Source organism: Cyprinodon variegatus, unplaced genomic scaffold (assembly GCF_000732505.1).
Source record: "Cyprinodon variegatus isolate N-32 unplaced genomic scaffold, C_variegatus-1.0 Scaffold401, whole genome shotgun sequence".
Taxonomy (NCBI): domain Eukaryota; kingdom Metazoa; phylum Chordata; class Actinopteri; order Cyprinodontiformes; family Cyprinodontidae; genus Cyprinodon; species Cyprinodon variegatus.
Window position 1 is genome coordinate 470,636 of NW_015150854.1, and position 68,687 is coordinate 539,322.

The window sequence follows — 68,687 nt, forward strand, 5'->3', positions numbered from 1 at the left end:
GGATGGATGGATGGATGGATGGATGGATGGATGGATGGATGGATGGATGGATGGATGGATGGATGGATGGATGGATGGATGGATGGAAATAGACTTTTAAACAGGGCGCTGCTGTAACGCTGATTAAGTTAGACTGCAGAGTTAGCTGTTGATTATAGATCTTCCCAATAAATATATTTTATGTCAAGTTCACAATATGAGAATCTGTAGCTTGACTTAGCATATATATAGCTATATTAGCAATGTACTGCCTGGGTGCTTAATGAGGTACAACCTCCTGGTACAAGGTTGGACTCCTATTGCCTTCAGCTCTGCTTAAATTTTCTGTTTTGTTCCATATTGAGATGGTAGAATAGAAAGTATTTTTATTACCACCACATCCGGTCCTCAGGTGGATTAGAGTTAAAGAGAACGATCTTTTATTGCCAGATGGATCATCAAAATAAGTGGTATTCTTAATTGTCAATAATTTTGGTGATATTTTTACGTAAGGCGTCCTCGGTGCTCATCCCGTTAGCTATCTTTTTCTGCGCTTGCACACTTTCAGGCGTATATCTGTGGTGAGCTACGGTTTCAGACAGACAGTCATTGAAGCTCACCTTTCTCACTGCGTTTTTTTGAAAGTGGCCGAGGGTCATAAGAGGAAAAAGTGTCTACGAAATGTATGAAAAGAAAAGCCTCAGAAGAGGCAGATATATCCCAGAATGCTTTGCGAGGAGAGCTCTCCTCGCAAAGCATTATGGGATTTGCCATAGGCTGTCGCTCCCTGACAGTGGTGATAAAAAACAAAGATGGCGCAAGCACCGCATGGTGGAGGAGGAGTTATGTGACTAGTGATATGTCACTATATAGTCCTCGCTCTAAATAGTGATTGAGGGATTTAGGGTTTAGGGCTTACTGTTTGGAAACAGTAAGCTTGTATGAGCTATGAGAACAGCAACTGTTAAACAGCATACACAAGGAGAAACAGGCTCATGCACGCTATTGCACGTTAACTAGGCGTTCCCTCTCAGGAGCAGGTACAGGGTTGTGCATGTGCATTTTTTTAAGTGGAGAGGACGGGTCTTTTAAAACATTTGCAAATATCCTCCACAATAGGAGATTTTCAACTTTTTTACAAGGTTCAATTTTCTGCTGGAAGAAGCCATCTGAAGATTGGAACAAAGTGTGCTTGGAGAGACGGACAGAATCAACAATCATACTCCGTGGTTCACTGTGGTGTTTACTTACCATCAGTTTCTACAAAGGGGCTTAAAGAAATAATTGTCACAAGATGACACATGCAGCTAAAGATTATCAGACTTTTTTCCAGCTTGTTATTGTCCAGTTTTGGTTAAACTTTGTAAATTTAAGGTTCATGTGGTGTGGTCCTCTGCTGCTGTAACTCATCCACTATAAGGTTCAACATGTTGCACATTCAGGGTTGGCATTCAGCAAACAAAGATATCTGAGCTGCTTCCTACGAAGTTTAACTGGTCAAACACTTATTCCAACTTTAACATTAAGATCATATTTTTTATCTACACTATATTTTCATCTCTTTTCAAACAAATAATTGTAAGACTAAGACACAGTTGAGAGTAAAAATCCCCGAGCAGAATCTGAAATGCTCAGACCAAGAAAAAAAATGTCATTGTTTTCCTTAACACCTACGCATATTTCTATTTAATAGATTGATTTAATGTTTGTATTCTAATATATCTATTAAAGTGGAAGGCGTGGATAACTGTTGTTACCAGTAGTGATGATTAGCCTACATACTTTAGACATGAAGTAACAGCGAAAAATGTTTGACCTGAATATGAACTACACAGATCTTTTTAATATACTTATGCACAGTTTGACTCTCTTCCTTGTTACTGGGCAGAGTGGGGTCTCATGTTGACCAATGGGAGACCAAGGTTGGGGAAAATGTTCAGGACGTCATATAGCATTAGCTTAGTTAATACAAATTCATAATAAAAAAACTGGAATGTACTGAAACACCCGAAGAACGTTCTTATAAGTAGATGCTATGCATTACTCTATACACCTGATGATCTGAATTATCATAAAACAAAAGAACAATTTAATACTGCAACTCCTCTTTCATGGCTGCGTTTGGCGCCAGAAGGTTCAACTTTCAAAAAATGCAGTTGAAATTAAACTTAATTTTTCTACTTGCAAATCCAAATTTCTGATCTTTAGATAAAAACTGGACCAACCATCAACAAGTAATCTTTAAAGAGATGAAAGATGCCACCTACAAAAGAAAAACAAAGTACATCAGTGTTCAGTGAGGTGAAAATGAGATATAATAAGAACCACACCTGAGATGTTGAGTGTGGAGGTAGAAGAGTTTTTCAGGGGTCCCATGGCTTAAAGTATAACTAGCAAATACATTTCTACAATATTAATAGAGACGTCATTCCCACGTAACCACAATGTTATTAAATAATTTTTATGACTTGGCTCTTAGTCTTGTGGTCTTTACAGTAAGACCACAACTCATGAAAAATAATCTGCCCTGTTTAAGCTGATGGTTTATGTAACAGAAAGTAAGTATTGGAGCAGCTCAAAAAGACGCAGAGCAAAGTGATCAATACCAAAGCTTCTGATCAACCCGCCAAGATCTGTTTGGAGGGGCTGAGGAGATTGGGAGGTGGAGTGGGAGGCAGGGATGGGTTGAAGAATGAAGATAGTAAAAAAAAAAAAAACATAAGCAGAGCTGATAAGCCTTCAGCAGAGGAAGTGTTGTTCTGGGCCAATTCCCCCATGGAGACCCTGCATCCCACTGCTGCCCTGCTGCAGGATGTGTCCTCGTGTGGGAATACACAAGGAATGCAGTCCCTTTTGTTTAGCGTGCGATAGGCTTCTGGTTGGCGGTCATTTGTGTGTCTTATGTGTGACGAGCTCCAGGCTTGGCAGAGGCTGATCAGAGCAACACTCCAACAGTCCTTTCTGGGTAAGGCCCTCCTAGGAAAACAATGACTGAGCTCATAGCTGCTATCATTCAAAGGCCCTCCTTGGCCAATCAAACACATGGTGGGCTTGCTCCGTTTTTTTATTATTTATAAACCACACATTAAACAAATGGCTAGGGCTCTACATTGCTGCCTTTTTTGCTGGAATTAGCCCAGGGTGCTAGAACGACTCAAAACCTTTCCGAAACTTCCCATAATCCCACAATCTTCTGCAAGTATGAAGGTTTTTAGGACATGACACTTTTACTCCTCTCGGCCACTAGTCTGTTTCTTCAGGTTTGCTACAGACACAACATGCAGAGAAATGCAGGCTTATTTTAAAATGAATTCTGAAGGTTTGTGAGTAAGAAAGTCCAAAAGCTTACACTATGATTAATTATATGTTTTAATGGGGGGGGGAGATCAATTTACAGGAAAATGCAGACAATAAACTGCACCCAATTTAGAAATAAGATAATAGATTTCTGCACTGTTTAAAAAACTCAGCAAACTTTTGCTCAGAATTTCTTAATGAAAACATGAGAGTCAGAAGACAGGCAAACATGTTTTAGGATAGGCTACGACATAATCGGCTGACGAATCTGGTCTTAGGAGGATGCAGCAGCTAAATTCGAACTCAGCAGTTGTCTCATACAATTCAAGTTATTATTACATGCTTATTTCCAAATGGAGCCTAGGCGGAAATTCAGCTGAAGAAACTCGTTGCTTTCCTTCATCCACCTGCGACACAGCCAATCAGCTTTGAACCACACCTCCATGAAAGCTAATCGGCATCCAAAGTTCATCTTAAAAGGGCCCCAATACACACCTGTCTGCGACTTTCTTCACATGACACCGTTTCAACCCACCTCCAGCCCCTCCTCCATCTTCGTAGCTACAGCTTCATCAGAGTGTCCTTCCTCCTGGACTCTTACTGCATTCTATGTCTCATCTCAACTGGTCCGGCAGAAGACCGCCATGTTGAGCCTGGTTCTGCCAGAGGTTTGTTCCCAAAGGGGAGTTTTTCCTCCCCACTGTTGCTTCATGCTTGCTCATCATGGACAGGTTCTCTCAACCTGTGTTATCCAACTGGACTTCCATCTTTCAGGTCCCTGAGTGAAGCTCTAGTATCAAGTATCAGCTTACACAATCCACTGGAGCTCCCCATAAAGCTCAGCATACGTCTCACTAACCAGCAGTCTACAGACTGACCAACTTCATCTATCTCCACTCCACCACCAGTTTCAGGCCTGGGGGGAAACAACCCTTTGCTCCTGTTCATGCATATCTATAGACAAAGTAATTGTATCCATAAATTTCTCCTAATTGTCTTTTCCTGTGAGTTTTTTTTAGATTGAAATGACTATTCCACAAAGATACTGTACAGTGGAAATACTTTTCAGCAGCTTCACATTTCCTTAGAAGAAATCAACTCATCTGGTTTTATTTATTTTTAAATACCACTACAATAAAGAATCAGAATTTCAAGGATTGTATTATATTGACATGTACCTAGTATTTAAACAATTTCAACCAACCACATTCTACATGTAGTCGGGGAGTTATTTGTGCTTTTATAATTTTCAGCCATCAGCATTTTAGAAAACAGTAAAACAAAAACAGCATGAGACAGGAAGGACCAAACAATACATCCATTTTACAGAACCATTTCTTTGGAGGAATTATAATATATCCAGTGTTCTGCAATAAAACTAGTGAAATTAGTCTCCTTCATTTATCCACTCAAATCAATTAGGAGAGGCTCAATTAGGAGTAGATTATTAAAATAAGCTGAAGCATACAAGCAGACTTAATTCTGAATGGCTAAAACAAAAGACTTAATTATGGTTTTGGAATCACCAACTGAAATCCAGACTCATATTGGAGATTCAACAGATATCCAGATGTTTCTGGCATAACTTCACCTACTTCCAACATGCATGGAGGGGGACAAAACACTTCCAATGAACAACTTCCAAAAATGAATTTGCCTACAGAGTGGCTATCTTTGAAAACTTGACATTTGTGCTCAATATGGGAAGTATGGCTAAATTATAACAAAACTGCAGACAGGCAAGAAATACTTACTCAGTGATAAAGAAGACTCATCAGTTATTGCAAACACTGGAGTGGAAGTATTTGTCAAGAGGCAGGGGTGTTTAATTTTTTATATCACTCAACCTTAGCAGAAAGACGCCTAGAAAAACTGCATGTTATAGCTGTTCAAATGAAACTTTTGATTTCATTGTTTTATTTACTAACAATTTAATAAGAGCGAAATGCTTGGGTGTCTTCGTTTAAATTTATTTTCTCAGTTTTAGCACTTTTGAAATAACCAATAGCTATAAATTATTAGGACAAACTTCAGTGAAGCACCGGGTTTGGCCCGCAGGTCTTGAGTTTAAAATTTGTGGAATAATTACTTTTTTACATCTGGTCCTGTTGGTTCAGAAAGCATTTTTCACCTTGACGTAGGACAGAATCTTTTGAAAACAGCAATCTGAATTCAGACATTTTTCCCACTTTTGGTTTGTCCAAAATGTGACAAAAAGCAGGGGGCAAACATTTTTTTCAGAGCACTATTTGAGGGCACTTTGGGACACAAACTCTACTCAATACATAGGAAAATGGTTTTAATACAAAATAAGGCTGGAGTTGTTTCTGTAGAAAAGGAGAAACTGGAAATGATTTGTTGATATTTATAAAATCAACTTTTATTCAAATATTTCACATTTCTAATAACAATCAAATCCCTGCTTATATCTTTTTATCCAGCTTTGGTGTTAATGTTTTTCCCCTCCCGCTGCAGAGAAGCGAGTCACACGTGACTGGGAAAAGAAATCAACAATTTGATTAAATCCCTCAAGGCTGAATCTTTAACAACTACTGAGGGATTTCACTAAATATTCTTTGATATTTGGAAATGTATTTCCATTTGCACAAGTTCCTGATGAAAGAAAAACTTGTAATAATAAAAAGCTTTTATCCATTCTCTTTGTGGATGTCAATGCTTACCTTGATCTTTTAAGCAATGAGCTCTTCGGTAACCTTGGAGTGCAAAGGAAATGGACCATCTTTATTCGAGCTCATAGTGATAAGGAAATACATCGGCAGATAAGCAAACGGAAACAAGGCAAGGTACGGTTTATTGATAAATTCAGGACAGGTCCTTCCTCGTGTTGACAGTTCAAACAAACTGATACAAACACTTATCGGGTCAAGATAGGGAACCTTCAATCACCCTGAAAGTGTCATTTTACAAAACATTTATGCCATAATCCTGAGGTTCACCTCTATAGATCATGTAAAGGGTTCCATCGCAGCATGAAAAACTATGAAATTTATTTTCCAAGTTAAGAAAAATTCTGGAGAACTAGGACCCATTGATCCATTTAATTTTGCATCCATCCCAGCACTCTTCAAGCCATTTCTCCATCATTTTAACCACCTAATGTTCTGTGTTAGAAATGCTCTAAAAGGGCTAAAGGGCTTTGAGTCGAATAAGATACTAAAAGCTGTTCAATTATAAAAAAAGACCTGATTATTATTTTTTTTTAATCAAGTAGTCAAGTTTGTAACCAATATCTGGTATTCTTCTCCCCCAAGTTGCAACATCTACATTTAATGTGAGACTGAGGTGGCGAAAGAGTCCATAAACCAAATAATCCAACACTGCATTTTGGATCATTCATATATTTCCAGGCAATAAAGCACATCTTTGGTTCCATGATGTGTTATTATGAAGATGCACAAATACTGCAGTAATACAAACAACAGGCAGAAGCTTAGTTCTTCTCCATCGCATGCATCCTTTACAGGTTGCTGTTTTAAAAATGATAAAAACAAAGCTGCTTGATATGTTTTGCAGGACAGATCCATACAATTCATTTCTCAATTACAGTTCAATCAATGAAAAAAAGACATTTCTTTTAGCTGGGAACTTATTTACATAACAGTTAATGACGTCTTGTGTGAATTAGCTGCTGTTACGTTCAAGGACAGAAGCATAGCAGGAGTGTGTTAAACAAACACTGCACTGGCTGCCAAACCATACATCCTCTGGGAGCGATGCATCCGAACAAAAACTTTATTCTCAACCTGACTGTCACTTGTCTCTAAGTGCAGGAAGTATGATAAACACTTTGTTTCTTGATAGAAGTCACCCTAATCTAATAGTAAAAAATTTGTTTTTTTCTCTTCTTAAAAGAAGAAAAAATAACCAGGACAAGTTTTCACTTGAATAAAAAGTGATGATGGTGGTTCAGACATGGAGGTGGGAAAACAAAATCAAAGAGGGAGCTAGGGACAGAGCTTTTAAATCATATAAACCATCTGTCCACACAGTCAAGCACTTCACTGCAGTGTGTGTGTGCAGATACTGTATATAAAACCAAGCTTCATTATCGCTGAGAGGGCAACTCAAGTGTCCTCGTGCTCATTTTAGCTCCTTTCTCTGCTCACCCAAACTCTGTGACAAACAGCCCAGTGTCTTATTAAAACCTCAAGCTCAGTAAAATGCCTTTTAGATGGATTCACACCCATTAAACTTGTTCATATTTTCTCACTCAACCACAAAACTCAATTGTCTTAGACAGACTGTTTTTGTGTTAGACCCACACAATGTGATGCTTGAATGTAAAGGGGAAGGAATGACGTCTGATTTTTTTTTTTTTATCTTACAAAAATATGGAAATATATCAAGAATTGGCATTCATCCTCCTGAGTCAATCATATAATAACCTTTCTATGCAATTAACTTTAGGTATCTTGGACTGTGTCTCTGCCGGCTTTGTAAAAGCCTAATCTAGGTCAGGAAGGGTGGAGAGCATCTTTGAACATCAATTTTCAATTTTCCACAGATTCTCCATTAAAATGGGGTCTAGACTTTGACCTGATGGCTTAAAGTGGTTGCCCTGGTGGAAGGTGAACCTCCACCTCGTTTTGCAGGTTCTAACAGATCTAAAATCCAATTTCACATCACATCAACTCTAACCTGCTTGTGACTTAAAAAAAATCTCCTATATGGCTTTTGGCAAACTGCAAACAGAACTTCTAATTAGATTCTTTCAAAAAGGTCCGTGCTCTTGCCAGTCCTCTATAGGTTAGACACACTCAATGGAGAACAAGTAGTTGACTTCCAATATCCAGTCCACCTGAGCAGTAGATCTCTGCAGCTCCTCCTGCCTATCCAAAGGCATCTTTGCTGTTTGACTAAATCATTACTTTTCTTTTTAATGAACAACACTCATGATACTTTATTATAATCTCACTGACTCTCAAAGACTTCAATTGGCAGCTGAAGATAAAGACAGCTAACTGACTTCAAGAGGCAAGTGGTTGCACAGCAGTTTATTTGGTGGTATCAGAGTAAAAGGCGTCCAAAGGCAACAGTGGCTAGCAATATACCCAGTTAGCAATAGGTTCCTCTGAAGTCGGGACTCTTGCTCTTTCTGCATTGAGTTTCGTATGTTACCATCATTTTTACCTGGGTACCACAGCTCAAAATACGCTTTTTAAATCGCCCTGAGGTATGAAAGTGTTTCAATAATACGTGACAGGCAAAACGATTAAGGTGTACCCCAACTCTCCCAAGTAACCATTAGAGATGCAGATGCCTCCCCTCTGTGCAACCCAAAGTGGCTATAGACAACAGATGGGTGCTTAATTTATCTTCTATTTCAGAATTGAGTGCCTCTTTGTATTGATAAGTTCCAGTGAGACAAAATGTGAATCAGCTCAACAGCTATGAATTGGAGATGCTGCAGAAACTATAGTATCAAAGCATCGGAAGCTTCTTTTTTGTTGTTGCTCTTAAGTACAGCAGTGTGTACATACAGATCACGTCTCCACCTCAGTCTGTTTAGTCTGCGCCTCCTGGGGAGAGCGAGTTCTGCCTGGGAGTCTGAAGGCGGTGCTAAAAGAAGAGACGTCTCTCCGGCCAGAGTCTAAAGGAAACCGAGGAGGCAGGTGACCTCACATCCTGTCTAAGATCTGGAAGAAACGCTTCCTTCTTGAGAAAACGGAACAGAACTGAATGTTTTCCGGTAATGCTAAACTCTAAATCTGCTGTTAATTAATGCCAGAGAGTGTACATTCAGAAAAATGTTAGGTGATGAATATGAAATAAAGCAAAGAGGCAAAGCTTCCATAAAAGACAAAAGTTAAAGAACTACAAAATACTCCTGGATCGCCCACTGGTTAATGGCTGTAAGGTCTGAGGTGCCAACAGGCAGCTTCTGTGGAGTTACTCTGGCAGGTAGTAAATACATTGAGGCAGTGCTAACATAGAAACCCCCCACACACACACTCACGAATGATCCAACCGTCGAAGGATGATCTGGTCTTTGATTTTACCTTCAAACTGGTTGTGAATCATACGAGAAGAACAGCAGAACGGAAACACTGAGAAATTCACTGAAATCATCCTCCCACTGCTCCTTTATCTCCTCGCAAACACAACCAACATGTTTCCCAAACAGTCTGTCCGTCTGAAGACGTCACGCCTCTATAAAAACGGTTGCCACACTTCACCACAGAGGTAAAGCAGGGCTCATCAGCCCTCCTCTCAGCAGTCTTCGATTGTCTGTTTGTTGATCTAAGCTGCTGCATCTGCCCAGCATGGCTATATCCCCCCACCCCCAACCCAACCCAACCCATTGGCATCAGGGCTTCTTGGCTGGAGTTTTGGCTTTCCCATTGGGTCCTGTTTTGATCTGGGTCATCTCCACATCTGTCAGAGCGTCTGGGGGAAGACTGGAGCGCATGCGTTCAATGGTCCTCTGGTACGCTGTCCTCTCTTGCTCCAGGGAGCGAATCATGTGCTTCATTTTGCTCTCCCGAGAGAGGAAGTTCTCCACGCTCGTCTCCAGAGTCTGAATCTTCTGCCGTGCAGCCTGCAGGACACAGAGATTGCAACACCGTTTCTAAAGGGACACTGAAAGACTTTTTATATAGCAGAGAACAATAACGATAAAGTCATCACAAAGCATCTAAATCTACAGTTTATCCACAATCTGAAAAAAAACTTTTTTTTTTTTTTACGAGTCGCTTATTTAGTTCAGAAAAGACAGACACTCCAGTAATTTCATCTTGTTAAATCAGAGATGAGAGCACCTCAAGACCTCCTGATAATATGGAGCTCATCAGGTGTGACTTATTCAGTCCTCCTCCACAAATTCACACTTCACTGTAATGGTTCAGGTATGGGCAGAACATCACAGCTCTCCGACCTTCATCTCCTAAACATTCTCACAACTCCACTGCGTTCTCTCCTGGTGCATTAGTGCCACCTACAGGCAATCTGAGAAAATGACTAAAAATCTACATTCACACACCGTGTGAAGATTCCTTCTGAAAATAGTGTTGTAGTGTCTCAAAAGTGTTTCAGTCTAGAAGATGCTTTTGATGTTTCCTTACTTGAAGCTTTTCCAGCAGGTCCATGTTCTGTTTCTTCAGCTGGACGTTCGTCTTCTCTAATTTGTCGAGTCTGTCTGAGTCATCGGGCGCCGGCCCGGCATCTAACATCTCATCCTGCAGGACGTGGTACTCCACTTCATATGCATGCAGCTGCTTGGAGATGTCCATCTCCATTACCTGGCGATCAAACATGAGTTAGGGTACCTCTAAGTGTACAGTGTCCTCCACCTCTTGTTCTGATACAGACTCATGAGGTCTTCAATTAAACACTTTCTAATGCAGTGGAAGATTTTGCATCATCAAACCTTTAATAGGAGTACATGGAATCAGTGGGGATATTCCCCTGAACTACTGTATCTTCATGTTACACAAATCTGATGTTTTCCACAAATCAATATAACTGTAAGGTGGAAGGAAAAGGTTATATTCAGCATATTATCTACTCCCAATCAAATCCAAACATGCCACCAGTAAGTAAGACATTAAGTAAGTTCATCCCAATCCAAATTCCCAATTTTTCTTTATCCCACAATATATAAAACTTTCTGTCAGAGGTTCCTTAATAGAAGAGTGACACAAAGAGGGGAAAACATTTTTTTAAGACTCTAATTTATTTTTTCTATATATTTTTTTAGATAGTTGATATTTGAATACAAAATAGAGTTCAAAAAGTAGTTGGTGCAACACTTACCAGTGTTGCTTAGTGCCATTCAGCTCCTTTTTGCCGCCTTGACCAGATATTACATATTAATATCTGTATGGGTGCTAATATTGAAGTTCTAGATCGGGTATAGGCAGTCAATAGGAGGCAATCTATTTAGTCTATTTCTACGATGGATTTAGTTTAGGTTAAAAGTCTCTTGAACAGTAGAAAAAGTTTTTTCTTGTTACGGCATCGGACCTTGAGTTAATTAATAATCTTTTTTTCTTTTTCCTTCTTTCCGCTTTTAATTTTTCAAAATAAAGAAAAAAGTGAAGAAAAAAAGGACAACAAAAAGGATTAATAGTCTATTCAAACCCGTATGGTTGTATATTTGTCTTAAGGATGGAATTTATACCGTGGTCATGTCAACTGTTTTTATGACTTCCTTTTCTAACCGTATACTAATCTTGAGTTGGCTTTTTGAAATAGATGCGTACATTCATACAGGTCATATTTGTTTTTAGAGAGGAGTTTATGCCATCTCTTAAAAAAATTAAATCAACTGTAATGATTATAACAAAGGAAATAGAGCACTGGTATCAGAAAAGTATCAGGGTTTGTTCGTCACATTTAAAACTCCTCTTCTGGCAAGAAATAAATGGCAGTACACTTAAAAGCAGAACAGTATGTGAAATTTAGTACATTTTATCTTGTTCATAAAATGGTTTTAATGCACTTGTCACTTGGAGCAGAAACATAGGCCCAGTTCAACCTGGAATGAAGCCCAAAAAAGGTGGGAATTTTCCCCTTTTGATTTGAATTAGTGATTTACAAACCAAAACTCATGAGTGTTATGTTCAAATCAAACAGAAAGAACATGAAGTATTTAATTTTATTATATACCAAAATAAAAAAATAAATTTTTAAGCAATGTCAAGCTCTGCAGTAACATGAAGATTCCAATTTAAAGTTTACCACTGGTCATTTAAAGGTATAGTGGAGAATGTTCTTTTTCCGGGTGGATCATCTAAACAAGTGGTCCCCCTAATTGTCAATCATTCTGGTGATATGTTTACATAAGGCCGTCCTACGTGCTCGTCCTCAGTTAGCTTTCTTTTTCTGCGCATGTGCACTTTTATATGCTAAGCTACGGTTTCAGAAAGTCATTGAAGCTCGCCTTTTTCACTGCGGTTCTTTGAAAATGGCCGAGGGTCATAAGTAAAAAAATGTCTACAAAGTGCATGAGAAGAAAAGAAAGGCCTCAGAAGAGAAAAACAAGACTAGAGTGTAGGAGATTCTTTCATGTGTTGGCATACACTGAAATCACAGGTAGGGCTTCCTCCTGATGCCTCGGTTGCAAAGTTTGTACTCGACAGGTAAAGTTTTGGATGCTTTTTGGAGAAATCAATTTCACATCACTGCTAGTAAAAGTTATCTACCTCTATATTGTAACTTTCTCTCTTGTAATTAGCATCGTTATGCAGTTATACGGTGGATACAGATCCTTATTTACCCCACAAACGCATCTAAATTTCCACTGCAGCAAACACACACATTCTCTTTTTTTTCAGCTTTTTTATCAACATTACACTGTCACAAGTACAGAGCAATTAAATAAACTCTGCATTTAACCCCTCCCCTTGCAGAGCAGAGGGCTGCCATTGTGTGGCAACCAATGTGAGGGGGACCCTTGTGTAGGGTTAAGGGTCTTGCCCAAAATGAAGGCTATGGGGATTGAACCGGGTAGTTGCAAACTTCTTAGAGCACAAGCGCACTGCTCCAACCACTAGGCCAATACTCTCCTTACAAGCATGTCATTATTTTTGTAAAGTAGCAGTAGTCTTATTTGCAGGGAAACTTTTTATATACAAATATGGGTGACATGAGATCCATCCGAGCCACCGTTTTATCATTGCGTACCCGCACATCCTTAAGGAGAAAAGGGGTTGTGCATGCTCTCGCACATGTCTTATAGGTGTTCCCTCTTTGTACAGGGTCATGCATGCTTTTTAAAGGTGAATTGTCAAAAATTTGTGAACATTTTCCACTATACCTTTAAGGACACAGCAGGTGTGCTCTGGTCAGATGAGACCAGGACACTATCCTGGGCAAACACTACCCAACATTGACATATTGAGGTGGCTGTGTCATGCTGTGGGGATTATATTATTGGTTAAAAACACTAAAGTTTAAGAGCGTAATGGGACAAGGGTGCAAAATGGGTGAGAAAACAGGTATAGTAAACCCCAACAAAAAATACATGCAAATGTATTTATATTTATTTTTTGTATGTTTACTGCATCAATCGTCACAATCAGACACATGGTAAAGCCAAAACAGATACTTATTTAAAGCAAAGAAAGAAGTTCAACACAGAAATGTGAAAAAGTCAGAGGAGGATCCAAATTTACTGTCAGATAAAAGGAATTATTACATCCCATAGTGTTCCTTAGTGTACCTTTGCGATGGTCTGCTCCATCTGTGTGTGTGTCAGGGTGGGGAGGGTAGTTTTCAGATAGTCCACAATGCTCTCAAAGCTGTCACACTCCACTATCTCCCCCTCATGGCTGCTCAGCAGACAGAGGGCCACTTTAAAGATCGCCTCTGTACCCTGTACAAATACAAAGTCTAACGACAATAAAAAAAAAAAAAAAGAGAGGCAGCAGAAAAGTGTTAATGTCCCTCTAAGATTGAAGGTTGATATAAATATTATATACATTTGGCCCCAAACAGAGAGGCCAGAACTCTTGACTTTACCAAAGATGCGGGACACAAAGCCAAGCGGGAACTGCGAGGCAAAAAGGGTGAGGAACCACGGCGCGGCGTAGAGGCTGGGCCCAATCTCGTACTCCTCCAGGTGATTGTACAGGTCCCGGTGGTAATCGTGCAGCAACCTGGACAGCTGGTACATCTGAATCTGAGATGAAACAAGAGAGAGAGAGAGAGGGCAACTTTGCTTCAGAACAAACTGGTATAACTGGATCTGGAGGAGAAGAGTTATCTAAGAGAAATCTAAGAATCAGAGAAGTTTTTTTTCATTGAAGCACAGCAGCAGGTAATGTGAAAGCACAGTTGTTTTTATAGGACTTGCTCTGACAAGACCATCCTTCTAATGAAGGGCAATAACTCTTTACAATATCAGACAGCTTAGAGCGCAGAAAAGGAGAAGCAGAAGTTAGCACAGGTTAAAATTAGACACTCTGCTTTTAACATTTCCCCACAGCAGCAAAGAAGATAAGCAATACCTTTAACTGTTGATGAAGACACAGAAAACTGAGCAAATATCTCCCGTGTGTCTTTAAAGAGCAGAACCGCAGCAGAGAGAAGAAGAACAGCTTCTGCCTGGCTGAATGACTACCTGGAGGAGATTAAACATTACCCCCCCGCTGATGCTTTAACTTCAGGGAGGTCAGCTGATGTTTAACTGAAGCTAACAGAGCAGCTGTGGTCTGACAGAGAGGTGGAGACATGCTGCTGCCAGCAGGGAAACCCACAAAGGCTAACAGGCCGATAACCGCTATAAAACAAGCCGTCCAGCCTGCTTGCTGTTAAACAGGAAGTAAATGTTTCATGTGTGCATGTTTATTGTTTCTGTACATTCAAACATACATCTCCAGAAGAAAATCTGGAATGGAGACTGAGTTTAAAGATTTAAAAAAGAAATATGCAGAAAATGCAAACATCAGAAGGAAATGAATTCCAGTCAGCATAAAAAATTAAATATCGACTCTGAAAGAGTTTCTGCACATTTTAAAGCTCATGATGGCGTAAACTGAAAGTTGCATTTCATCATATTTTCCTTTCTCAGTTTTGGTGATTGGGGAGAAGTCGACTACAGTGGTTGATACAGCAAAAAAGTTTCAGTGTTCATAATGCAGAAAACAGTGGTGCTGGGCCCTTGCAACATGAATTCAAAATGTGGCTCAGCACTGCTAAAATAAATGAGAACACTGCTGTTCTACAATATGCATACTGTTTTAGTAATTCAGCAATGCCTGATTCCACAAACTTCCAGGTCATGCTTTAATGAAATCTCGGCTCCGGAAATTGCAGGTAAAGAAATTTTCTAAGAACATCATTGATCTCCTGTAGATAAAGAATCCTTTTATGATTTCAAACGATTGAAATATTGATTTAAGCACCTCATCAGCTTTCTGACTTTAATTCAAAAGTGGACAAAGACAACACAGATGAGAACTGTGGCCTTTATGGAATAATCTATAAAGATTTCAACACTGTGATCAAACTGTAAATGCAGTGCACCTTGCAGAAGCATTTTTACCACTCAATGTCACTATAAGATTTTATATATATTGTATTTATTATGTAAGAGAGCAATACAAAGGACTTCATTATTATTAAGGGGAGAGGGAATAAGACGTTGCTTTTTACTAGTTAGTAATATAACAATATACTATAATATAATAATATGGAGGTGGCAGCATTTCTTCAGCAGAGACAACAAGATAGATAGAGTTAATAAGAAAACAAAAAGACATTTAGAGGCTGTAAAAGAATTTAGACTGGGTTGCAGTTCCTCTTCTAAAAAGGAAATGACTTGAAAGATGCAGCTAGAAGCTACAAGGACTGATTTTGTCAGCAGTGGACACCTCCAGTTATGAATATAAATTCATGCAACACTTTCTATAGTTTAAAATTTGTGGCTATGATGTTAAAGAACATTAAAAAACAGGGATTGTATGCACACTACTGAAACATTCCTGTGCTCTCATGAGATAACTTGTTCTGATGGGGATGAGTACTTGTGTGCACCGACCTGCAGGGAGACCATGTCGGGCCTGTACTGCCTCCTGATGCCCAGATCATACATCAGGAACTTCAGCATGTCGAACGCTTGTTCTTCCCTCATGTGGAGCAGCAGCACGCCGGCCACAAAGCTGATGCCCTGGCAGTAGCCGACCTGTGGAGCACAGACAGGAGCAACTCATTTTAAAACAACCTTAGAGAAGGTTTCTACTGTAATGAGCAGAGCAGCGAGGATTACAGCATGTACCTCTGTGTCCATCAAAGAGTAGGCCTTCAGCAAATTGTAGAGGGAAAGCTGGCCTGCACCAAGCTGGGCTGAGAAGTACTGGTGGGTGGGGAAGGTCCGACCTGAGGAGGTGAACAGATTTACCGATATTAGCTTTTTGTTATGAAAACAGCCCCTAATAAAAGAAATCAATGTAATTCTGGCTGTTGCAAGGCAGTAACATCAGTCTACCACCTTACTCCACTTCCATCCTGATCAAGGCATTATCAAACGATCCTTGGCTTGTGTTTGGGATTTTATGTCAGCTGCACAAGCAAGCTGTGTGGCCTTAGTTTGCTGAGAAATTATTTCAAATCATAGTCAGTATTCATGTGCACAGCTTGCAAAGCTCAAACAGGCCATGTGTTTTGTTTTGTTGAATGATGCAGGTAATTTCTCGGAGTCAAATTTACTCACATCAAAGAAAAGGTCTACTCAGAAAGAAATCAACATTTGGTTCGCCTTTAAAAAGAGTAATATTGATTTAAAATAAGAGTGAGGAAAAATGGCCCTATCTTGAGGAAAGCACTTCGAGCTCTAGGTAAAAATAAAAATAAAAAAAATCTAATTTTCCTGTGTAACACATCTGGGTTTTCACCAAAAAGGACTGAAAGGTGCACCTCCACCTGATAGTGATGAGTGCCGTAGATATGAGTCAATAAATCTTATCATGGTAAAGGGTAGTTATGCACCGTATTTAGATTTGATACCAATATGTTTTCTCTTAAATCCATTAACAGACAGTATCTATTTTTCTCCTACCGGTCCTGTTCGGTCTTTGCAAACAGCATTTCGGCTGTCCCTTCTGAGGATGTATTATATTTTCTTTAATGAATGTTCATGATGTAAATGTTGTATCTATGACCTTTAAATCAAAGCTCCAATTGATTAACCTTCTCTTTACATTTTTTCCCCACATAGTAAACCTTAAGCAGAATTGCTGATTTTAGCCAATGAAAACATTTAGAAAACTCAATGTACACTGCAATGCATGATTTACCAACTCTTTCACTGATGGTAAACTTCACCATCATCTCCTATTTCCCTCCCCTTGTTCAGGTCCACACTTGTTTTTTGTTTTTTTTCTGTCTGCCCTGAAAATATTTGACTCAAATCTTAAATACCACCCATCTTTAAAGGTAGAAAAGACCCAACAGTTTCTGCTCTAGTAACCTTTAGTGTCCTGCTGGCTGGAATAGAAATGTGAAACTGAATGAAAATGGAATATTTCACCAGAAAATTAAAATGTTATCAATCCACTAATCTTTATTTCTTACAGTCTCTGGATTCCTCATATCTCTTTCACTGCAATCTGACATGCAGAGGTCACTTTTATTTAATCTGACAAACGTTGGTCAAATCGATATAAGGTAAAAAAAAAAAAAAGAAAATCAAACAAATTAAATTCTTTAAATTACATGCAAAAACCTTCACTACTGTAACATTCCGACCGTACAAACTTTAGTTGTGCTTTAAAAAGTTAGATATTCCCAAAAATTCTTTCCATTACAGATACTCTGATCGGATATTGGTCCCAATATTGTCCATTTAGTTGGATCGGATATCGGATAAATGACGCCGATCCGGTATTCTAACCCAGTTATTTCTATTTATATTGCTATCCTGCAGAGCAATACAGTTACAGTGATCTAGTGACCTAAATTTTATGGTTACATAGCAGCTAGTGATGATTTATCTGTGTAAAATTGTTACCTTGTTTTAACAATGTTTATGTCAAAGACAATGCATTTATTCACATGGCAAGGTGTACGATCAACACAAGTATCAGATCGTTACAGATATTTGCCAGTATGTTGTTACTGGATCAGGAAAAAACAAATGGGTGCATCTTTACTTCCCATTTTGTTGTTTCTAATCCTAATAGGCCTGTGTGGTAAAACAGAGACCACGTTAGGTGAGCATGCCCACCTAAGTCCACCAGAATGGCATGCTGCTGTGCGGTGAGCTGCTTGAGCAGGTCGTAGTAGGGGGTGTCTGGGGCTTGCTGACGATGGGGGAGTCTGTGCTGCAGCCGATACTGATGGGAAAGGAGAAACCAGACCTCTCCTCGTCTACTCTTTGGCACTCCTGCAGAAAAAAAAAGGATCAAGAATAAGTTGGGGAACATTTAGTCAGTAAAATCATGCTTTGATCATTAAACATCCCTCCTACCTTGGCAGATTGCTCTGTATATGTCCTCCTTATCCTGAGGGTTTGTGGTTCTGCCTGGAGCTGTCAGCTTTTTCTCCCAGAGTGCCTGAGCTTCCTGGGAGCAGGGGCACACTTCCTGGTAGTTGAGCTTCAGTTTGCGGATGTGCAGCTCATCTCGGCTCGCTTCAGTTCGATTAGAAACACAGAAACAGATAAGAAAACAAACTAAACAATGTTTGCTGACGTAAAACTAGAGAAGACATAAATAGGGCTGTACTTTAAACAAATAAAACCAGGAGGAACCCGTCATATAGACCATGAACCCTTCAACTGAGATGGAAAAACAAGACACAAAAGCCACTATAATAACAACCAGTGAAAAATAGTATTATCCTAAAGAACTGACCATACAGATGAGAGGGTCGAAAAGATAAAAAAAAATACCAGACACCATGAAGATAGTTGTCCCTTAACATGCAAAAAAAAAAGAAAAAAAAAAAAAGGAAGTTAACAACTCTTGGAGCTCGCCACCAACATCATGCAGAACCTCTACCCTGATCCCAAAGGCTTTTACTATATTGCTTACCTTCTACAGAAAACAGTTTTTCAGCGTAAGGTCCTCAGACCAGCATTGACGTCAAAATATTAGACAAACAAAAAGAGAAGTGTTGGTGTTGGACATACAGGGAGTAGATCGCATTTATATAGTAAATACGACTAGATGTTATTTTATTTTATTGTTACTATGTGAAAATCTGCTGCTACACTGCAATTTCCCAGGATACATTAAGTCTATCTGTCTATCAATCAAAGTAATGTTAATGCTGTCCTGTATAGAAGGGGAGCAGGTCTGACATTATTAGGAATAAATGATGTAAAAAAAAAAAAAAGAAAACAATCAGGCCTCTAGGGGTTGGTGATTTCAGAGTTCATAATCCTAAGAAGACTTTTAGTGTTTATATGAAGCAATATCAATCAAAAAGAAAGAAAAAATCTGATTAAAACTCTTTCCATGAACCCAGACAACGCGATCTCAAGAAGCTTTGCTGACAGAAAATAAGGGCTATGAAGTTGCAAGTGGCATCAAGTTTTTAGAAAAGTATGGATGTCAAACATAAAATCATTACAATATTGAAGGTCATTAAAGGTATCATCAATACCAGTTTAGTGCGTTTTTTTATTATGTAATAAGCAGAAGTCTATATTTAAATCATCTTTCTTTCAAAACAATTTTCATTTGACCATTTAAGGTATAAAAGTACCGTCCCATTCTCTTTATAAGGAAGTAAATCATTTAGAAGGTCATCTTTTTGAAAACAATTGTTTAATGCCACAACTACAAAACAGAAAGGCTCAACCTTAAATGGTCATTGACATGTCAGAAGCACATATTGTGACTATATTGCATTTTTAATGGGTAGCTAAGTGTTTTTCTTATCAAAATAGATGTGTCACCATTTGTTAGCATAAAGTTAGTGTTTTACTACTGTAACTGTGCAGAACTCTATACAACAGATGACACATTCTTTTCACTAAAGAGAAAAAAAGGTTTTAGTCTTTGAAACATGATTGGCCACTGAATAAGTGGAAAGCTAGGGAGTTGACTTCAAGGGAAAATAAGAAGCTCATGTCATGAGCTTTATGAATACTTGTGTGAGTGAAGCAAAATTCCAGTGTCTTAATAACAGCTTTCCTTTAATTTCACTACAGGGGCTCAGTGAGCAGAACAATTACTGACTGAGTGTGACCTTCAGCTGCTTTCATTCACACTTAGTCTGTCTTTCACGATCATTGTTCTACTTCTGTGTTCTAGTGACAGAAATAGGGGAAATTAGAGTCTACCCTACCAGAACTTTTTGTCACGGGAAGCCACCTGCTGTCGTGATGAATTAGTGGCTGTAAAAGTGACACCATGTTAGATCTTCAAAATATTTCACTGTTTCTACTGACTTCCATCTCATTGCATTAGGATGCCATACAGTCATATTTAATCAACTAGAAAAATCTTTTTACTAAGCCCAAATTTCTACTCTAAAATGTTTTTTGGTTTTTATCTATTGGCCGATCAAATATTTTAAATTTTAATGTCAGTCTTTTAATAGCTGTAAGCTGAATATGTTCATAATTAACAAACATAAAAGGCTGGAAAATGTCAGTCTGTGTGTGATGAATCTATATAATATGCTTCAATGAAATTAATTATTTAGAGGCCACTGTGAAAAATAGGGGAGTGGCAGCCCAGTGGTTAGGGCATTGCGCTTGGAATCCATGTTGGAATCAGGTTTTCATTTCAAGCCCCACTCCCACAGTCTGCCACTATGGGTCCCTGAGCAAGACCCTTAACCCCACACTGCTCCCCGGGAGCCGCACAACAGTAGACCACTGCTACCCAAGGGGATGAGTTAAATGCAGAGAGTTCACTTCAGTGCGCTGTACTTGTGACAGTGGAGCGATAAAAAAACCTGGTAAATATTATCCCAATATAACATCATGACTTCAAGCTTTTTACATATTTTGTTTCATTTTGGTTGTGAAAATTAACATAGAGTATCAAGATTTTTATATTAAAGATTGTAAAAAAGAAATTAATAAAAAAAAAAAAATGTACGCCTTAATTTTTCTCTTTAGAGTAGAGTTTTTTTACACTTCATGGGGGGGCACAACCCCCTGGATCATGGAGGTACTGCAGGAGGGGTGGTGATTTATGATTCATTTTGTTTCAAGATAAATAAATCAGGCATTTAAACATCAGTAATACGTATTGATTAAGCTATAACAAAAACCTATACGTTATCTTTAGACATGTTTTTAATTAAAGCCTCATAACTGTGGAGATTCCTGATTTGCTTTGTTGAACATATTCAGGCAGAAATTAGCTCTGGTCTTCAGCACCTCAGCTCCAATCAGATGTTAATACTTTGTCAGCACCTTTTAAGTTGTTAAAAACATGTTGTGATAATGCCAGGTATGTTTTTTTTTCAAACAGGCATCTCAAAAGTGGACAAAAATTGAACTGCATGTCATGGAGCTTTCTGTAACATAAACTGGTAAATAGGGTTAAATCTAACACTGAGGAAAATACAAAGCGTACTTCCTGTTATGGAAAGTATGAGGACACCATGAGCGTCATGTGTCCTTCATGTGACCAGAAAAGAATGTGCTCCAGGCTTAAAATGCCCCTTCTGCTGCAGGGAAGTACTGACTCACCTTCTAACCTCTGATTCTCCTTCTCCATGCGCAGCAGGAGGATCTGCTGGTGGATTGCGGTTTTCCAGAGAGCCCTATAATCGGCTCCTGTCCTTTTGGGCTGCTTATCAGACAGCTGATGCGATGCCGGGGATAAAAGGCGCCTCAAAGGGTCCAGGCTGGGGTCCGAGGCACGAGGCGAAAGAGGCAGCAGCTCCGTGGCATCGGAGTCATCTAAAAAGCATAAAAGCAGGTGAAAAAACCTGAATATGTGTTAAAAATACACAATGCTTTTACAATACAATAACAAATAAGATTTATTAGCAGCGTTGAGCCAAAAGTATTGCAAAGAGTTGAGTTCCATGCAGCTGCTTTTCTTTTAGGATTTGGTGTCGAAAGCAGTTTCTGCAGAAAAGCACCTGCTTTAAACAAAAAATGCAGGAAAAGATTATTCACCCCTTTCCCCAAATAAGACACGACAAAACCAGTGGCTTAGCAATGGAACAAAAGGGGAAGCACTTTTTTCCACTGTTAAGCAACTAAATTAATATCAGACGGCGTAAACATCATTAACATAACAGTTGGACTACATGAAAAAGCAGAGGGTCGTGGCATCTGGATTGTTCTTTAAAAATGAGTCAACTGCATAAACATCATTAGACACACGCCCAGTTTCCCCAAGCCCCAAAGGTAATTTATTGACATCAGGTTTCAATCCTTAACTAAACAATAAACTCTCCTCCCTCTGAGTTTTTGCTCAGAGCCAATGAACTTTCATAGAGTCCATCGACACATATCAGCTTCCAGAGAGTTTCACTTTTGTCTCATTATCCACCTGCATTGTTGACCTAGATGTGTTATTTTGACAAATCCTAGATAGACACACGTGTTCTTTTTGGTCACAGGGTTTTTTTTTTTCTTTAAAGATCCCCCATGGATTACATTGTTAAACAATGTATTTCTGACTAATCATGAACTCAAACTAGTAAGGCCTGTATTTACTTAAAGCTTTTTTGGTTATTTTGTTTCCTCCTGGATGTGTCCCCAATGCACTCTTGGGCTGTGTCTGAATGTCCGCTCTCATCCCCTTATGGGGTGACACCATTATATATGAGTGTCCGAACATCTAGTGGATGAAAAAGTAGTGAACTTAAAATTAGTTTGCTTCCATGGAAGAAAATAATCCCCAGAATGCTTTGCAAGAGCTCTCCTTGCAAAGCATCATGGGATTTGCTTTTTGGGGCAGGACATATAACCAGAGTAAAGCTGGTAAGACTTTGGTAATCACATTTAACTTGCAAAAAAATATATATATATATATTTTTTTTTTTTTTTCACACAAAGACAGATTAATATGAACAAATATTTGTGTCCATTAGTGTCCAAATAGTGTCCATTACAAAATAAAATAAGCAGTTGAAAACTACTTTTTGAATTTACAGTCCCAGATAGTGAATTTGTTTGATGTAGACAAAATGGATGATCAAAGAAAATACATATATTCCAATTAAAAACAGGAGATAAATTATTTAAAATATTTGCAGGCACGTTTTTACATAACAGCCTAACAATTGGAGCATTTTTTAATTATATTTACCAAACCTGTGACAAAAACTTACAGTGATGAATTTGCACAAAATTTCAAATCATCACATCTCTAGCTGTATTTAAATAACAAAAAGGTTTTAGTTTCCACTATCCTTCTGCATACAGTAAGCATGCAGAATATATAAAAAAAAAATCAATCCACTTAGGATTTCATAAACAGTTTTCTCCTGAGCTCTAGCAGATCATGTGCTGCACACAATGGCTCCCTGTAGAAGCCCTTGATAGATTATGTTACCACACCTGTGTCCTGCATAGATGCAGATGGCTTGGGCATGGGTGAGGCGACCCGCAGGAAGATCTTCTGTCTCCAGGAGACCCTGCGTGGGGTCAGAGGGAGACCTCCGCTCAGAGAGTCATTGCTGCAGCTCGACAGCGTCCTTTTCCTGCCTTCTCCATTGCTAGAAGAGACGACAGATGTGTCAGAGACACCTGATAAAGGGGTCCGGCATCACATTACACCGACTCTTTTTAAGTGCTCTAATAATGGCAGACACAAACACTCTGAAAACCAAAGCACAACAGGAGAACTCATTCAAATTTCTGGGCAGTTAAAAAAAAATGGCAAAGCTGAACCTTTAGGATGTTCAGAAAACCAACAGCCATTCACCTTTTAATTGTCTCTGTGTTAATGAAGCAGTAGTAAACAGAACAAACATTCGCCACGGCTGAGGAACATGCACACCTTCACTGTCTTCCTGAAACAGAAGCTGATCATCAGTGAAGAAAAAGAGCATCTCTTTTAAACCTGATGTTCTCAGCCTTGCTGTAGTTTTAGCCAAAAATAATCGCATGCAAAATCTTTTAAGAACTCGCCTCTCTCAGACCATACAATCAACATATTCATAAGAAATCAGTTTGTTGGTAGATTTTAATAAAATCTGCTATTTTTTGGCGATCTGATTCAGAGATTTTTATTTAAAAAGAGGATAATGTCCAACATCACACTCTTTGACTCATTGTTCAAACTCCTCTAACATCACTTTTAATGTGTGGATTCCAACACAACTTATTTGTGCTGAAAAGGCATCTACAGGCATTTATTGACATGCTCAATAATCAGAAAACAACAACTATAATTAGAACGTCACACAAGTAAGTTTACTTACCCCTAGTACTATTGAGCCTTTGACAAATTATTCTGACTTTGATTCCACCTATTTCCTCCATAATGCATAATGATGCCACTACCGTGCTCCCCCATGGTATGTTTTCTATATTTTAGATCCGTCCTTGCTAAGCTAAGGTGCAGACTACTAAGGAGATATACGAAGGTATTAACAAAATAAAACTGTAAACATTTTAAAAATATTAAATTTTAAAATCTAGTTTCTACAGTATATGGATTTTTGCACATGGGGAACAGTTTCATTTAAATTATTTAAATAAAAAGCAGCTTTCCATATTTGCCAAGATGACTTATATCAAATTAATGTTTCAATGGCTTGAAAATAAGATAAATACATTTATTTTGTGTGAAGATTATGGAAACAATTCAAACACCTGAAGCAAAAAGTGATTTTCTGGCATTTCCATTTTCAGCCCATTAAATAATTATGTCCGCCTATGGCTGATAGTCACAAAAAGCTTGCTCAGCACACAAAAGCCTGTCTGACCATGTGAGCAGTGGGAAACAGGAAGTGACCTTGGTTCAAGACTAGTGTCATTAAAGCAGAGATCGGGCACCAACTGGTGCTTCACAAATTACTCCTTAAAATTCCTCCCTTGATTTATGTTCCTTTTTCACCTCTAAAAGGCAGCATCTAAAAAAAAACCTCAGCTGCAGAAAGGATCTCAAAACACCAGAAAGAAATCCTGACAATGAAGATGTTCTATGGAGCATTTTTCAAATGAAGGCTTCTGAACGCGCTCCGTAATGAAGAAACTCTGAAATTCAAGAAGTAACAGCAGATACCAGGGCTACCACTGGAGTCTGGCTGCTAGGAGAGAAAACGACACCTTCTGAGGAAGTAATACAGCACAATGATCTGCTCCGCTGCATCTCATTCATAATGGAAATGTTAACCTTTACTTTCTGCCATTCAGACCCCATAAGGAGACACAACAGACTCTCAGACACGGTTTGTCCTGTTTTTATCAATAAGCCAAACACAGACATCGATTAGCTAAAGGTTTCCAAAAACCCTGAGAATAAATAGAATAAAAACAAAGGAGGTTAACTCCGTCTCTTTCTTATCAATTTGCTCTTTGACAGCAACAGCAATTACTGCATGGCTGTAAAGTGGAAGAAACCGATTCATGGCTCTTCAAAATCCATTTTTATAGAATAATAAAAACCAGAAAGAATGTGATGTTGATGGGCTTTTTACTCTCATACCCCATAAAAAACTCCCAAATAATCGGCCTCAAAAGGTCAACTTATCATTAGGTGGAATTCACCTGTTAATGTCAGTATGAATACAGCTGCTTGATAGAGAACAATTATGAAAAATACCACCGTCAAGATCGAGGAGCGCCATGGAATTTGGAGAATACAAATTGAGCAAGATGTTGAAAGAAAAGTAAGGTCATAAAAGATCAAGATCTCAGTGAGCCTTTTAGTATGAGCAGATTACAGCTGCAAAACTAAAACAAGACAAGGACGTCAATTTAACTGACAGGTCAGCAAGGAAAGGGCTAATTAATGGGGTCACCAAGGAGCCAATGGAGAGGCAGATATCCATGCTGAAGGAGAGAGAATCTGCTGATATGACAATTATTCGTTATGCATCCATGAGTTTGACCTTTTTGGAACAAAGGCCTGAAGAAATCCATTGACTAAAGACACTCATAAAAAGTCCAGCTTGCCAAATGAAAGAAATTAGAAGAAAGTTCTTCTGTTGAATAAGAAGCACTTTGAACTTTTGGACCTACTAGTAGAACGCCTTGTTTGTTTTTGAGCAAATCGTGATGACAACCTGTTGGAAGCTGTTAAAGACGTGAGACAGCCATGAAGATTCATCTTTAGACAGACACTCTAATCACAGGCAGAGCCTCGGCGGCCATGTTTAGATCAAGTCATGTTAGGAGAATTGGCAGATTTCTCTGTCATCATTGCAGAGAAATCAACCACGGAGTTTACAACAAGGTATGCTTTTTCTTTCACTTCAAGAATCAGCTACTTTGCATTGGTCTGTTCCACAGAACCCCAATTAAAAAAAGCCTGAAAAGGTCATATTAATATGCTGTCATGCGTAAAAGGATGAAATGTAGTAAATAATGTCTGTTTCTCCCAGTGAAACACAGGAAGTTTGTCGTGCAAAAGCATAAAATGTTCATGCAAATAAAAGAGAACTGTGCATCAGTTTCTCTGTCTAAAGGGGAAGAAGACAGGTCCGGCTGCAAAGCTAACAGGGAAAGAAAAGTCTGGAAATCCTGGAAAGATTTTGTGAATATTTAAAAAAAAAAAAAAGAGGGAAGAAAGAACGTGGAAAGCATAGATGCGAGTTATAGAAATTCCACAGCCAACATGGTTTATGGCTCCTGCCATCCCAGCAGGATGGCAACAGGTCAGCTGTTCCCTTCCCACAGATGTCACCTCCATTATCAGCCGTCTGTCTACGCAAAGGGGGGGCAGGTCCGAGCTCCCCCGGCTCACCTCTTGAAGCTCCCACTGTCTGCCAGGGAGCCCAGCGAGCCCTGGTAAAAGCTTTTCAGGAAAGTTGGAGCAGAGAAGGTGGAGGGGAGGCTGAAGGAGGACTCGCTCTCTGAAACGCTGCGTGTCCTCGTCACAGCCACGTGACTAGGAGGGCCGAACATGAAATGGCCACAAATGAAAAAAAAAAAAAAAAAGAATAAACATTACATAAAGGAAAGCACAACATCGGGGGAATACATGTGGGTCCAAAACACTGACAGGAAACCTGTGATGCTATTGTTTAAGAGGACAGCTGGGGGGAAGAGAGGTTTCAGAGTGATCAAAGTGTTGCTAATAGATTACAAAGTGTGCGCTGAAATCAAATGCTTAAATAAATAGTTGTTAAATAACTTGAGGACTAAAATGTTAGAAAATCTTTGGTCACATGATTGTAATGTGTTTTCTATAGTGTAAAGAAAAGGATGCAAAGACTGCCCGACTATTTCAGTCATTTTACCTGGTCTGCAGCAGCTCTGGGTTAACAGAGTGCTGTCTGCGAAGAGGAGCCTGTTTGCTCTGGTTGGCAGGCTGGCTCTCGAAGGAGATCCGCTTCCTCACCGGCGGGTGGCTGAAGGTGTAAGCGCGCCGACGGAACTGAGGTCCAAATTCCTGCTCGTCGTCCGGGAAGGCGGGAGGCGAACCTGGAGGGGAGTGACCAGGAGACTCTTCATCCTGCTGGAGAGGACAAAGAGTGGAAGAGAGAGGCTGAATGTTGCTACATATTTACCACATTCAGGTCCAGGATGCTCGGACTTAAACCTGTCAAACAAGCCAGCATTTTGGAAATAAAATCACAAACAGCCATAAAAACACACAAAGGTTCCAAATCTGCACCTACCTACTTCCTCATAGTAAAATTGACTCCACGCTTAACTTCTCTACTCGCCACTATTGGACTTTGTGCCTCATGCCTGCTGGTACAACTCCCACATCTATTGTATTCTAATGGATGATGTCCTATGACTGGCAGCATCGCTCACTATTGGTGGGGAGGACCTCAGTGGAAGCAACTCAGCATGAAAAGCCTCCAATCTGCTCCTCTGCTGCTTTCAGAGACCTCCCTCCTAACTTCTGTCAGCATACTGGACGTACATGTACAGTGACATTTGTGCTGCTTGTTTCCATCATTGTACTACTTTAATTTCTGTCTGGAGTAGAACTGCAGAACAAACTGAAGCTGTGAGCACTTTGCCTTTGCTGCATGTCAGACTCTGTGTCATTCTTTCCTATGCTGAGGCTAAAAGACAATACCAGACAGACTCAAGTCAGCTGAAGCTTTACTGGACATCCTGAGAGGGGCTTCCTGCTTACTCATACATCATATCCTGAGAGTGGTGGGGGGGTCCCACAAAGCATGTGATGCATAGATTGTCAACAAAAGCTGTTTTTTCTAACCGCTTTTTATTGTACAAAGTTGAGAAAGCACCCCAACTGCAGGATTTAAGTACTATCAATCTGACTGATGGATAGGAGCCAAAACAATAATCTGCAGCTGCTGACTGATTTCAGAGAGTAGAAGATATACAACATTAATAAAAGATGGACAGAAGAATCCTCAACCTGGCAGCTCTGGGTTTGAGTAAATCTGACATGATGGGTTTGAAGCTAGAAGCATTTTGATGGATCTGAAGTAGAGGCTAGACAGATATCTTTCAGATTCTCCTGAGCAATTTTCTGCATATTTTTAAGAATCATTTTCCTTCGGGGAACAACTCCCCTAAGGCAGCACGGCTGTAGTGAAACATAAATAGTGTGATATGACTCTGCTGTACTGCTGCCTGTTTCTTTTCCAATCAGAACAACATTTCTATCACTCTCCCAGATCTTTTTGGTTTAATCTTAGATCCAATTCACTGGGCAATAAAAGGGCAGCAGAAGTGCAGGTGTCTCAGCCACCAGATATGTTTTTGGTAAATAGAGCTTCAGTGATAGGCAGATGAAATTTCAGTGCTTTTTCAAAAAAAATGCACCTAAACAGTCTTTTGCAATTGGAGATCATATCCATGGATATTCGCAGCATGGCAGCAACCGTGTTGCATGCTAAAGTTGATCAACAGGCTAAACAGCTCAGAAACCCCTCTAGACACTGATGGAACGTTTCCCTAAAACCTAACAGCTGCTAAATTTTTTACCTACAATCAATTTAAGCAAAAGTATTAATTCATAATACAAATTTTTTTATGCATCGTTGTGCATGCATCATTAAATGTAAGGGTATAAAGACCCTTTTCTCATAACTACTCCTTTGTTTTCAATGACAGAAACCAACTTTTATTTTTCTGTGTTCTTCCTCACATTTTTCTAGATTTTACTTTTATTGAAACTCAAATGTGACCTGAAGAGAAGAGTTTTAAAAAGTGTTCATAAATAGGCTGGGCTTTAGTTCTGCTAAACCCAGGACCTACTTCATTTGAATTCTAACTTTATCGTCACCTACTGGCTGGATTTAGGTACTGTTTGTTATTGTTTTAGTATCTCGGAAAACAGCTACCAGTGGTGCCAAACCTTTTGCCATGAGAAACACTAATTCTTTCTAGTTCAAAAATTTCTATGGCATATTTTCCGATCATTATTAATATCTAATAACTGATTAGCAACAGACTAGATACTGAGTATTTCTATAAATAAAAGCAGTCCAATGTTCACAGAAACACATCCAGTAAGCATGACTAAACCTTCATGAAAGAAAAGCATACAAAAACATTAAAAGCTAGGCTAACAACTTTGTTCTAAAGATGAAATGTTTAAATTGTGCCAGACATTTTTAAATATAAGGGAACATTTTAATCGTTCTGCACTTTATCAGGAAAATCTCACACGAAAGTCTGTATTTCAATCATTATTGAGGGTCACATAAAAACCTACCAAATGCTGCAAATGGTTCAAGGGCCACACTTTGGACACCCTGAACTGAGACTGTAACCTGGCAGCAGCCAGGCTGAAAAGTGTAGAACTGAGTTGAGTTCTACGTTATCAATCTGGGATGGCTGCCGTTCAGTCTGTCTATGAAAAAGAGGGTTATTCAGTGCAATATTTAGAGCTGATTCAGTGACATGCCAGCTAGTACCCGCCTTCCATAATGCGCTTTCAAATCAGGACTTTGCCATCATTGTCACCCAGCTTCACAGCAGAAAAACCCAGCTTAATGGATGCAGCAACTTGGTCGTCCATGAGAGCTACCAACAGAGACACGATGATCACAATACTGAGTGTTCTCACAACTAGTGGCGTAAGCTGATAAATTAAACTTTTTCCAAATCCTGTCAGAAGAAAAGCACATACATCTTTCCCCATCTACAAATGCACAACGTGCTTCTCTTTACTCCTTTTTTAAATGAAAAATTGTTGCTATTTTTGCTAAAACCAAGTCAATTGCAGTATCAACAGGTGGGTCCTCCAGCATAGCTATGTTTGTAATGCCCCGGCAAGGCCCTTCTGTCTGTCTTCATTTCTACATGTCGCCCCCCAAAAAAAACACTGCTGGCTCATCATTGGTCCGACCCGCTGGTGGTTACGAGACGGACGTTTTAGCTGTTATGAGACTGAAAACTCAGATCTGGCGCCGCACAAGGTTACTGAGACTCTGATTCATCCTAAAATGAAGATATAAGTTTAAAAAATATTAACCTAGAGTACTGTAATAAAATCTGCCAACTATACCTTAATGTTCCCATTCTGTATTGTCTAGATCTACAGTGTCACTCATGTGTAAATCAACATCATGAAAATGATAAAGTATATTTTTTAAAAACTGGCTGACACTGTACTTGTGTAGCTGCCACTTGCTTTCACTGTTACTCTCTTGATTTCAGTTCAAACTTTCTGTGATCTTAGCTGTAACTTATCTAAATAATGAATTCATAAAGAAGCATGCAGTGATGTTAATCAGATCTTCTAACATGTATCTGCTCATCTAACTAAATATATCTAAAATATCTATATCATAGTAATAGGTTAGATTTGAGCAGAGGTTGTTGCAGTAGTCACCACCTTATTGTAATTTATAAATGTTGTAGAAAGCATATGCAAAACCAACAAAATGCTTGGAACATCATGCTGATAAACACGCGAGGAGACTTAATTTCATTCTCACTTCACATTCTGCACAACAGTGGAAAAATTCAACCACTTGTTATGAGTGGTTCACTGACACCTCTGTGAACGGACTCCCTGCAGCACAGTTTGGCCTCTTGGCAAGCGCCATTTAATCTTAAAATCATGTGGAAACAGTTCAGAGCAAATTCCTGTCTCCATGTGAAAGAAGCCCCAGTGGCAGCATGCAATGACTGGAGAAAGAGAGGAAATCTATTATTCTGCTCTGATGCTCATGGCAGAGGTGGAATATAATAGGGTTTAAATAAGCCGGTGGGTAAAAGTGAGAGAATTCCCAGGATAAAGCTCTGGGAATTCTCATGTTTCCTTTTTCAAGGACACTTACTCTTTCGAAACTGCTAACGCTTCCCATGCTTCCCAGGCGGCCCCGCATTCTGCTTCCCTGGTGACAGATAGAGATAAAATGTGAAACATAATGCAAAAAGATACAATTATTAAAAAAAAAAAAAACAGGATAATAAACAAGATACAGAGAGGGGAGATGTTTTCAGATTTTATAGGATTCAGTGTAATTGTTCAGCTAGGTGTCAGAGATAATAACAGATGGCAGCAGAGACTCTCTGAATGCCTGGATCCCTTCACTGAGGAATTATTGTGTTGTCTCCCTGGCAGATATGGGTCAATCCAAATCCTCTGGATGAGTACGACACTGAAACAGCTACAAACACAAAGACCGAGCTGGGTGGGGGAAGGCCAAAAAAAGATCCATAGCTTGGGGCTGTATTCATTCAGGTGGAGGACAAATGAAGACAAAATACTGAAACAAAGCAGGAACGTAATAAGGTAAAAAATAAAAATCTGTCCTACCCTGGCGAAGATGTTTTCAAGAGAGTTGGTGAGGGATGTGCGTGCTTTGTTCTTGAGGATATCTAGTTTGAATCGACTGCCGGTGGCTGCGCCATCTCCTGTAGCTGCGCTATTGGTTGCATTCTGTAATTAAAAACATAATCAGAGAGATCATCATTTAGAAGAAGGCTAGAAAAGCATCAGGCATGGGTAAAACTAGAAGACACAGGCTTTAAGGGCTGGTTTTAAGAACAATAGCAGCTGGAGAGATCATATTTATCACGCAAAGATTTTAAAACTGATAAATTAAATATTTTCAACAAAAACTTCTGCTTAAAGATAAGGGGACTTCACACTGATTCTTATAGCTCTTTTTTTTTTTTTTTTTACCATAATGACAGCTATTCTAACCGCCCATTTATTTTCACAATTATAAGTACTTTTAACGGTAAGCCAGGGTCAGGACTTTAAAACGTGGATAATCTGATGGTTGTAAAAAGCAGAAGCACTTTCTGGTTTTAAGGCACACAGCAGTAGAAAGGCATTGTTTCAAAGTCATTGTAAAATTCCATTTAATAAACACTGACAGACTGACAGAGCAGGGTTTTCTCTAACCCAATGGAGTAAAGAGTGCTGCTGCTCCACCCTCATCTGTTGCTGGAAGCTGTCAGTAAGCTGTGTATAACAACCATGAGTGGATTTAACCTGAACTTTTCCCAAAGAAAAAAAAACTGTTTGGAAAACTTTCCACAAGTAAAAAAAGAAAAACAGACTTGTTTTTTTCTGGAACTCTTCCCACCTCACCTTTTTCTTTAAAGTAAAAGAAACATAGCAACAAGCTATCAGTGTGTTTTTTCACTGCAGAGACTCTCTTCTAAGAACCAGATTAGTTTTCTGGGGCCATTATTCCTTCTTTAACCCCATTAAAATCTAACTTGGCATCAAAGAAACTTACCCAATAAACAGGACAGGTAATGCTTTTCCATTTACCAACAAGTTTAGAGAGCGACAAATAGCTATTCAGTTTGTAGAACAGTTTTTATTGCATCTAAACTCATCTTCAGTTCATGTATTCCGTTCAGTTAAAATGCAATAATTTTTATATCACCTACACTGGTGCACAACCACTCATGGAGGTAAAGGAACTACATTTTTTTTTCAGATTTCTGTGCCCAAGAAATGTTAGGCAGAAAAGGTAGCTGTCTGCCATTGGAAACGTTAAATCCTCTTTAACAACCTAAATAATTTTCTAAAACTTCTTTAGAAGGGAGACAATTATTCGCATTAATAGAGATTCATCAGTTAAATAAATAATTTGCTAATCAAATTCAATTGTTACATGGCATAATGGTCCACATCCCCCTTAAATGTCAATGTATAAAGAATAACCTACTTATAGCAAAAATGTAGGACATAAATTAACATTTTAACCATTTCCATTACATTTAAAAAGGACAATAATTTTTTTCCAAAATGTCCTTTAATTTATTAATATTGATTTACTAAAAGTATCTTTTTTTTCTTCAAAAATGGAAAAAATAACAGATTAAATCGATTACTAAAATAGTCGATACCTGTAATCCTAACCTTTTTATAGTCTATGAAAGGAAAAATAATTTTGTGACTCTATTAAGTGTTATCCAGCCACAGGAGTTTGCTCAGCTATCTTTGTTTATTAGGTGTCATAATCTATCTTGTTTTGTGTGAGAAAAAAAGACTCAAACATGGATCACAGGCAGAAGATATAGTTTACAATATAAAAAAAGTGCAATTAAATGTCACTAGATCACAGTTGATCCCTTTTTCTAATTACTTATATTAAGAACGGATTAAACTATAAGCCGACATTTCAAGTTTCAGTAAGGAATCCTGATTTGATATGCAGGTCTAGTTTCATTATCTCAATATTTTTTATCCTGAACCCAATTCAATACCATTTATAATATTGGACTGAAAACACTAAAAATACCAAAAGGAGAAAATGAATAACCATGATAAAAAACTAAATGAAGCTAAATTCAGTCCTATGCCTTTTTTTGTTTTAACACCAAGATGTTTCAGGGGCAATAATAATGAGGATAATTAATCAGAATGTTGCTTAAATGCTATTAATGTTAAATTATTAAACTTAAGATGTATGAAGATGAAATTCCTTAAAATTGTTAAAGCGATATTAAAGAAAATAAATATTCTTAAAGTAAATTGTTAGATTAAATCTAAGTGCCCCAGCTACCTAATTAAGGTGAAGATATTCTTGATGACATATTTATTATTTCTTCTATTTGTTTAAATTTAGAAAAAGGGGAGATTTTTGTATATAAGAGTTAAAGGTCTAATGGAGGATTTTTGCAAATTTTTCAAAAAGACCCGCCCTCTCCACTTAAAAAAAATTGCACATGCACAACCATGTACCTGCTCCCGAGAGGGGACGCCTTTTAAAGGAGAAGGAGCCTATTTTTCCTTGTGCACGTTCTGCTTAAAAGTTGCTGTTCTCATAGCTCATACAAGCTTACTTCCCAAAAAAACTCTGGTCTTGTTTCTCTCTTCTGAGCCCTTTCTTTTCTTCTCATACACATCATAGACACTTTTTCTCTTACGACCCTCGGTCATTTTCAAAGAACCGCGGTGAGAAAGGTGAGCTTCAATGACTGACTGAAACCGTAGCTCACCACAGATATATGCCTGAAAGTGCGCATGTGCAGAAAAAGATAGCTAACAGGGGATGAGCACGTACTGTAGGACGGCCTTACAGAAAAAAAAACAAAAAAACACCGGAATGATTGAAAATTAGGAGGACCACTTATTTAGATAATCCACCTGGAAAAAGAAGATTCTCCCCTATACCTTTAATGTTCATTGGAAACCATTAATCCAACTTCCAATCTTCAGCAAAGTTAAACAAAGATGAAGTATTTAAATCACAGATTCACAAGCTTTAACCACATCAGCATAACAGTTTTTAGATCCTCTTCAGAGGGAAGCATATACCTGAGGGGCTTCTCCGATATGAAGATGGGATTTCTGTTTGCTTTCGCAGAGTTGCCTTAGATACATAATCGCCAACTCATTCTCCTCTTGGTCAGAGGCAGGCTTCAGTCTCTGGAGAAACAAACTCTCAAATACTTTAAAGGAAAACAACTGGGGGAAAGTCTGCTTCAAGGCCAGTAAAACAACTTTGAAATCCTGAACATCTCTTAGCAAACATTCAACTTAAACTGTTAATGTGTTACTTGGAGTAAGAGGAGAAAGCGTGCTTACTTGAACTCGCTCAAAAATCTCTGCCTGCTCATTATCAGTTAACTGGGAGAGGTATTTCTGGATGGCCAGCTTGGCTCTGGGTGGGTAAAGACCTGCAAAAAAAAACAACAAACTCTTAGAAACTGACCATGCATCAGTATATCGAAGAGTTGTTGCATGTGCTGCTCCAATCATGTGGCTTACCCTCAATCCTCTCGCAGAGCTTGTGCAGGTCGTGCATGGGGCATGCTTCACAGAGCTGCACTGGAGTCTTATTGCTTTGTAAGGCTGCAGCGGTGGAGAAGGCCTGCTTCAGGGTCAGCATCACCTCATCAACCTGATAAAGAAAAAGAAACAACCTCTTCCCCTCTTGCTCTTTGCCATTATTTTCACTTACAGCGTTCATGTAACTCACCAAGGACTCGCTGGCACACTGGAAGACGTAGCACATGTACTGACCCGGACCGGACTCTGATTGGTCCCGGCAGATGAATCCGAAATGGTCGGTCTGCTTTACACCCTGTGACGACAAAGACAGAACAGGAAGATGCTCAATGCAACCATGCTCACTCAGCTGCAGCAAATCCAAGCCGTGTCCTATTTTATCAGGAAATTACCAAAACCACAAGGCAGTCCATTAGCTTTCATAATAACAGTCTTTTTCAATGCATTCAAAAGCATTACGTATGAATAAAAGAGCACATTTCCACTGTGCTGCACAAAGTTACTCTGGGCTAAACCAGGAGCTGAAGCAAAAAACTAAAAGCTTTACTGGGTAAACAGAGAAAATAAGAAAGAACCAACCTGACAGCAGGATGAGATATCTTTGAAGTTCTTCTCCAGCACCACTGTTTTACTATCCGGACTGATCAGGTTCACTTCAAACCGTCCAACCTGTCACACACAAAACTATCATATTAGGGCTCCAAATAACAATTATTTTGCAAATCTGTCATTTTTTTTTTCTTTTAATCGATTATTAATCGGATAGGCAAAGGTTCCTTAACTGAAACTAAAGCTTTTTCACTTGAGGAGTTCTAGATAGAGCATATTGACAAATGAAAAATCTTTATCATCTTAAATGCAAAATGTTCATATATATATTTTTTCAAATTTAATATAATTACTGCTCTAAGTTGAATTCTCTGTCAGCTAAAGTCATGTTTTAAAGTCTCTATACTCCAGTTACAATAAATCAATTACTAAATCAGTTGACAATTATTTCAATAATCGATTAATCATGATTAATCTAATTAACTGTTTCAGCCCGACATCATATACATACAGATCCTTTTAAATCTCTTACAACCCAAATTATGCTACTTTCAACTAGGTTCTGCTTAGCTACAAACTCTGCAGCAAATAAGCAGCCGTTATAATCGATGAACACATTAACATCTCCTGCGCATGGTGGCCCAGGCAGCAGTTCAATGGCAGTTAACCGGCAAATTTGCCCCAATTCTGTTTTTTCCAGATTTCAGAGCGCAGCAGAAATACAGAAAACATATCCAGATTTTTAGAAAATTCACTTTAGGAGGTTAGATTTACTGAAAGACTTCACCATATAGGTCTATACGAGAAAAAAAAAATTATATATATATATATATATATATATATATATATATATATATATATATATATATATATACAAACACTCAGTGTACTCCTGCATTGGGGAGTGGTGGCCAAGTGGTTACAGCAATGAGCTTGTTCTCTGAGAAGGTTGCAATTAGCCGGTTCAATCCCCAAAGCCTGCACTCTGTGTCCCTGAGCAAGACCCTTAACCCCTGATTGCTCCCCAGGTGCCGAACAGTGGCAGCCCACTGCTCCCCAAGGGGATGGGTTAAGATTCAGAAGTGAAGTTCTCTATTGTGAGATCAATGATGTTCAATTTATTTATTTAAGAATATAACAACAGAAAGCATCCAGATTGTGAAAATGGAAAAGTAAAGCAGTTTTAACCCTTTTAAAGCAGGAGGGTTTTTTTATCCTACTTCCACGTTTCTCTGGGCTTTGCAATGTAGCCGAGCACGGCGGCGCTGGATGCAGCAGGAATTAACTGTCTAGTTTATTACAGGTACTTGCATCCCCTTTTACCCATTTTCCAACAACTATTTTAACCCCAACTTTAGTGCATCTTAGAATGGTTTAAATTACTAGAGCAACAAAAACCTTTGCTTTAATGTAAACTGAAATGTAAAAATAAAATAATTTTTATCTGTTGTCTTTAATTCCTTCCTACTTTATGGATCCAGCTTTTGTTGCTATTTCCTTGGTTTAAGTCCCCAACAGTTACAGCTCTTGCTCATTCTATTGCAAATCAGTTATGCTTAGTCAGATGGGATGGAGAGCTTCTCTCACCATCGGCTTTGATCTAAGCCTGGACTTCGAAAGGTTAATCCTGTCACATGAATGCACTGTGGTGGGAAGCATTGCTGCTCTGACCGCATGTCTACAGCTGTGGATCCTACTGGAGGGCAAACCTCATACCTTTAACAACTTAGAACAGGTTTTATTTCATGATTTCTCTGTATTATATAAACTGTTAAAGTAATGCGTCACCATATCATAATGCTGCCATCATCATTTCCAATGTAGGGGATATGCGATATTAGTTTAACACTGCACAAAGTTTTTTGCATGCATCCAGATGACTTAAGCAATCGGTTTGGACAGATTCCTCCACCTGAGCTGTGGCTCTCTGAAACTCCTTAAGAATCCCAATGTGCCTCTATGCTTCTTCTTCAATGAATTATCTCTTCAGTTGGGCGGCCATGGTTTGTCAATCCATCACTTATGTTACTTTCTCTCTATTTACGGAAGACAGCTTGAGCAGAGCTCTGGGACAATGTGACATATTAAAGCCAGCGGTATTGATCATTAACGTCAACCTATTTTATTATTTATATTTATAAGGTCATGCAAAAATCTCTTATAATCCCAGTATTATGTGATACTAACTTGTTCCTCATCCGCTCTAACTCTAAATCAAGGCCGACAACCAGCCTGCAAAAGATTTTTCCAATTATTGACTGCCATGTGGAGTATCATATTGAACGTTGTGCTCTAGTTTTTAAAATTAGCCTCATGAGGAAATGGGCACGGTGTTTGAGGAATGGCAGCTGGTACGTGCTGCAGCCCACATGTTTTTAATAGAGAGGCCTGGAGTTTACACAGGAGAAAAAACTTTATGACAGCAGTTAAAGCATCCAACTCCACCAGGAGACATGTTACAGAGTACACAAAGCAAGTCTGTGCATCACACCTGCCAGGCGTGTGCATGTTAAAATGATTTGCAGTACTGTGAGAGTTCACTGCCTGAATGCAGGGGGGTATGAAGCAGTGAAACAGTAAAGAACTAGATTACTCCAGATCGAGCAGGTGCTACCAGTAACATACATCTTTCGTCTTTTTTGCAGAAATTGATTCTTAGACAGATATTTAGTGAATAGATTTAAATATTCAAAGGGACATGTCTTTCATGGTTTCCTTTACCTGGAACAGCATAGTTCGGTTTTTATCAGAATCAGATGGCTGCACGTTGTTGGGCGCACTTGCGTGTCTGCGGCGCGTGGGACCCATGATGACGCCTTCCCCCGGCTTCCTCTGCAGACTCCCGGCCAGGCTGCTGCAGCGCGTGCGGAACTCCTGAGGCTCCTCAAACCCAGAGTCCTCCAGGATGCACTCAGGAAAGGCTCCCCGCAGACTGCTCTGACTGGCACTGCTGGACGCACATTTACCTGGACCAGGAAAGGAAAAACTTCAGGTGTCTTATTACGGTACTTAGATTAAGGATTATTTTTTTGCCTTCAGCCATTATGGATAAGTGTTTCTGCTGTATGTAAATAATGTCTTGATTCCCAAGTAATCAGACAGGTTTCTCTGTATCATCCAGTTTAAACATGTTTCCTTTTTGTTATGGCATCAATCCCTGCTTAGGGATAGATTCTTAAGGAGAATATACCAGAGCTAACCACTGACAGATGGAAGTTTTTTTAAGTGCAACGGTAACTCTGAGAAATTTTCAACTGGAATATTTTCTTAGACTCTCTTTTCTAGCCTCAATAAGATTTTTTAAGAGTGACCTTTTGTTGTGTTTTTACCAGCTCCTGACGATGGTACTCTAGCAGTGTGTCTCAATATACCAGGACGTCAAAAATTCATTGGTTTGCCTTTTCACATATATGAACCAACAGAATCTGGAGAAAACCCATTATTATCAGTAGTGTCCACAGAGATGGACCTCTAGCTGGGATTTAAACCCAAACCTTATTTTTTGAATGTGCTCCTTCTCTATCTTCAGTTAGGGGAGCACGAAGCCTCCCTCCATGGGCTCCTCCACTTACTCCACTCGGCCTGGCTCTATTCTATCCCACCAACTTTAAAACCTTTCAGTTACTACTTCGGCAGAACCGATGCCGCCTTTTTTAAGCCCTTCTCAGCAGTAGGTATGATACTTAAAAGGCAGTAATGGAAATATTTCACAGCTGATAGTGGTGGACAAGAGCCAATGGTTCCTCCAGGGCGTCCTGGGCCTCTTCCGGAGGGAGGTGTGCAGGGCACACTGGAAACAAATTCTCAAACCACCTCATCTGAACCCTCTTGAAGTGGAGGAGCAGTGGCTCTACTCCAAGAGCCCGACCATCAAGAGAGCCCCAATCTCACAATGGTAGGTGAGAGTAGAAACATAGGTGCACCTGTCTCTTCCCATGCAGATTCATTCGCAAATGTCGACTTAAAAGGAAATTATTTCACTGATGAAAATGATTAAATATTTATGCATTTAGATATCAGTCAAAAAATGTAAAAAAAAATCATTTGAAATATAAATTTTTCTTAAATAAGTGCATTTTTTCTTAAATTAAGTTAAGTAACTGAGAAACCTTGCCAATGGAACAAGACAATTTACATATAAAATAAGAAAAATAATTGCATTGTTTCAAGTGCATATTATCTACTTATCTTGTTTTAAGAGTAAAAATCCTTTTTCCATTGGCAAAACTTTTATTTACCTACTCAAAATAAGGGTAATTACACTTAATTTAAGACATTTTTACTTATTTCTAGATTGTGTTTGCAGTGCTTATGTACCAACCTACCAATATTATGTACTGTAAGATAATTGATGTTAAAGTACCGTCTGGTAAAATTATTAAATTTGTGCTCACATAAAGCCAAGATTTTTGGGGGGTTTGATGTGTTTTAAAAGTGGAAAATATATATTTTTTAAGCGTACTGCTTAAAAAATGTGTACTCCCTTATAAAACAAGTGGAAAAGCGGACTCTAGGTTTGCCTGGGGTGTTTTTTTTACCTATCGTCATGTCCTCCAGTCCCAGAGCTTCAGGTTCCTCTGCAGTCCTACTGATGGCAGTAGAGAGTGGGTCTTCTAGAATGATTAAATCCACAGGGACAGTCTCTGTCGACCCTCGCTGTCCGTTAAGAAGCCGCAGGCGCTTCCGTTCAGTCTCGTGCTGGCGAAATTTTTCAACACATTCATCGATGAGGGTTGAGGACGCCTTCTTGTGGCCCACTGTAACCTAGAGATAAAAGGAACATAACAGTCATTTTGTAAAGAGCCTGAAATCAACAAACATAGAGCAATTTTTTTTAGGGAATTACCTTGCCACAGTAAAGCACTTCAAACTTCTGAGAGTTGTAAAAGGCCTCTTCAGCTTCCTGTTTAGGCTTGGTTTCTTCCTTTAGAGCAGATTTGGAAACCTGGCGAATGCTGCTGATTACCTCAGGGACCTATGAGTGAATGCAGTGGAATGAGAGTAAATAATGACTGCAGAGATCTTGAAAAATCAAAAAGGAGCTTCAAACGAAATGGAAATGACAGGAAAATCCGAAGCAGAAAATACAAAGAGATGCAGACAAAACTTCTTCAAGTCACAAAACACGAACTTCAAAGTATTTTACTATGATTGTGCTGCAAAAAATAGTGGATAACTGTAAACTTGGATATGGCAGAGAAACCCAACGTGGCCTTTGAAAGAACACCAAAGGAAATTTTGTTGAGAGTTTCCCATAAGACCGATGAAGAATATAGCAAACATGGGAGCTTAAGGATCTCTGATGAGATGAAACTCAGTCTGAACTTTCTAAGTTACTGCCAAAATCTGTGAGACTAAATCAACAATACAGAAGCTTTGATCATGTCACCACCATAGTCAAACAGGGTAGTGGCAGCATTATGGTACGGGGACAGGAAAGGTAATGGAGAAAAATGCAGGGAAAAATGTTTAAGGGCTGCAAGCGACTTGAGATGGTGGCACAGGAGAAAACCTAAAAAAAACAGTATTCCCTGGATGATCACTGATATATAAAACTGGAAAGTGATGTCAACATACTTGTTTTTCTGAGGAAAAACTGAAGTAAATTCAGTGTCAAACCATGTTTAGTTGACCCTCTGTGATAACTTCACAAATTATTTGCATAACAAATTATATGAGCCAACTTCATGCTGCACAAAAAGCAAGGACAGTAAAAAAAAAACAAAAAAAAAAAACAAGTCCCAAACGAGCAGATAAACCCCTGCAGAAATAGGCAAGGAGCAACGGAAATATCAATACCTCGCCTGACTGGACTGAAGACAAAACAGAGAGCAGGAAGAAACCAGAGACTTGGAGAAGAATCTGAGGAAGAGTCTTTGCTACCAAAGCATTTAGTACATCCTGCTGGCATCCATGCAAGAGGGGCTGCTAATAAAAGCCAGAATATGCAAAACCTGTAAAGTCAGGTACGTTTATAAGCGGTGAATATATTTATTTCACATGATAATAATGAGTATAAAAATACAACCAAAACAGACCAAATATAAAGTTATGGAAACAAGACCTGCATGTTGCATGCAGGTGGCGACAGAAAACAGGAAGCGGATGGTTGGGATTAAAACCACACATCCTGCAAAACACTAACAATGTATTAAGACAACCTGACAATCCTTGGCTTACAGCAAATCACTTGCACCTTTTATACTTCTGCAACAACAAAAACAATAGAGTGAAGGTGTTTTTTATGAGAAGATATTCCAGTGAGAAGTGTGTAATTAATATCCCTATTTTTAAAAGACTTTTAAAGAGCCACTTCTGCTCAGCAGACACCACTGGATCAGTGTCATTTGACAACATTGATCAATCAAAGCATAACTGCCTGCTGAAATGCAGAAGGAAACACAGGTTGGTCAGTTTTAGGTTGTAAGAAACTGGTTTATTATGCATGAGTAAGATGACACACTTGGGCTTTTAAATGATTTATAACCAACCCAAAATAAAAACAGTGAAGTAGCTCATCCCAGGTGAAAGTGATGGACTAAGACAAGTAAAAAGAAATGTTTGTTGTTTTTTTTTTTTTTTGTCCCTTAAAAATCCATTTTGACATAAATAATAACTCAAAGTGGAGCTGATTTAACTTTCACCTATTTCTGCTTAGATTTATCAAAGAATAAGAGCGGAGCTGGGTGTGAACGTGGACTGTCAATATAAACGCCACAGCTTTAGAGGCCAGGAGAAAAGCAAACATCACATGAGCTGATGGACTGCTGAGGGAAAGTCTCGCCTCCCCACAGTCAGCCGTAATCATAAGAGATCATTTACACTGATCCACAGTGTCTAAGTGTGGATCAGCGTAAGGTTCGATTTCTTGTAAAAGCAGAGGTCCACATTTATGTGATCTTTTTTTTTCTGTGTTTTTGCTGCTGTAAACACCAGAATTTCCCCATTGTGGGACAATAAAAGGGATTATCTTTTTTATTCTATTCTACCAGTGAGCCGTCCACTCTGATAGATAAACACTCTCTCCCTTAAACGTTGAAAACAAAAGCTCTTTTTTAAGATATGAGTAACCACAAATGAAAGACAAATATATGTTACTGAACTGTATTCATAATCCAGGATGAATAAACTCCTTTGTGCTTTTAGAGCAAGGGTCAGCGACCTTTACAACCCTGAGATTCTTGCCTTTAATCCCACTGAAGAAAATTCGTTTAGAGCCACAAAACCGACATGGAACAAATTAGCTTATTTCAACAATAAGCTCATTTAAAGTAATGAAAATCTATTTTATTTTATTCATCTTTTTTCTTTTTATGTTTATAAAGATAATCATCAAACTTTTTTATAAATGCAATGAACCCTTTATCTTTAATGGAATGTTACCTTCTGTTTTGGATGTTATGGCAAAACCTAACTAATGACAAAAGAATAGGTGAGACACTATAAGTTCTTAACTTTGTGCAAATGCAAGGTATGCATTTCAAAAGGGATGCTTTGAAGTTGCTGTCTCCTATTACAGAGTGTCATGTGTGTTTTTTTTTAAAAGGCCGTTTGTCTCCAACGTTGGCGACAAAAACAAAGACTACGCTGTTTTTTAGCAGTAGATGTCCTCCTACATCAAGGGCAGACATTCAATCAACAGTTTAAACCAAATGACAAAAATATTCAACTGTAACGAACAAAAAAGATACTATTTTTTATATATTTTTTTTACTCTTAGGACAAAACACTTCGTCATGTCATGATTTATTCAACTACATCTGTTCCCTATTTATCTTTTCTGAATATTTTTATTTCCTTCTGTCTGTTTTTTGTAGTTTATGAAGGTGTGTAAACATTTGTAAGACAGCTCTTGTGTTTATTTAGCCCTGAAAATATGTTGAAAGTTTTTCTCTGTGAGGCCGCAGGCCCTGTCAAACTGCTATGTTTGCAAAGTTAAAAGTCAAGCTTGGTTAGCCCGTTTTATTAACCGCAGCCAGCTTCCAACCTCATGTAGACATCTTTATGTAAAGCTCAATTCACCTTTCACTTTGTTCACAAAGATTCACACTGTTCAGACAAACGGCAACACAGAACCGCCTGTGTTCGTTCAATGGGAAATCTGCTGAGTGGGTTTGAATGTGTATTCTGTCGTATATCGGCTGCTCTGCTCGAGGGAATCATCCTGTTGAATGTTTTAGTGAAACTTCAGCTGTTGCTTCACATCTGACTTCATGGTTGATTCAGTCATTGCAGAAACTCCTAGGCCTGTTGGCTGCAAAACAAATCCAATTCCTCAGGCCTTCACTGCTGTGAAGCGGCATAGCTCGCCATGCTTTCATCAAACCTTGTGCTGTTTGTTAAAGCCACATGTCAGAGACACATTCTTCAAGAAATTTTATGGTTTATTCTGCAATGACTTCACTAATATTTTATGTTGCTGCTTTCAAAACTGAATTGTTCTTCCTGGAGCAGCCCTTCCAGGAAAAGCGCCCTTGATCTGAATAGTCCTCACATCAATTTCAACATTTCCCTGAGGCTTACAGAGTCTCAGTTATAAAGTCTATATTTAGAATATTAGAGTGGCATCATTGTATTAAAATCTTACTGCCATATTGTTATTCAATGTTATGAAAGCATCAGATCTCATCAATCCATATTTTCCTTCTTTACGATGCCCCTCCGCCTCTGTCAGCTGTAGAACATCAGTCACTGACAATCAAAGGCACTTTAAGTCCATAGCATTGATTAAATATGCCATTAATGCGTGCAGAGTATGAATGCATAGCGCTTCAAGGATGATATTCTAAAGTTTTCTTCCAAAAAACCATTTGCAATTGAAATATTGCACATATTGATATTACAATGATGACTTTTAATTGATTCATTGAGCAGCTCCATTAAAATGGCTCCATAGACATTTTTATGTATTTATTACTGTTTTCAAGGCTGCACTTTAAAATATGAAATTGTCTAGAGCTGTTCTAACGAAATTTCTTTTTCTTTACATTTGTGTATACAAAATGACAAAATAAATCTGTCTAAGACTAAGTCTAGACCTCTTACTTCTGATTTAATACCACATTGGCATAACCATCCACATGTTACACCATTTTCCTTTCAGATTTTCTTATAGATTCATAATCCATATGAACTCAACTGTTTTCAAATGAAAGCATCCGACTGGTTCTTAATCATCAATCCTGGTCTCACCAAAACCCATTTTGCACACAGTAGTAGTCTGGTTTATTTTTGAATAATTAAACTACCTAATGTTATATTATTAAAGTGAGATAAAAGGCTGATTAGGTGATATTATCTTCTTACCTAAAGCGTTAAGATTTTATAAGGAAAGGTCAAAGATCTAAGAAAACAAACTGTGAGGCTAAATACAACAAGATTCAAGGCCCAACTTAACCCCCCTCAGTTCCATAAGGTATTTTAGGCACAAACACAGCCCTGCAAAGAGAACCATACATACAGTGAAACACAATGGAAGCATCAAAAGCACTACAAGGCCATAAAGTTACCACGATTTCTAGTTTTCTTTTCCCCAAATCTTCAGGACTAGCATCAAAGTGAGACCAAAAATGAACGTTAAACCAAGAAATTTATATTAGATGTAGTTTCCAATCAACAAAGATGTTATGTTCAACTAGAACCACAGTTATCACTCCAACATTCAATCTAACAGGTTGTTTTATAGTTCAATTGTTGAGAAGAAATGCTTTATTAGTCCAAAACATTAACGCTAGAACTGTCCAAAGTCTGTCTTCACAGCACAAAAACCTGCTTTGTAAAGAGGGGTTTGTAAACTATTGAAAGCCAAACTATATATAACTCTGATTTGTCTTGTCTACAGATTTGTTTGCTACAGCTATTTATAAAAGAAACACCTGCAGAGCAGTAAAGGCTAACTCAGGGTGACGCCCTTCTGTAATCATCACTTCTCAACAATGACACGGATGTTAATACACCTCTGAGTCTGCAGTGTAGGTAGTGACAGACTGTAAACTGTAATTACTGGGTAAAAATGGCTCTCTGACGCGGTACGCTGCTTTAGCCAAAGATCTCATAGATGGGGAGCACAGCTGCCTGAATATCAACGGAGAACTGAGATTCCAGTGGTTTGATTTTAAGCCAGATCACAACTTATAAACAAAGGATCCTGTGGTTTGTGTGATGGGCAGACTCAGGCTCTCTATTGTTGGCTTTATTACAGGGTCAGAGTTAAATCCCTAAGCATGGCTTAGAGCTCCTCTGTTTTACAGATACTGAGGAGACAAAAGGTTAAACTCTCAGTGCAATGTCCAGCTCTGACTTTTTTTTTTTTTTTTTTTACAAAATGTTACCCTTTCCTTGACAACCAGAAAAGTTCACTTTAAATATATATCATGTTACAGTCGGATGCAAACACATCCCTAATTTATAGAAGAGGAACGGTGTCCAACCTTACCTTTCAAACCCATTAAAAATGCGACCAGATGAGTTTACCTACAGGACCTGCTTTCATGACATCTCCTTATGTTGACCTGTCTTTTCATGCATGCAAAATCCCATTTACAGTTTCCCACGAGCAAGCTTCACTCTATTTAACCTTTCCCTTAAATCCAATGCATGCAAGGACTCCTCTCTCTGGGTTTACACAACACGTTTCCATCCTCTCTTTGACTAAGAATAGATTTGGAAACAGCAATGAGTCTAATGGCTAAAAATCTGAAGGGAATATTTCTTGAAACTAAAAAGCATTTCTTGAAACTAAAGCATAAGAAGTCCTACTGAATAAACAAAAAGATGATGCACCAGGAAGATAATTGATTGTATAACAATAGCTACAGTAGGGCAATGTACATGACGGTAGCATGGGGGTAGAAGAACCACCCAGCTCGTCCACCTTTTACATGCTGCACCTAGCCAGACCAGTTTTTGTTGCGTAATAATGGTGACTGAGGCATGTCTCTCCAACGTTTAGACTTCAGCTGGCAGGCTGCAAACTACTTCTGCTCCTATTTTAGAGCACCAAAACAAGCTCTGTGCTCAAGCTCTGCTTATACCGCTGGAAACATGATACGACGCAGGCATCCTTGACATTAGAGCAAAACCCGAGCATATCTGTGAGCAGTATTTGTGAATGTTCCTGGGTCACTGGGGAAACAAGAAAAACACCATTAAGTGTGAAGCTTCAGATTAGGTTGCGAGCTTAGAAGGAATCAGGTCTGTGCACTTTGCTTTTAAAATGTACAAAAACAAACCAGCAAATTGTGCAATAGACTTGCAGGTTTTCTTTCTTATTGTTAATTTACAACCAGGCTCCCAACATTCATCTAAGCTGCAGGGGTGAACTCGTTAGCTCAGAGGCTTTGAACCACAGGGTCCGGCGTTTTCAGAAATGATAAGAAAGCAAGATTGCACATTGCTTTTTAAACACCGACTCCCACGTTCCTGGTTTTTGGATGCTTTCAACATTTCAGTTTATTACTCAAGACTGGCATGCTGATCAGCATCAAATTGTGCTGACTCAAAACAGTGCCTGTCCAGATTTCAGGAGAAATTTCTCCTTTACACAGATTGTGACAGCTCCATTTCTGACAATACAAGCTGATTTAAAAGAAAAATACAATACAAAGACAGAGATCTGCCAAAAAATCCCAAAAAGTGTTTTAACCTCAGACAATCGTTTAACTTTTACACAAACAGTAGAAGGAAGCACATGTATACCTGTTAAAATTTGATAATTTTTACCCGATGACCTTTAAAGGTCAAATAATCAGGAACCACAGTTAACCTGTAAGTGATTTAATCTCAGTATAAATACAACTGGTATGGGAAGAAGATCTCCCAGTGAAGCAGGCGAAAGTTCAAGATAAAGAGGGTTGAAAAAGATGCATGGCTCAGGGTGGAGAATCTGCTAGCAGGACAGGCATTTTTTGTGCCGTCTATAAATCCAACTTTGAGAGATAATCAAGAAGAAAGCAATTATCAGAAGAAAGTCAAACAATTCAAATTTCAGTTTGCCATAAGACAAACAAAAGTTCAAATATGTTGAACATCTCATCTGAACAGATGAGACCAGAATTTAACTTTTTTTTTTTTTTTTTGCAGTACAAGCAAACCCCAATGCAAAGCATAAAAAACAGCTCCCATGATTTCTTTCAAAAGGGGGTAGGACATAAAGTTGATGGGAAGATGGATGCAGTTTAATACATTTTAGAGGCTCCGAAACACCTCTGATGAGACCAAAGTGTGTTCAAATGCCCCAGTCAAAGTGCAGACATAAATCAAATCAACAACCTGGGGAATAACTTCATATGGTTAACTTTAAAACTCATCATCTAGAGACATAAAATTAGTACAAAGTATTTCCGTTTTTAAACGGTTTTAAAACTTCTTTCATTTTCCTTCCAGCTTTTAATTAGAGACCACATTAAGTTGGGCTGTTACATTACAGCCCACTTAAGGACAAAACATGGAAAAGGTTAAAGGGCTTTCATTTCTTAAGCTGATGCTTATGTTGCTACTTAGAGCCCAAAATGCAGCGAAGCTCTAAAAGAAAACCTGATGACCTACATTTAGTGTTTTCTGCAACACATGAAGTGATCCCAAAATGAGAAGTGAAACCTTTGATGTCTCAAATGCATCTGTCAAACAGAACAGTTTAATTGGCATCATGAATAAATAATATAGATCTCAGTTAGCCTTCACTGACACCAATATCCCATAAGGAGCTGTATAATCTGGCATCTTAGTGTTGTGATGAATTACATCTAGCGTTTTATCAACACAAAAAAGGGAAGTTACATTCAACAACTAAAAGTATCAGAAAACCTAATATAAATGACAACTAGGGTTTTGTTTGTTTGTTTAAACCCATCGTGAAAATCCAAGCTAATACTATAAAGTTTCGGCACTCAAATCAAAAAAGATCTTCTAAAAAAATGTAACTAAATAAATATGAAGCAAATGAAGCCTATTTTTGTTTGAGGAGATAAAAGCATTGCTTTGAAATGGAAGAAACCAAATACATTGGTTGTTATGCTGTTTTTACTACTATTATGTTTTTTTTTTTTGTATTCCAGCCAATACTTTGGGTCATTTGTGCATTTTGTTTCTATATTGTGGGTCAGAAACCAAAACATTTGGGAATCTCTGCCATAAAGAACTTTCTGAAAGCCCATATTTACTAGTGTGACCTTTGTTGACTTCCAGAGCCTATAGAGTGATCCCTGAATAAAATTAGAGAATGGATTAACTGCCCCATATCATCCCCACCAACCATGGCCTAAATACTCCATGCTAGGATAAACATGTCTGGACTAAAAGCTAGAATTATACTTTGTTTATGTGAGATTAAAAGGCAAGACTATCATCCACTGATAAACCAAACTTCCTGGCAATATGTTTGGAATATACATAAACTCATGAATGTGTCCAAGTTTTATTTTATGCTAAAAACATTGTTATAAACTATGTCTATTACATTATTTATTACACAACCCTTCCCCTGGTTCAGTAGAGGGTCACATAGAGGGGACGGCACCAACACATGGGAGAAAAAAAAGTCAGTTGGTTTCCATCCAACAACAATCAATTGCTTTTTGCATGTTTATTCAACAGAGATAGATAAAATACAAAATTGAACCATTGTCGAGGCTGAGTAAAGACTCTCATTCACCATTCACAGATTTTCATTTGTTGCCGAAATACGGGGTTATTTTACCATTTAGTGACTTTGGACAGCACTCCATCATAATGAAAGACACTTTCCCTGGTCTCACAATCTACACAAAATAGAGATCATTGTTTTATGAACACTTTGATATTAATGAAGCAATCACTCTTGTCAAAAGCAAACAAAACTTAAACAAGTGATTTCTAAATGGCGTCTACTTATTTTATGGCCTAAGCAACTCAAATGTCAGTTTACACTTTAGATTGAAATGGTTTTTGTTTCTATCAGTTATTCACTTGTGATCTTTGATCATAATTGCAATTTTTATTATTACAATTATTATTGTTATCCTAACATTATCATTATTTAGCCCAAAAATGCACTTTTTGTAATCATTGGTTTTATTACTGTATATTCCATCCATCCATTTTCCATCACCCTTATCCCAGCTGGGCTCAGAAGGTGTGCTGGTGCCTATCTCCGGCTGTCCACGAGCGAGAGACACCTTGAACAGGTCACCAGTCATTGCAGGGCAACGCCGAGACAAACACACAATGCACCTAAGGAGATTTTAGAGAAGCTAATTAACAGTCATGTTTTTGGACTGTTGGCGGTAGCTGGGGTACCCGGAGAGAACCCATGCATGCAGAGGGAGAACAGGCAAACTCCATGCAGAAAGACCTCGGGCCAGGAGTTGAACCCAGAACCTTCTTGCTGCAAGGCAGCCATGCTACCCACTGCGTCACTGAGCAGCCCTCTAACTTTATGCAATAAAGAATTCTACAACCCTCTAAAACTGAGAGTTTCAACTTTTGTTACAGAAATATACTCATATGTAAGATCCACTTACACAACAATGCACAAAACAACTTCTGGGCGACAGCACAATTTCAACATTTAAACCAGTCGTCCAGACTAGTGGACTGCCTATGAATGCAACTACAACATCAATAAAACAAAATCAACACAGGCAAGCTCCATGCAGAAATACCCTAGGCCGGGAATCGAACCCCGAACCTTCTTGCTGCAAGGCAGCAGTGCTACCCACTGAGCAGCCATAATACATAATGACAAGAGGAAAAAAAAAACTTGTAAAGGATTTGAACTTTCGAGTGTTTCTGGGGGACTTTTAGACTTTATTTGGGGTCTTTGAAAAATGTTTAATGTTTGTTTAAGGGTAAATAATAGGATTTATTCCCTTACTGGGAGACCGGGCCCAAAGCATGAATGAACTAAGCCACATTTTGCAAACTCAAAAAAACAGGAGCTTCCAATAATTGCTTAAATATTAGCACAGAGGACTAATCCAAAGTTTTATATTTGTTTATTAAAAATCACAACGACAAATAATTTTTGGATTTTGCCATTTCAGCACAGATTATCAAGATATAAGATCTACAGATATGTGCAAATCTACTTTGTGCAAAGAAGGAAGTTTATTTGTTGTGTTAACATGGTATCTGATGCAATGAGTTTAACCTTGTCTTTGTGTCTGACCTCAGTTTTATGAATACATCTTATCAAATATAATCAAATCAAGTGTGATTGCATTAAAGTCCAGCAAACTAAATTACCCAGATTTAAGCAAAATTTCTTGAATGCTGCTAGTTGTGGAGAGGGAACCCAAATCTAACCCTGCAACAAGGACCCAAAAATCAAACTTTCTGTTAGTCTTGATTAAGATAATAAAATAACTTGTGGGGGGAAACTTGATAAAATAATTATGCCCAGACACAACCTTTACCCTCAATAAAGTTTGCTAAACTGTGGAGGTGCACATGGAGGGGCTTTCCATTCATTGGAGGGTCGCCAATGGCTTGGATGCATACCTGGTTGGGGTCGCAGGCCTTGAAGACGTGACAGGACATCTCGGACTCCGGGTTGTCCGGCTGGCCCCGCAGCAGATAGGAAAAACAAGTGAGGTCATTGCTGTTATGGATGAACCGAGAGATCAGCTGAGCTTTGTGCTCGAATATGAAAACAGAGGAGTTGCTGCTGTTGGAAGGGACGCAGCGAACGAAGGGGCGGTTGAGCAGCAGCTGAACTTCTCTGGGCTGCATGACGGGGCCGCAGTCGCCCCTCTCGCCCCTCCGGCGGATCTCAGCCACCAGCCACGGCAGCATGGGCAAGGTGGTCCTCCTGTCCAGCGAGCACCAGCCGACATAAGTCAGGGCGAAGCGTTTGTCCGTCCTGCTCTCCTTCTCCTCCTGGTTCTCCATGTTCACCCTGCACACTCTTCCCTTCAAAACAAGCAAACAGCGACGCGGACCTAAAAGCGCTTTCTAACCATTCCCTGCAGCCCGGAGTTCTGATCACTTTGAAAATGTTTCCATTTTCACACCCACACGCTAATATAACCAGGCGCTTAGCTGCACGCACAACATGTGCCTTCAACTGCAATCCTCCATGTTATCCAAAAGCGCACCCGATGCGCGGCTCCTCCTCAGAGGGAGTTAAACTAATTGTTTATGAGGCGCTGCTCCAGTCAGATGAAGTCTGCGCTGCATGCTGGGCTCCCAAAACGTGGCTTTGGATGGTTCCTGTGTAAACACAAGGCGCTTTACAGAACCTGGTTTTCTGACGCGTCCCTTTAGAGCGCGCGGATCGCGGCTAATTTACACAATCTAGATCCTAAAAATCCACGCACACTGTTTTGCGTGGCTGTATTTGGTCCTATCAATATGATCGACACATTGATATCGTCTTTATGAACAATCCCTTGACTGTGATCCTTTCTTCCACAACGCCTTGGAGGCGGAGCGGCTGTGAGCGCTAGAGCACCTCCCAGCTGTCCCATGTGCTGGAGAAGCGGGCGGCTGTATGGCAGACCATTGTAGGATATACTCAGAACACGCTCCTGATTGAAATAAGCTTAAGTTTATAAAGTCTCCTTGTTGAAATATAATTCTCAAATATTAAAATTAAAATATTCATTTTATTTTCCTTGCCTTGTAAAAAAAAGGGTTTAAAAATATTAATATATCATTTAAAAAAAAGCTTGTTTCTTTAAAAAGCTGTAGTTATTGTTGGAATGTTTACAGTGATCTGCTAGGAAAATGTCCACCAGTTGCATTTGAAAATAAATGATTTTATCTAAAAGAAGTTTCAAATAATATCGGGCATGTTGGTTAAATGTTAGACTTAGAAAGATTTATTTGTCATTGTGTTTACACAAATGTAAAACAAAAAGAAATTTCGTTTAGAACAGCTCTCTGGACAATTTAATTTTTTTTAAAGTGCAGCCTTGAAAAATATATAAAAACAGTAATATAAACATGTGACTGTAAATTTACAGTTCTAACATTTCATTTTAAGACATTTTGTAAAAGCTTATGATTTTGTCAAACTATTCATGTGAAAATCTGTGAAAACGTGTGAGCCAGAATCACAAAAAACGTCTTTAAGAAATATTTAACAACTTTTAAGTAGTCCTGCTTTTTCAGTGCCAAGAACACAGTTAACAGATTTGCTTTTCTAGAGCCAGGAGGTCACCTAGCTGGCATTTGTATTGACTTACTTATTTTTTTCATTGTTGTTGCAAGCAACAACAAAAAAAAAGAAAAAAAAAGAAAACATTTTCTAAATGGAAATTTTAAAAAGAAACATGCAGAACAGTTAAAAAAAACATTGAAAAAAGTTATTATTTAAAAAAGGATTTGAAAGTAATTGCTGTTTTCTTTCTGTCTTATCTGATCAGAGAACATATTTGAACATTTATTTGTCTTATGGCAAACTGAAAATTTAATTGTTTGACTTTCTTCTGATAATTACTTTCTTCTTGATTATCTCTCAAAGTTGGATTTATAGACGGCACAAAAAATGCCATACCTGTCCTGCTAGCAGATTCTCCACCCTGAGCCGTGCATCTTTTTCAGCCCTCTTTTTCTTGAACTTTAGCCTGCTTTACTGGGAGATCTTCTTCTCAGGCCGGTTGTATTTATACTGAGATTAAATCAGACCCAGGTTCACTGTGGTTCCTGATTATTTGAAAGGTCATTGGTCGTAATTGTCAAAATTTTAACAGCTATACATGTGTCTCCTTCTACTGTTTGTGTAAAAGTTGAGAGATTTTCTGAGGTTAAAACACTTTTTTTTGCAATTTCTTTTCTTCATTTTTTAATGTTATTTTTTTCAAACCTTTTTTAGATTTGTATTTTAAAATTTTGTTTTCAACGTTTTTCTAACTCCAATCTTTTCAAATTGCATCGTCATATTATCATATATCATATCTTTACTCCAAACAAAATACAAATACTGTTGATTAATACAAACTTTACAGCTAAGTCCATGCAGACCAATAGAAACATGCCTTCACTCATCTCTGCATATAGGAAAGCCCAACTCCAGAAATCAAGAGAAGACTGCAATTTATAAAACTCAGTCTGAAAAAGAGAAACTTAAATAAATAAATAGAAAAAGATAAATATTAAAAATGACTAAAAATTATTATAAAAATTATAAAAATTTGGAGAAAACAAACATCAAAACTGATTTCAATAAGACCTTTTTCAAAGTTTCCTTTTTGGATTTCAATTTTGTATTTATTGTTTAAATTTACACAAAATGTTTTTTGCTTGCAACAATAATAACACAAAATTCACCCCAGGTAGTGTGTTGGATAAATGTTGAATTATAGTGATTTTCCAAATCTAGTAAAGTTAAAATATAATTGCTTAAACCTTAAAAATTCAAAAATGGAATATTGTGAATATTGAATCCATGGTTATTTAACACCATTTCAACAATTTAAAACTATCAATATTTCAGCAACATTTAAAAGTTTGAAGTTAGTCAAAGAACACACTATGATACACAAACTGCTTTAATTCTTTCTAAATGAGAAATTAAGCTTTGATTTAAAACTTTTATGAAACATCTTATGAAGGCTAATTTAACTTGAGTTTACAAACTATAATTATATTTTTGGTATTAAGGTAGTTGACTTGAATCTGCTTTTGTGGAAACTAATATTCCTTATTTACCTTCTTTTTGTAGCTGAAAATTTCTCAAATCCTTACTAAATACATAAAAAATTTTTTTAAAGTGACTGAACCTAGCAGTCATTCATCAATGATTTATAGCAATAACAGCAGTAGCAACCTAGCTAATAGTTATACATTGATTATAGCTACGGGGGTATTACTGTACCCTTCATATTTATTAGCTCTTCTCTAAGTAATAAATCCTAATCCTCAGTTTCCCCTAAGAATTAATACACTCTAACACAGATTATTTCTTTTAGCCAATCTTAAAAATAGGAAAAACACATAAGTACGCCATAGAACCGAGACAGATCTGTATTGATCCAGATGATTCAACAAGAGCATTTGTGAATGAGTCCCCTAAACTGGCCCATATCTGCGGTTTTAGCATTAAAAACTTGAGAGCAAATAGAACTGTGAGAAACGAGGCTGGAGAGGGACAGATCTTTACCAGGGATGTCAATAATTGTGGAGGATATTTTTTTTAAAGGCAAATAAAAGATTCCAATTGATCCAAAATTTGATAACCAAGGTCTCTGTCTTAGGGCCAAAAAACCACTGCTCTTATACATCAGTATATCTTTTCAGATGCAAATAAACTTTTATCCTGCGAGCCTAGAATAAGCTTTGCGATTATTTAAAAGGAAATCCCTACTTGAAAAAACTTGTATATCAAATATTTAACCTGCAATCGGAATAATTATTTCTCATTAGTACCTTTTGTCATCTGAAATTAACTCTTTTCTGTCTTTATTTGAATACTTTTAAGTTTAAATGCTTTTTAGTCACGTAGAACCATCCATCCATCCATCCATCCATCCATCCATCCATCCATCCATCCATCCATCCATCCATCCATCCATCCATCCATCCCAAATATACGGTATATGAAACAATTAGGCGTTGCACACTGAAAACTAAATATGCAATGATTAAAAACAATGGGCCTAATTAAACCTAAAACTTAAAATAGATTTAAAATGTATTTGTTTACAGTGGCCTTCGGCTGTACTATCTAAACATTATTAGTGAACTTTCCTATTTTAATATTTAAATTAATTCTCTTTAATAATTTGACACATTTGATATGACACTGTAAAGCAACATACTTTCCCCCCCTCATGTACTGCACTTTGAATTATCTTGCCACTGAAACATGCCATATAAATAAATTTGCTATGCCTTGCCTTAAAAAGAAAATATAGTGGATATTCATTAATCATTTAAATAAAACCTTTTTAGGAGGTTAAAGTCTAAAACACAGTTCGGTTTGAAAATATCCTTCTTGCTTTCTAAAGTTAAAATCCTTCCTTTTAACACCTATTTAAGTTGGCTGTTAAATCATAACTCTGCTTTCCATAAGAGAGCATGACAGGACAGAGCTCCACCTTTTCTCCAACAATACAGAAGCTGTTAAAAGGAAAGTCTTTCCCATGGCAATAGGAGGAATGTTTGCAGCCTCTTTGGCACAGCTCCTAAGGACTTCCGTTGGTTGTAATTCTATCCCAGGGTGCTGAAGATGGTTTTTAAGGCGCACAGCGTTAGAGGCTTATGACTACTCCAGTAAATGAGTTGAGTGTTTACAAGCTACCCCTGCTGAATCATAGTATTACGCAGCTGCTGTATGCAGCAGGAATATCCCATCGGCCAGACCACATAATTCCTAGAACTCCACCTATCCCAAAATAGAACCACTGCCATATCTAACCTCGTCTCAATCATCTAGCAGAGCCTGCAGCCTCGACACCCCCCACAGAGAACACATTTTGTGTGCATTTTAGTTCCAGGTATAAAGGATCCAGACAAACAACTGATACAGAACTGGGTTGCATCTAAGTGTTGAAGGAATAAAGTTGTGAGTGTTTTAGCATCTCCTAAAATTCAAATATCATTCCTAGATAGGATAGGTTTTAAAATAAGAAATTTCAGCTGATAAATTGGATTGGAGATGGCTCTGAACATAAACATTTATATGCTATTTCAATACAGAACCAGCAAACAGATTTAAATTAACATATGCTGGTGAAGATTGTGTCATCCAGGGTCAGAGTCATTCTAAAAAAGTTTAAAAACAATCCAGTGGTTTGTTTTTTTAAACTTTTTTTTTCAGTTAACATAGTTTTCAATTTCATCCCAAAAAAAAGGGAAAAGATAAACAGATCCATTAAAAATGAGATTCACATTTATTAGAGATGCAAAATTGAGATCAACCATTGAGGGAAGGTTGTCCTAGCATTGCATTACTGTCCTATCAAAAACAAAATATGGTAATTAAAGTGCAGATTATCTGCATACATATTCATCTAGACAAATGTTTCAACATATATATACAGATCTTAAACTTTTAAGTTAATAATAATACAAAAATAATAATAAATGGTAAGAAATGTAAATGGAACTTACTTTTTTAGATCAGCTGAAACCAAAATAAAATAATTGCCATGGAGGTTGAACATCAAACTTAATAATTTATCATTCAGTTCAGCCTGCTTTCCTATTGAAAAAGAGTCAAATGATAGGGGTTATAAGGGTCAAATTTCCCAATTCTGGTAAATATGAGCTTTCTGCGGGGGTCAACAGATAACCTAACCTATTCCAACTCTGTTTTACCAAACCTCAGCATTTCTCTGGCTTGCTACGTCTCAGCCATGAGGCATGAATGGAAGCTGATGCACCAGAGTGAAATCTTTTGTTGTTTAGACTCTTTCATAGAAAGAGAGGGATCAACCTCATTTAAATTGATCATATGGTTAATTCATTTGTTGTGTTTATTTTTGCAGGCCCAGCCGCAACTCTGCAAATTGCACTGAGGCCATTCCTCTGGCCTCAGTGGAAAAAAAGTCAAGCTTGTACAGGGGCTGTGTTTTTACATTGACTGGTTGCTTGGATGAACCCATCTCTATTGACTGCACAACTATTTATCACTGTGCACTAGAGAGTCAAAATTTAACTACCTTCAACTTTGACCTGGGCGCAGCAATGGCTCCAAACAGAACAGAAGAAAACCCCAGTTAATGAAAACAATGTCAAAAGTTCTACTGGAGTAATTTGTTATTTTTAATTACAGAAATGAAGGCATAGTTGAAGTATTGTATATAGCAGCTGAGAAACTCTACTGAGTCGACTGCATTTGGGAAACTGAAAAATAACTAAATGGGACCACAGGGTCGCATATATTACAGAGCGCACAATTAACTCTTAAAATCTTATCAAATCTTGACAAATTCACTGTTTGATCGTCAGTAAAAGCTTGATGCTGCTCTTTAAGATTGGGTATTTTTGCATTAGATTGTCCAGAGCTCCCTCTATACTTACTCTAACAGACAAAATCTTTTTTATCATCAGTGATTTTCTCTTGAGATGGGTTTTTGGTATCTTTTGTCATCCCCTGATTGGTCAATGTTGCACCACGCAGGGCAACAATGTCTTTTATGTTAAAGCCTTTGTTTGCAAGGACTGTATCTCGAGGTTGTCCAAGTAGCCACAGCTCTCTGCTAGCAGCCAAACAGATGTGCGGTCAGCCCATCCTTTGAAGATGAAATTAATGAAGCCCTGGGGTATCGCTGAAATTAAATATTCCATAGTATTGTGACTTTTGTGATGTGAACTGTTCATGGGTTTTGTATCAAGTTATGAAAAGTCTTTAGTCAACACCTCAGAACAGTCCATGATGGGCGTGCAGGTGGCACATTGGATAGCGCACATGACCTATGTACAGAAGCCTTAGTCCTCAACACAGCCGATCCGGGTTCGAGTTTGGCCTGGTCCTTCGCCGCATGTCTCTCCCCCTCTCACATACACTCTTTCCTGTAAGCCTACTGTCAAAGAAAAAGGGCCACTAGTGCCATAAAAATTTTAACAAAAAAAAACAAAACGTCCATGATAAAACCACAATCCGGAAATGTACCTTTAAATACTTCGGGCATCGTACTCCTTATCTGATCTCTTTCTGGCCAAAATACAGTAGCAGGAAATGATCTAACATTCAAAAAGGTGATCACATTGGAAAATGTTTTTGCAACTGTGTTTTAGTGAACTCTGAATACATACAATAGATACAGCAGACTAATGTTGAGTTTTAGCTTCATTAATGTAAACCACCATTTGTGGAACGGCAGTAAGGCTGAATTTGGTTTCTCCAGATAAGGCAAGATCAAAATAATGACAGACATCTGAACTGTGGATACCAGAGTGTCAATATCGTCTGAGCTTCCACACCCATTTCTTTAATTCCGTTCATATCTGACTGATCTCCCTCTTCCCTGTGCAGATCTGCTTGACCAACCTCTTCCTCACAGAAGTCTGTCTCCTCTGCTGTCAGGGTCGTCCCCGGCACCGCCAGATGCCCTGGTCACAGAGAGATCCAGCCGTGCAGATGCAGCAATTAAAATTTCAGTCTGAAATGAAACACCAGTGTTTGAACACTGTTTTAAACTCATAGCGATGCTTTGAAGACTTATTTTCTATTTCACACACCTGATGTGGTTTGGTGTGACTCACAGCATTTCTTCTTTAGGATCTCTTTTTGATGGCTGGGGTTTGCATAAACAGAGAGGTCACATAATTTGGAGGGAGAGGGTTGTTGCTTTTTGTCCTGTAGATGATGGTTAGAATCAAGCACATGTTAATGCATTAATGCATTTAAAAGTAGTTCTGCTATATTGCAAAGCCAAAGTTGTCAGTTTTGAGACTCGTGTCCCTCGGGTTGGGTTAAAACACACCACTTCACTAATGGATTACATCCATGGTTCATTCTATAAAGACTATTTCATTATCAATACAAAGTCAACTCTAATATTTATCAAATTTGGTAGGGAAAAAAAATGTTTAGATAATAAACCAAGGGGAACCAAAACTGAACAAGTGGTCAATGATATGTATGTGGAACTGTCAGCTTTGAGAGGGACAATAATTACTACATATATGTTCACACTCTTAAGCCTGTAGGTCTGTTCCGGGGTTCTGGAAAGGAGGTCTCCGAATCTCAGGAGGAGCAGTGGGGTTTTCGTCCTGGCCAAGGAACACTGGATCAGCTCTACACCCTCGGCAGGATTCTGGAGGGTGCATGGGAGTTTGCCCAACCAGTGTACATGTGTGTTGTGGATCTGGAGAAGGCATTCAACCATGCCCCTCGTGGGGGTCCTGTGGGGGGTGTTCCAAAAATATGGAGTACCGGAGTACCCTCAGTATTACCGATGTCAGCCTGGCCTGCATTGCCGGCAGTAAGTCAGAGTCGTTCCCGGTGAGAGTTGGACTCCACTAAGGTTGCCCTTTGCCAACGATTCTGTTTTCATTACTTTTATGGACAGAATTTCTAGGCGCAGCCAAGGTGTTGAGGGGATCCATTTTGGTGGCCTTAGGATCAAATCTCTGCTAATCGTTGATGACGTGGTTCTATTGGCTTCATCGGGGTATGATCTACAGCACTCACTGGAGCGGTTACCAGCCTGAATGTGAAGCGGCTGGCATGATGATCAGTGCCTTCAAATCCGAAACCATATTCTTGAGCCAAAAAAGGGCAGAATGCCTTCGCCAGGTTGCAGAGTATTTACGGTCCTTTCTTTTTCACAAATGAGGGGAGGATGGAGTGGGAGATCAACAGGCGGATGGGTGCTGTGAAGCGGGCCCTGTACCGTTCCATTGTGGTGAAGAGAGAGCTGAGCCAAAAGGCAAAGCTCTTGATTTACCGTTCGATCTATATTCCTACCCTCATCTTTGGGTCATGACTGAAAGAACGAAATCCTGGGTACAAGCTGTAAAAGTGAGTTTTCTCCTTTGTGTTTCTGGGCTCTCCTTTAGAGACAGGGTGAGGAGCTCAGTCATCCAGGGAGGACTCAGAGTAGAGTCGCTGCTCCTTCACGTCAAGGAGCCACTTGAGGTGGCTCGGGCATCTGGTTAGGGTGTCTGCTGGACACCTTCCTGGTGAGGTGTTCCGAGCATGTCCCCCCGGGATTAGAGGGAAACAAAGGACACGCTGGAGGGACTATGTTTCTCAGTTGGCCTGGGAACACCTTGGGATTTACCTGGAAGAGCTGGCCCAAGGGATGTCTGGGCCTCCCTACTGAAGCTGCTACACGACCTGACCCTGGATAAGGGGGAAAAGATGGATGGATGGATGGATGGATGGATGGATGAGTGGTACCATGAAGCTAATAATTAACTCACTGACTCAAGCCAGCTTTGAATGATCACGAATCTGTGAACCTGCACATATAAAGGAGCGAGTACAAGGTAGTAGACCAATGAGCGCAGTAATTTCCCACAAAATGAAACAAATTTCATATTCCATATATTGTATATTTTAGTTAAATCCCATTGTCTGACAAATTAAGAATACTTTATAAAATATTTTGGATGTACAATACCTTTGGGACCACTTAACAATTCTGAAACAAAGAAATCATCTACCGGTACTTATTTATTTTTTTCATGATTATCTAATCTCAAACCCCCCCGAACCCCATTGTCCTTTTCTGTCTTTCTGAGCTTTAACCATAACATTTTCAAAATGTTCTTTAAATCTGGAGCTCACAAACATGAAGCCAAATTAAAAAGGCAATAAACAGATGGGAAGGTGACACCTACTGCCAATATCTGATATCTAAACCAAATCAAATGAACTTAGATGATATCCACTTTTTCAATAGACAAAGAAAAATGCAGTAAATAAATGTATTTAAAGACACAAAAAAAAATTTGCAAATGCAGTTTTTATTATTTGTAAAGTGTATAACAAGAGGTTATGTACAGTGTTTTCATAAAGGCATCAAAAGGAATGCTTGCACTGAGAAAGACAACCACATGACAATCCTTTAACTTAAAAAAAAAACATCCATGCCTGGAGTGCACAAATAAAAAGCATTGCAGTTTGTGATAAATCAGTCACATTAGGAAAACCTGACAGCTGTGGCAAAATTCAAGGTTCTGCACTTAAAGTATTACAACAAACTAAACAACCCTAAAAGCTGCCTATTTCAACCGGTCTTGTCTGGAAGTGCTGCAGGTACATCATGTAAGAGCTTATACAACCTGTAGAGAGCCAAGCTGAGAGCTGACATTTCCAGCAAGTCACATCGACATTTTAAGACTCCAGGTAGAGAAAGAAAAGACATATCAAGCTGTTCTTTTGTTCAGTCTTATATAAACTGCTTCTAACTGCCCACTTAGGCGTTCTCGCCATCATACAGTCTCCATAATCACTGCCATCTCCTTGAATTGCTTGTGAAAATTCTTGAGGAAAAAGCAAAAAAAAAAAAAAAAGATTAAAAGAATGTAATATTATTTCATTTGAGTGAATATGGAACAAAATTACTGTCAGCTTACCTGGAACTGTGGAATAGTCATCTCAAAAGCCCTCTGTTGGATCTGTCCAGAAGGCTCTGCAATCTTCAGTAACAGCGACACGTAAGGCGAGTTAAGAGAGCGACATGTGTCCGAACTCACTGCCATCCCCAGCTTCCACTGCACGTCCACAAGCTACAGGATACACACCAGGTTAATGGGTTATCTGATTATCAGAACCTCTTTGAAGGAGTATTACCCCTTAGATAAAAGTGTTCCATAAATCGCCAAATTAAAGACTACAACCATTGAAATATTTCATTAGATTTTTTTTGAAAGACCAACACAAAGCAGAAAAGATTTATCTGTGGAAGGAAAGCGATGCCTGGACCTACAGACACAATCAGTTAGAGTTAAATAAAAATCCAGGTCAATCAACCGTTCAGAAGTCACCTGAATAACGCCCTGTGTGTGATCGCAGTATGAATCTACTTCTGCAAAGGCAACAAAGGTCTGTTTGAGAATATTAGTGAACAACAGCATTATGAAGACCAAGGTATTCATAGCACAGCAGAGCTCATGGAGAAAGATGTAGAAAAGTTTAGAGGGTTTATTCAAAAAATAAATAAATAAAACAGTATCCAAAGCTTTAAACCCATCAGTAACGCTCTGCCAGTCACTTGAAAATGGAAGTCATGGCAAAACTGCAAGCCTACCGAGACATGTCAACCATGACACCTTAACAGACCAGCTGGGTTAAGCATTAATAAAGCGTTAATCAGAGAAGGAGCAAATCAACAGAACCAGTAGAGGAGTTGTAAAGATCATCACTCAGGTGGGAGAATTTGTAGATATTGCAACTGTTATTTGCACATACACACATCTGGACATTATGTAAAAATAGCAAGAAAAAGACTGCAGAAAAAAAGAGTTTATATGTATGAAGGAAACTAACACTGTGCATTGCACCTGCATAATGTGTAGTGTGGTGGTGGCAGCATCATGCTGTGGGAAATGTATCGTGTTAATGGGGACTAGGGGTAGCTGCTGTGAGGTGATGGGAAGATAGATGGCGATAAAATCAATTCTGAAAGTATATCTGTTAAGACTGAAGCTTTTAGCAGGATGAAGGTAAACATAAAGAAGTACTCTCTTCTAATCAGACTGAGCTTGTGCTGTTTTATAAAGAATGGCCAAAAACATCAGTCTTTAGTTAAGCAGAGTAGTTTAAGACCAACTCCAAAGGTCTGAAAGCTTCAACTGCTCCTAAAAGCGAGTTTACAAAGTGCAAACACAGACATAAGCTTTATTTGTTAAAAAAACAAAAACAACAACATGTTATTTTGGTTGTATTTTGCATTAACACGCTAATTAATGTTCAAATTTGACATAAAAGCCAGAAAAGAAACCTTGAGGTTTGTGGTTGGAAGAAAAAAATATGTGAAACAAATGTTCTACAGCTTTGAGGCCTTTTGAAAAAGACTCTTTAGCTGGAAATGATGGCTTACCTGACCAATGCTGAGCACAGATTGTGCTTCTTGCTGAGCATGTACGGCGGCACCATGTTCACTCCACAGTGTTTGCAAGACCTGAAGAGAGGTTTTAGACCATTTGCTGCAGCTTTCCTCGAGTTTTGACACAAAGTCATCTGCAGAGAGGTTGTTCTTTCCAGCTGACCTAGAAAAAAAGATGTTGTTTCATCTGATATGATGATGCATTGCATGATAGGACAATTTCACTTTCTAAATAACATCATAAAATTAACTGCAAGTGTTTAGTCAGAATAAAAACAGGAATACTACTACCGGAATGTCAAGAGAAGAAATCTGATAATGCTCTGAACAGCTTCATGATGAAGACTCACTCCAGCCCTCTGAAATCTCTGTCCAGATGATAAACATAAAATGAAATTAAAAAAATTATTAGGAAAGGGGAGCTAAGGAAGAGAGGTTAGAAAAAAAATGGACTCACATGAGAAATTTCAGCAGAATCTACCCCACTGGTTTGCCCTTGAAGATAAGCCAGAATGTGCTGAGACTGTGAAGATTAAAGACAAGTTATCAGAGGAGCAGTTAAACCTCAAACGTTCCAAAGCCACATCCTGACTAAATGCTGCAGAGAGTAGCTGATCTAAGAAAAAATTTATCAACATGTCTCAAGCCTGTTGATATCTAACCGTTATCAAGGCAAACCAGCGCATGATGCAGCAAATCTTCCAGACGTTTTTAGAGAGTCACTTTTAATTTCTGCTTTTGGAAGCAATGTGTTTGCTAATGGATGTTAATTATATGTGGAAGAAATGAAAGCAGGCATGCTTTATCATTTCCCACACTGAAATGCAAAACTTTTTACGATGGTCCTTAATGTTACTCACTGTTTCGGTTAAGAGATCCGGAGGCAGCCTGCAGATTTTGTCTGCAACATTCTTGATGCCTTTAAAAAAAAAAAAAAAAAAAATGCCTTTAAAAAAAAAAAAAAAAAAAGAGAAAAACAGTGTTCAAAGCAAGTCCCACCCACTTTCTGGACTGAGTTAAAAGAAAAAAAAAAAAATCCATGTAACTGCAAGACTGCTTAAATTACTAGAGAATGACCCATACATCAACTGGCCAATATTTTAGGTCAATATTTGTCATTTTTCCAGCATCTGTTTCGGCTGATATGTGCATGCATTGGCCGATTCATTGGTGCATTCAGCAACCATGCCTTGAGGTTACGTGAAGGGCATGCATTGCCACTTCCTTCCATTAGCTATCAATTGTTACTTTTTGTTTGATTAGTTTGATTGTTGTATAAATTGAGATTAATATTTGCTATCATTCTGTCATTTCTATCTTGTATTCAGAGGAGAAAAAAAATACCATATTTTTCTCTAAGAATCGACCCAGTATCGCTGTTAAAAACCAGCATTCTCTGTATCCCTAACCCCAACTATGACGGACCTGTGCTCCAATTTAAAACTGCAACCGCTGTTTCTACAATCAATCTACGTTCTTTTGAGAAAACAGGAATAAATTGTGTGGCTGCACGGTGGTGCAGTTTGTAGCACTATTGCCTTATAGCAAGAGGGTCCTGGTTTTGATTTGAAACCCTTGGGTCATCTGTCTGCATGAGGTTTGCAGGTGCGTGGGTAGAAAGGTACAGGGGGCTGAATAATATGGCCAAAACAACTCGGCAGGGTTAATTTTGGTTGATAGGATATAGTTTCAATAATAAATCTCACAAAATCATACTTAATAAATTAGAATACATGTAAGTTAATGTGTCCATTTAGAATTCAAACATTTTTGTAACACATTTCAGAAAGGGAAATTTATGTATATCAATGACACATTTATTAAAATGTTTATTTGGTTCAAGCGATTTTAGAAGATTATTGCTAACAGATAACGAAAACCCCAAAGTCAGTGTTTCATGATCTAAGATTACACAAGATCAACATAGAGGCCATATCCCACAGAAATATCTGGCCTCTAAAAAGATGCATAGTTAATGTATATAATAAAGGAGTTATTATTATGTGTGATAAAAATATAGATTTTTTTTTTACAATATCATAATATTTAGAGATGTACCTGTGTAAATATATATTTGTCTTGATTTTCTTTTTGTCTGGTAAAGTGCTTTAAGATGACATTTGTTGTAGATAAAAAACATTCAGAGACAGAACGTGGTCTTTTTTCAGTACAATATGACAGATCATGTACGAGCTCCTTCAGCAATGGACTGCTGCACCCTAAATGCACCAGGGAGCGTAATCACAGATCCTTCCTTCCAGCAGCTGGAAGACTTTATAACCACCACTGTTCCCAACAACCTCAATAAGTTGTTACATGCATGCTGATTTTGCACAGTTTCTATCTTAGTCAGTTGATTAACATGCTGCTGTCATTTTGCACATGTCTGATGTTGCTGCTGTTTTCAAATGTCCATTACTGTAAAAATGTCCATAGCTGGATATTGGTTATGTATTCTCCAGGTGCACAGCTTTATATTGTTAAACACTTTACAGTACAGTATTTTTTTAACTCTTCACTATTATGTTATTCTTATAAAATTTTCTAAGGTCCACATTCGTGTGACAATTTTTTTTCTATAATCTTTATGCTGCTGTAAACACCAGAATGTCCCCATTGTGGGACAATAAAGGGATTTTCTATTCTATTCTATGACCCGTAGCTGGAATCAATAGAAAAAGAAAATATCCGAGTGATCAAATAAATCGAGTTTTGCTCTTTAATGCTGAAAGCTTGTTGAAATAATGTAAAGGGAGATCTTTATTTCACAGGTTTATCTTGTTTCTGTCTTCAGACATTCTGATCTGGTCCGATCCGTTAAAAACTCACCGTAGGATTCCTCTGAAGATGGCATCTTCGTTAACAGGCAAATGGACGATTTTGCTTCTATGATTTATTCTTAATAACTCTTTTTATTTTACCTAGTTATTTTTATCTGTAACTTTTAACAAAGCGTCATTCTTCTGTGTACAACTGCTTCCTTAGTTTTCTTCTTCTTTCTTGGTTTGTGGCACTCTGGGCACATTTGGTGCACTGCTGCCCCCTTCAGGTCATAGAAAATAAAACACTTATCTAAACTAGTAGTTTTTCCGGGTGTATATCATATTAAACAAAAATAAATAAATAATTCACAAACACAGATTTCTAAAACAAGCACCATGTTTTTAGACATGTTTTATTCAGAATTCATGTTTTATCTGAAATCTCGTTAAAATATTAAAAAAATATGAAGACCTGTGTAAAATGTTGATAGAACTTCCCACTAATGGACATGAATTCTGGAGCATACAGCCCCCCCATTTTTGAGCATTTCCCCCCTTTATTTTCTTTAAATGGTGTTGACTTGATATTCTTCTTCTCTCTATTCTACTTCTGAATTGCTGTTAAGTGCCATATTTATTTGTACATACATTGGCATAGTATAAATTATATATATCCAACAAAATTAAAAGCTACATAGCACCAGCTGCTGTGCAGGATGCTCTGTAATTTCAATTAGAGTGGCTTTTTTTATCAAAAAAAATTCGTCACTTCAGAATGTATTACATTTTTACTCTCTTTAAACTTAGTATTAGAATTTGTTACACAAGGCGAAACTTTCTATTTGCGGTGTCTTTTTAATTCTGATTATTAGAGCTTAAATTGTATGATAATTCACATTTTTGTCAATTAGGAAATTTAAAAAATGCCAATATTATCTTAACATTCACACAATCTTAGGTGGGCCCGGCTGCCCAGACAGCACCAGGACCATCAAAAAAAGTGCAGACCAAAAAAGTAAAAAAAAACATATTCGTTCAAATAAGCTGGTAGAGTTTAGAGCTGGTAGAGCTGGTACAAGCACTCTAGAAAGATAAGTGGAAGGAAAATGTGATAGCAGCCAAATAAAGGACAGATTTTTGCAAGAAAAAGCGTGAAAAGATCAGGAATTTAAAAAAAAATGACATAATCCGGGTTTAACCTCTTGTAAAAAAAAATGTTTTGTTCTATAGAACTACGCCTAAAATAAAAGATAATTAGAAGACAACAACAGTATTTTTGGTTTGTAGTTGCCACTTTCAATATGGCGGCAATATTGACGTACAATGCCAGTGCGCTCATATTTAGCGCTCTCGTGTGGTGGGAAATGAGTTCCAGCTACACACAAAATGCTTCCCAATCCACTATATAACTTTGTTTTTTTGTTTGTTTTTTTCCAGATAAGTAAAAAATAAATAAATAAATAAATAAATAAAAAATAAAAAAGGCGACCAATATATCACAAAACAAATAGTTAATAATTAAGTTATTAATCTATGACGACGGAAAATATGAGCAACGCCCAATATTTTGGAACGATCCATTGTAAAACTCATAAAGGGGTGTTACGAAAAACAACTCGTTATTTTTCTAAAAATGGAAGCAATGGAGGTATATTAAAATGCAAAATATTAAATAAAAATATTAAAAATCATGAAAATTACCTTTAAATACATAGACCGCCGCGATGTATGGGTTTCTAGAAAGTTTTTAGGAATTATTCACTCCCCTGTGTCGCCACCAGGTCAACGTCTACTGATTGGACACACGGAAGCGAATCCCAGCTGTCAAACAGATCGTAGTAAATCAGACCTAACGCCGTTAGCAGCAACATATCAAACGACACATAACATGGACTCTCCACGCTGGTTGCCCCTGGAGTCTAATCCAGAAGTTTGTACCATTTCCCTTTTTTTAAAATAATCTACAAGCTTTTATTCGGTCCATTCATTCTGAAGCATGTGAGAACTAGCTACTGTGGTGGCTAGCTACAAGAACAAAAGCTGAACTCTGTGTGGGAGCTTTGCTAATAAGCAACGTTTCATTAATTTCCTCTTTTTCTCTCTTTGTTTGTTTTATTTCAGGTCATGACCAAGGTAGGTGCATTTGTTTTAGGTACATTTACCCGTAGTTGTGAGACTAAATAGTTGTAAGTAGTGTTAAAATGTGCAAGGCCCACGTTGTAGTGATGTTACACTCACAGCAATGTCGTAAAACAATAAAAGATTATAGTTGCACGTTAAAGACGCTGATCACAGGTTAATGGGAATTTAAAAGAGGAGAAATGGTGCACAGTCCTGGGGAAAAGCTGTTTAAATTAATTTAGTTGTTTTATTATTATTATTTTTCCTCTATAGTCGACACCTAGATCAGTATTTACATTTAAAGTTATTCTGACAACAGTAAGTGATCAGTCAGATAGTTGGTTTGATTTTTGTTGGAGCTAGGCTAGGGTTTTTTGCTTTCAGCCAGATTATGTCAGCATATCTTATATTGCATGCCCAGTTTACTCTGTGTATTTGTAGTTTGTCAGCTGTTTGGGTATGAAGCCATCATGGCAGTTCGGGGATGTCTACGGGTTGGATCCTGAGCTTCTCAGCATGGTACCAAGACCTGTGTGTGCAGTGCTTCTCCTCTTCCCTGTAACAGAGAAGGTATGTAGTATATGTTACCACTCAGCAAACACACAGAATTTATTAGCACTCTTTGACTTTCAGGTGTTTGTTTTATGTGGTCTAAAAACACACCATCCTGGCTGAAGTATAAATGTCTGTTTCTTTTTTTTTCTGCTGCTTTCATTCAGTATGAGGCGTATAAGCAAGAAGAGGAGGAGAGGCTGAAAGGCCAAGGGCACAAAGTATCCCCTGATGTCTACTTTATTAAGCAAACTATTGGGAACGCCTGTGGGACGATCGGATTAATTCATGCAGTTGCAAACAAC

General features: G+C 38.3%; 3 protein-coding genes across 8 annotated transcripts in view; 1 reads left to right on the forward strand and 2 right to left on the reverse strand.

The window, feature by feature from the left end:
* Positions 1–6,069: 6,069 nt before the first annotated feature.
* LOC107092952 (TBC1 domain family member 4-like) lies at positions 6,070–51,929 on the reverse strand. Of its 6 annotated transcripts, none has more exons than XM_015387684.1 (23): positions 51,000–51,929; positions 40,369–40,497; positions 40,061–40,286; positions 38,244–38,488; positions 35,553–35,642; positions 35,164–35,268; positions 34,953–35,085; positions 34,770–34,861; positions 34,500–34,610; positions 31,533–31,655; positions 31,051–31,107; positions 27,070–27,284; positions 26,574–26,717; positions 23,219–23,376; positions 21,392–21,604; positions 18,206–18,370; positions 17,963–18,121; positions 16,016–16,116; positions 15,779–15,922; positions 13,759–13,918; positions 13,460–13,629; positions 10,359–10,535; positions 6,070–9,835 (listed from the first exon to the last, which is right to left on the reverse strand). In XM_015387684.1, exons 1-23 carry the CDS (start codon positions 51,387–51,389, stop codon positions 9,605–9,607), a joined length of 3,738 nt encoding a protein of 1,245 aa, XP_015243170.1. In that variant the 5' UTR covers positions 51,390–51,929; the 3' UTR covers positions 6,070–9,604. The 6 variants fall into 6 exon arrangements, with proteins under 6 accessions (XP_015243170.1, XP_015243169.1, XP_015243168.1 ...); XM_015387683.1 differs by having other exon boundaries at positions 18,206–18,367; positions 27,070–27,287; XM_015387682.1 differs by having other exon boundaries at positions 27,070–27,287.
* Positions 51,930–60,847: 8,918 nt separating this feature from the next.
* commd6 (COMM domain containing 6) lies at positions 60,848–65,944 on the reverse strand. The gene is made up of 7 exons (XM_015387674.1): positions 65,777–65,944; positions 63,808–63,866; positions 63,405–63,470; positions 63,239–63,315; positions 62,942–63,110; positions 61,476–61,628; positions 60,848–61,382 (listed from the first exon to the last, which is right to left on the reverse strand). The coding sequence occupies exons 1-7, from the start codon at positions 65,799–65,801 to the stop codon at positions 61,332–61,334; spliced, it is 600 nt and encodes a 199-aa protein (XP_015243160.1). The 5' UTR covers positions 65,802–65,944; the 3' UTR covers positions 60,848–61,331.
* Positions 65,945–67,510: 1,566 nt separating this feature from the next.
* The window catches only part of uchl3 (ubiquitin C-terminal hydrolase L3), a 6,990-nt gene continuing 5,813 nt past the window's right edge, over positions 67,511–68,687 (forward strand). Inside the window, exons 1-4 of the mRNA XM_015387668.1 lie at positions 67,511–67,639; positions 67,831–67,842; positions 68,272–68,400; positions 68,550–68,687. Of these exons, the coding sequence (XP_015243154.1) occupies positions 67,598–67,639; positions 67,831–67,842; positions 68,272–68,400; positions 68,550–68,687 (321 nt within the window). The 5' untranslated portion in view covers positions 67,511–67,597. The remainder of the gene's footprint in view (positions 67,640–67,830; positions 67,843–68,271; positions 68,401–68,549) is intronic.

Excerpts from the sequence above, each read along its gene's own strand:
- LOC107092952 (XM_015387682.1), bottom strand. The coding sequence starts at position 51,389 with ATGGAGAACCAGGAGGAGAAGGAGAGCAGGACGGACAAACGCTTCGCC. Across the intron at positions 16,117-17,962 it reads TGCCATTCTGGTGGACTTAG|GTCGGACCTTCCCCACCCAC; the intron begins GTGGGCATGCTC and ends TCACCTCCTCAG. Across the intron at positions 9,836-10,358 it reads ACCTGCTGGAAAAGCTTCAA|GCTGCACGGCAGAAGATTCA; the intron begins GTAAGGAAACAT and ends TGTGTCCTGCAG.
- commd6 (XM_015387674.1), bottom strand. The coding sequence starts at position 65,801 with ATGCCATCTTCAGAGGAATCCTACG. Across the intron at positions 63,471-63,807 it reads CGGATCTCTTAACCGAAACA|TCTCAGCACATTCTGGCTTA; the intron begins GTGAGTAACATT and ends TAATCTTCACAG. Across the intron at positions 63,111-63,238 it reads TTTCTTCTCTTGACATTCCG|GTCAGCTGGAAAGAACAACC; the intron begins GTAGTAGTATTC and ends CTTTTTTTCTAG.